Source organism: Cibotium barometz, chromosome 36 (genome assembly GCF_041138505.1).
Source record: "Cibotium barometz isolate CiBa-2024 chromosome 36, ASM4113850v1, whole genome shotgun sequence".
Taxonomy (NCBI): domain Eukaryota; kingdom Viridiplantae; phylum Streptophyta; class Polypodiopsida; order Cyatheales; family Cibotiaceae; genus Cibotium; species Cibotium barometz.
The window spans coordinates 47,750,738-47,818,368 of record NC_141081.1 but is presented as its reverse complement, the minus strand read 5'-3'; the positions used below and the strand labels follow the sequence as shown (position 1 = coordinate 47,818,368).

Genomic DNA, 67,631 nt, shown 5'->3' with positions numbered 1-67,631 from the left:
TGTTTTTTTTTGTAGCAATGTTGTTCTCAAAAATGTAATTTTTATTAGTCGTTATAAACGTGTCATTTCATTCTCGATCGCCTTGTCCACTTTAAAGTTTTGCATAGTTAATGGTTCAAGAAGGTATAGATTTTTAGGAGATCTTATTCTAGATAGAGCTGTGTACGTCAGTCCGTGTGTTTTTATATATACTGGACTGAAGGCCAAAATTTCAATTGTTAATCCTTGTGAACGATGTATAGTTCTTGCGTTAGCTGCTTGAATTGGAAATTGTGTCCTTGTGAAACTATGTAATGAAATTTCACCCATTTGGATCTCTTTTGTTATTTGGAATATTGGAGTCCATGTTCTGGAATATTAGGTGTGTATAATTTCTTGAATTCTTCTCTATGTTTTAATCCTATGTTAGTGTCATGGAATGAAATCCATACATGTGGAGTTTGGCATTGTAAATTGGCTGCTCCTAATATTCTGTCTGCACCATGTACTAATCCATCTCACTAATGTTTATATTTGTAGACATAGCTCTACGATCATTCATATCTTTAATGTTATTTTGCTTGATAGGCCTGCTATTTTCTTAGCGTCTATTGAGATTACAGTTGTTGGTGGTAGGGATGGTGAGAGTTTATCAATTGAATCTAGATCTATTTGTTCGATATGCATTTGTTTTAACAATTTGTTGTTGTAGTTTTGGCAATCTTTGTTCGTATAAAATAAATGAGGCAAAAACCCATTCTTTGGGATTGGCCTTGAGCATTTGTTGTTTGTGTAAGAGATGTCTTCTGATGTTTGTTTGTTTTGTCGCATACGTTTCAAAATATTAATAAAATCTTGGCTTTTTTGGCGCATTGTTTTGTTGTTTGTGTAAGAGATGTCTTCTGATGTTTGTTTGTTTTGTCGCATACGTTTCAAAATATTAATAAAATCTTGGCTTTTTTGGCGCATTGTTTCTTTTAACTCATAACACGAAATCATTGTTGTTGGGATCTCCCGGGATGGAGGTGTGTGTGTGTGAGTGCGGGAAGGAGGAGAGGAAGAAGAAGACACAGTGTTGGTGGAGCTCTCAGTAGTTCAATATGAACCACACTCCTTATTTTATCTATATTACCACAGAATGATATCCGTTAGTGATGGGTTAGTGAACTGGTTACGGCCACGTGGCCTTTACCCCAACAATCTCCCACTTAAAGGCCAGTGTGGCCGTAAGTGGCTTTGACTAGGGTTAGTCAGCTTCACCCTACACCCATCAACTCAATGCAATGTGCAAACCACTCTGTGGTCAAGCTCTTCACAATCTCAAAAGGTGCCTTGCCCGTCGAGGTATGGATAGTGTTGTTATATGCAAACTCCACCAAAGGAAGATATTTTTCCCATTGTTGCTTGTGCTCTGACACATAACACTTGAGAAGATCCAACACTGTAGAGTTAGCCTCTTCTGACTGACCATCTGTTTGTGGATGAAATGACGATGAAAACTTGAGAGTTGTACCCATGTTGTCAAACAACCCTCTCCAGAACAAACTCGTCATCCGTGGATCATGGTCACTAATGATCGACGTAGGCTAGCCATGATACTTGAAGATGTTCGCCATGAACAACTTCACCATATGATCCACTTTGATCGTCTTACACACGGGAATGAAATGAGCCTGCTTACGGAACCTGCATATAATAGTCCAAATGCCATCATTGCCCGTTTGTGTCCGTGGAAGATCAAATATAAAATCCATGGCAATGCTCTCCCAAGGTCTATCTGGAATAGGTAAAGGCTGTAATAACCCTGGTGTCTTTTGACGGTCAAACTTTACCTTTTGACATATGATGCATTGCCTTACAAAAGCATCAACATCTCTTCTCAAGGTTGGCCAATAAAAGAAAGTCTCCATTGCTTTCACCGTGGTGTCAATACCTCTATGACCTGCATACGGTGGAGCATGACTTTCAATCATAACCTTGAGTCGCAATGGCCTGGTGTCACACAGTCGGCCATGCATCAATAAAAATCCATCTCTGAGAGTGTAAAGCTCATGCCGCTGACCCTCAGACATCTGATCATAGACCCTACCAAAGTCCTCATCATGGGCATACTGCTCTTTCATTTCATCAAGCTCATGATGATAAGCAAGTGAAACTGCAGAGACCTGTGGCTTGCGTGACAAAGCATCTGCCACAACATTCTTTTTGCCTTCCACATGCACAATCTGGAAGTGAAACATAGACAAAAAGTTTGCCCAACGGATATGCTTCTCTGAAAGCTTAGTTTGCGTGAGGAAATGAAATAACACAAGGTTTGATGATCTGTCTGCACAGTGAAATTAGTCCCAAGCAAATAATGTTTCCATGTAGAAAGAGCATGAATTACAGCCAACATCTCTTTCTCATAAACCTGTAAATGCTTCTCGGCATCTTGTAATATTCTACTCTCATAGGCTATTACATGTCCCTCCTGCATGAGAACTGCCCCAATGCTACTTCCACATGCATCACACTGGACAACAAAAGCCTTTCGGAGGTCCGGCAATACCAATACTGGATCCGAAGTAAGCTTTTCTTCAAGCTTTTTGAAGGCTGTAATTTCTCGATCAGCCCATCTAAACGGAGTTGCCTTCTTTGTTAAGGCATGAAGGAGCGAAGCAATTTCGGCAAAGTACCGTATGTACCGCCTGTAATAGGAACACAATCCCAAAAAGCTACGTACATCATGCACGGTCCTCAAATCTGGCCAATTAAGAATTGCTTCCACCTTCGCGGGATCCATACGGACTCTATGCTTAGACACAATATGCCCCAAGAAGTGTATCTCTTGCAAGAAAAATTCACTCTTCTTGCCATTAATAACCAGCCTATGATTCCTGAGTTCTACAAACACAATGGCCTTCTATGCTCTTCCTCAGTTTGTGAATGCACAATCGTATCATCAAAGAATGTGTCCACAAACACTTTATGAGGCCTGAAAATCCTGTCCATCATTCTGTTAAATGTGGCAGGTGCATTTGTCAAACCAAAGGGCATAACCAAGAACTCATACAACCCAAACGTGGTTCGAAATGCTGTCTTATGCACATCCTCGGGTCTAATACGTATCTGATGATACCCGCTTTTCAAGTCAATGCGACTAAAGACTGTGGAGCCCTGTAAGCGGTCCAAAATGTCATCGATCCTCGGTATGGGGAATCGATTCTTGATTGTATTCTTGTTCATTGCCCTGTAGTCAATACACATGCGCCAAGAACCATCCTTCTTTTGCACTAAGAGTACAGGTGAGCAAAAGGGTGATGAGCTAGGCTGTATCAACCCTTTATTCAACAGCTCCTATACCTGACTCATAATTTCTTCTTGTTGGGCTGCACTAACACGGTACGGCGGTCTATTTGGTGGAGGAATGAGATCAATGGCATGATCTTCTGGCCTCTCCGGAGGAAGTTCCCCTTGCAATGACTTGGAAAAACAATCTTAGAAACCACATAAGAAATCAGTCCTCTCCTTATCTAACATAGACAAATTAGACTTAGACTCATCATCTTGTGCATCCTTTACATAAATCAAGTACGCGGAAAGATGATTTTTCATTACTGATGAAATTGCCGAAGCTGATACAATAGGAACAGATTCCCCTTTAAGTTTTACATCCAATACATGTTCTTTCCCTCTATGAGTCAAAGTGATCTTCCTATTGTATGTGTCCACCACCGCATGTACTCTGTGGCACCATGGCATATCCAACAAAACATCACAGCCATCCAGAGGCATGATGAAAAACTCTTCGCTGTCCACATAACCTTGCAAATGAAGCCTGAGCTTCCCAATGATAGGAGTAACAGGTTCTGCATACCCTGGACAAGCCATGTTAGCCTCATATAACGGCCCCATCTCAGGATTATCATATGGAAGTGGCTTCGCAAGATTGCTGCCCCCAACATTCATGCCCATCATAGGGTCAACATTACCCATTCCCACACCTGGCATGCCATACATTCCAGCCATGTTTCCAAACATTCCGTTATGCATACCGGGCTGCATGCCACTATACATATTTGCTTGCATTCCAGGTTGCATGCTCCCAAACATATTGCCTTGCATTCCGGACTGCATACCACCATACATATTCCCCTACATACCAGGCTGAAAATTAGCTCCAAAAGGCCCTCGCATACCCATGCCTCCCTGAGGATAACCCCCAGTCATAGATTGAAACACAGAGCCACCACCAAAATAACTTGGATGCATAGTCTGCTGAGGAATAGATGGCTGTCCAAAGAAGGAACTCTGAGAATTAGCACCATAAGCATGCTGCATGTTCGGAAACTGTCCAAAAGATGGTTCCTGTGGGATGGCACCACTATGACCCTGAGGAAGGTTCTTAGAACGCACCTTCTTCTTCTTCCTTTCGGGCTCTGTACGGGATCTCATAAATTCAGCAAACTTCTCACTTTGTGTGAGCTGCATAAACACATCCATAACACTAGCCAAACGATTTTTAAACTGAGCATCATCATCCTCTTTACTAGGCACATCCTCTGGCTGTGTTACATCCTCATAATGCTCATCATCTGCTGCAGCTTGTTCTCCTGCAAAAATATCCTCAGATGCATTTCTCTCAGGAGAGGTCTCTTGCTCTTCCTCTTCATGATAAAAGTACTCATCTTTTGTATCAGACATGTTGTTGAATTTTTCAGCGATGACTTTCTTGGAGTCAACCACGAGCTCACCCCCTTAAGAAAGTTGATGATTGGTCCCGGGGATGGAACCTTGAAACCGGCCTCTGGTAGAAACCAAAGTGCGGTAGACTAGCAGTCACCCTTCCACTTGTAGTCCAGATATAAAAACAAAAGTGATTGGAGCTAGAGTACCCCAAATTTGAAAAGAGAACGACACCTGTTGGCCCCAAAGCTTGGCGCCCCTTTTGGTATTTCTTTATTCAATTTCAAAAAGATGTAAAGCTGAGTACAACAAGACCAACCAGGAGAGTACACCTGTATGTCCAATCTGGCAGCCCACAATACCTCTTAGCACAGAGGATACACACATAGATCTGTGTCCCACAAAAGCAACACTCTGTGTTCCCCTCTGATCAGCCAAGACTATTCAGCAGGGCAGCCTTGAGCACACATCTGGCATATCCCATGTACATGGTTCCACAACTCAGCACATACATACATTCACTGTCCAATCTCTGTGTCCACCCTTTCAATCTGCCATACCCCTCCTCTCACAAGGGGCCAGATAGCACAACTCTGCAGAGCAGACATAAGCCAATGGAAAGAAAGATAGATGGACAAGTTCAGAGCTTACCAAATCAGCTCGTGGTTCTACACTCGCGAAGCAGTTCGTACCAGTCTGTACTCGACAAAGACTCTCTGTACTCTTTCCCCTGCAACCACCTGACTGTTTGCACCAACCAAGCTCTGGAAAAGCTCTGCTTGCAACTGGAGATACATTGCTTGCTATTGCTCAGAACTGAACAGATCTGGAACCGTCTGTACCTGTCCGTACAGGTCAGTAGTTCACCATTGTATAAGCCTGTGCGCAGCCTGAGTTCAACGCCGCCTGTACCTGTTCTGTCCAGCGCCGCCAGCACCTGTCCTGTCCAGCGCCGCCAGCACCTGCCCTATACAACTGTCCGTACAACTGTACCAGCAGCAGAACCTGCAGCAGCAGTTCTGTACCCATCTTCAGGTACTGTTAGCGCAGCCTGTATCTGCACAGCAGAACCTGCAGCAGCAGCAGCAGTTCTGTACTGGCGAATTCCACTTGGACTGTACGGCCTGCACACGTGGACTGTTATGGCCAGCTTTGCACAGAAAACAGCAGCAAAAACCACAGCAAGCAGTCGACCAGCTTCTTTTCTCCTTCTCCACGCTTGAGCTTACACGACTCCCCAAAAGCTAGAGAGAGAGAGAAGTGAGAGAGGCATGCAACTCCAAAAGTGGAGTGGCCTCTCTCCAAAAATGTCCTAGGGCCCCAACTTTAATAAACATTAAAGTTCCCTAGGGGCCACTAAGGCCTAGGGGCAACCATACATAAAACATTAAAATATTAATGTTCTAGTTTCCCCCTTCACACCTGGAGATGTCCATACATCATTCTCTCTGTCCGGGCACCCCAAATGTGAATCATTTAATATTTTTGCTCAGCAACCACCATGCCCACACTTGTGCTGCTCCATTTTCACAGGGTCATGACACTTCTCACTGGACGAAGGTGGGGGACCGGGTGACAGCTGAGTTCTTTGAGGAGTCACCGGCTGCATAGGTAGGTGTGAGGAGTCTCAGGCGGGCAGATGGTTTGGTAGCCACAGACCCAGCCCAGGTTAGAGAGATTGCGACGACAAATTTCTACAGAGGACTTATGACAGCAGTCCCTTCGTCAGAGGAGGTGCTCCGATGCGAAGAGATGGTATGGTCACACATGCGTCCATCGATGACTGCGCACATGCGTTGCACTCTTGAGGCCCCGCTTTTCGGGGAAGGAGATCACTCGCACACTTATGGCCTTGCCTAGAGGGAGCTGCCTTGGGGAGGATGGACTGCCTGTAGCTTTCTATATTTGGTACTGGGAACTGCTTGAGCTAGGGATGAGGATGGCCTTTCAGGACAGTGGTGATATGCCAGAGAGCCTTACAGAAGGCTTGATTCACTTGATACCCAAAGAGGGGGGAGACAGAGAGGAGATCAGATATTGGCGGCCGATCACCCTTCTTGGTACAACATACAAAATCCTAGCCAAAGCCATTAGTTTGAGACTTCAGCCGTTTCTTGCTGAGTTGATCCATCCCACGTAGAGTGCTTTTGTTAAGGGTAGAAGTATGCTTGACAATATCTTTACATTCTGGGAGGCATCTACCTCAGCTTGCCTCCAAGGGGAGAATTTGGCTATCCTCTTACTGGCCTTCGAGAAGGCCTATGACAGAGTGGATTGGGGCTTCCTTGAGGGCACTATGGCGCACATGGGATTCTCGTAGCAGTGGATACAAGGAGTAGCATCACTCTATTCAATAGACCATAGCTAGGTGCTGATGGGCGACCGGTTTATGCTTTCGCGATCAGTTCGGCAGGGCTATCCCCTGGCCGTGTCTCCCGATTCGGGATGAGACACTACTGGATTCAGAGTCTGCCGATGACACAACGATGTTCTTGAGGGGCTGTGAGGCCAACCTTGGGCATTTTCAATAGGCATTAGAGAGCTTTTGTCTGGCCTGGGGGGTGCATATTAATTGGCACAAATCATGCGGATTCTGGATTGGCCCTTCTCCTTTGCCAGATTGGATACCGAGTCCTAACTTCAGATGGATACCGGAGGGCATGGCAGTGAGATACCTTGGATGCCAGGTGGGACTGGACATATCTCCAGAGCAGTAGATAGCCCCCCCTTCTCCTAAGCGTCAGGAAGAAGCTTCTTCATTGGAGCACAGCTAGACTTTCACTGGTAGACCGTGGTGGTGGGCCAACCAGGTTCTCCTCAAGATGATGTGGTACATCACCTCCTGTTGGGATTTCTCTAGATCATGTTTGGGTTAGGTGCAGCGCTTGATCTGGAACCTTTTATGGTCAGGGGGGGGATGGCAGGCCGGCAAGGGCCAAGGTTGCATGGCCAGTGATCATTCTTCCCACCTCACGGGCAGGGAGGGCTAGGCCTCGTGGATCCTGCATGCTAGAGCAGAGCTTTGTTGGGAAAGCTCATAGTCAGAGGTTTGCTGCCAGGTGGGGAGCCTTGGAAGCAATTTTTGCTGCAGAGAGTCCATGAGAGGAACCCAATGCATGGTGGACCCTAGAGACCAGGGGTGCAGTGGATTTTCACGGATGTTCGACGGGTGGGGATGAGCCACCGCTTTGAGAATAGATTTATCGGTAGCTTGCTACGAGCTTGGGAGGAGCTCCGGCTAGCCCTCTTCTAGCGGGCACTAGAGTCCCCAGAGGAGTACGCTAGGCAGCCTATGATTTGGAGCCCAATGGTGACAATCGAGCAGGGACATATGCTTGGGGCTTGGCCACCTCTCTCTTGGGGAGTGATGGACTCTGGACTGGCCAGGAGCCCGGGAGACTGGAAGCACTTTAGATGGCTCTCCCCACAGCTTCAGGGGGAGCAGTTGGCTGGGATGCGAGGGGCACTCTAGATGTGTACAGAGATTTACATGGCTATCCCCGAGGCCTGGACTTAGATAGACGAGACCCCTGACACACCCCAATGGATGGGGGATTCACGTGGCACGAGATTCTTATTGCAGTCGAGGGTCCTCAGAGCTCATAGGATGTATATGCTTTGAGGTGGTAGAGGGAGGCCGACTACGACAGACTACAGAGGAGACAAAGATTGTGTCTCGGTGCTATTTCCAGAGAGTGCGGATTATGGGATCCCTCGGCAAAACGTGGGTTGTCGATCTGGATCTAGCAGCGGTGGCAGAGGATCCGGCTTGGAGTCTTTGGGCATGGGAGAGTCGTCCGCTCTCTCGATTTCAGTGGGATCCTGGGGAGTGGTTATGGCGGGACCCCTTTACAACGCTGGATAGCCCTGGGACTCCTTTCTTCCAGTACACATCACACTTGGGGAGACACATTCAGACAGCTAGGATAGGTGGCACACCTGCAGAATGCACCAGAGCACTGATGTAGACAGGGCATCTCTCGAGAGTGCCTCACTGAATTCTGGGAAAGACTCTGGGACTGCCAGAGGCCTAGGCGCATCACTCTATTCATCTGGCTCCTGGCACACATAGAGACGGCAGTCGGAATGTGGCTGGCATATGGTGGATTCTGCCCATGCTGCGGCCACGCACGAGAGACGCAGCGATACTGCATCTGGGATTTTCCAGCGGCTCAGCAGGTATGGGGATGAGTACTGCGCTTGATGGCAAGCCTTACACAGCGGACCTTCACATGGGGGGCAGTGGCTTGCTGCATAGAGTCAGGCCCTGCCATGGGATAAGAGACAGAGGCGGACAACACAACGATTACAATACAGGGTGGCAGGATCTTAGTGATTCCGATCCCCAACTGTAGCAACCACCCTTGGAGTAGGGATCTACCACAGTGTTGGGAGCTGATTGGTGGTGTAGCGGCTTGGTCCATCTAGAGAGCACGCTACTCTTGTGCTTTCGAGGGCAAGAGGACTCCACCAGCAAAGGTTGTCCGTGCGTTTTGGTTGGAGCTTATCCACACTCTGCGGGGACAGTATAAGCAGCTGCAGGGCAGCTCCGACAGGATGCAGTGGCATAGAGTGGCCTTTCTTCGACTCTGGAGAGATGGCCCCTTCTTCATGCAGACCAGCGGTACCATCCGTTGGCAGTACCAGCCACCTGTTTGGCTCTCCCCCCCCCCCAAACAACAATATATGAGATTGCCTAGCTAGAGAGTGGGTGTGTTGTTTAGGACATTTATTCCCGCCATTTGTATCTTGCCCTGTGAGGGTAGTTTGTAGCTTGTGGGGGCGGAAACTCTTTTAACTGATAGAAGGATCTTTTCATGGGAAAAAAAAAAAACTGGGAAGATTATCTTTCCATTTTAGAGTTTGCCTATAACAGTGCTAAGCATGTGGCTATAGGATTTAGCCCATTCATGCTTATGTATGGATTGCAACCTATAGCGGTGGGGTTAGCTACAGAGTGAATCCAGCAAGTGACGGACTTTCTTCAAGATCATAATGAGATGATGAAAGTCGCTAAGCATAATGTTAAGCGGGCCCAAGATAGATACAACCATTATGCAGATAATGAACACAGAGTTGTCACCTTTGAAAAAGGAGACCAAGTTTTTCTCCGAGTCTCGGAGAATTCAGAAAGTTTGAAAATTGGCAAAGTGCTAAAATTGTCGCCTCAATATTGTGGGCCTTTCACAATACTTAAGCGTGTAGGTCACGTGGCCTACAAGTTAGCTCTGCCTGAACATTCTAAGGTCCACCCCGTATTTCATGTTAGTCATTTAAGCAAACGACTTGGCGAGGATGACAATGGGGTGGATACAGGTGTTCTTGTTGATCTATTTGAACCTCCGGCATTGCTGCACGAGCCCGAACGTATCTTGGATTTCCAAGAAAAGCGGACACGGCACCATCTTAGGAGACAAGGTTTCTTTAAATGGAAAGACAGATCATCAACTTGGGAAGACATTAGTACTCTTGATAAGAGGTTTCCTACTTTTGTTTTTGAGGACGAAAACTGGGAGTAATGTTAGGATGAGGGTCCTGTGGTAGAGCTACGATGGACGGACTTGAATTGGGGGTGTCCAGTTATGTGAATAGACCCTTCTAAAAGCTAGGGTTATAACCAACGGAGGGGTGGTTCAGTAGGCTATTCTCGTCTTGCAAGGAAGGTCATGGCTCTCTCCTGCCGCACAAGCGTGTGAGCGATTGATTCTCTTCAAGATTACTAAAATGATTGACTATATATCTACAAAATTGAGAAGATGGTTATCTCCCAATTTTCATCTCTCTTGATTGAATCTCTGCTCCAATTTTCATCTCTCTTGATTGAATCTCTGCTCAAATTTTTTTCTGGAATTGGAATAACAATAAAGCTTATAATTCCAGTGTACTAAATTAGGTGATCAAGAGGTTAATTACCTGGTGCGAGAATGTGTGCTGCTTCATGTCACGCAAGAGTTGGAATGGGCACGACCAGCTACGAAAAGAGTGTTAGGCTGAGTATTTGTGTGTGTGAGGACTTAGATGACCAAATGCTGACGTAACAGAGTAAAGAGACCTTTAACCAGCAGGAATGCAGTAAATGCGCATAATGGCGTCGCAGGGAGCTTCAGAGTCATCATCAAACGCAGAAATGTACAGAGGAGGAGGTGGCGTAGGTGGCGGCGGCGATGATGCAGAGTCAGGTATTTACTCTACTGTTGTTATCCATGGTGGTGGTCGTAGCGACGCCTCCTCCTCTGCTGCAGGCCACCATTCAAGCTTTGGCGATGGCCACATCGAGCCTGATGATGTCTATGCCACCATGCAGCTTCACCACAGGCGCATTGGTGATGATGATGAAGATGAAGACTATGAAGATGATGATGTCGATTCCCCCCCTCCTTTGCTTCAGAGCTTGGCCAAGCGCTTTGCGGGCACAGATGCGTTTGATGTCACCGATGATCCCTCTGATATACACCCTCATTACCCCCTCAGAGATGATGACGATTCGTCTGTTGTAGCGCAGCTACGTCCACGGAAGACGCCGGGGCGCTTCTTCGAGGAGAGGACTTCTTTGCTGCTTTAAGGTACATGCAGAAGGATGCGCAGGTTGCGAGGACAAGGGCTAGAAAGGAAGAGCAGGAGGAGGTGGCAGATGATGCGTTCTCGACGTTCGTAGTGAAGAAATCAGGTAGTGAAGGAGGGCTAGGGTTCGGAATAGGGCAAGCGGAATCTTCTGAGGTTTTTTCCACTGTGGTGCATAGATATGATGATGCATTTTCGACCGTAGTGACCAAGAACGAGGGCAACAGCTTGAATTCCATAGCCGGAGCTGTCGAAAGCTTCAAAAGAGACCAAGCATCTCTCAACCAGGGAAGAGGACTCAGTAATGCGCAACGCGATGCTCCTCAGCAGAGCCAAGGCATGCGTAAAAGGGCTAGCAGCCCTGCTCAGGACAACATCATACGCGAAGACCCCTCTACAAAGTATGAGCTGCTTAATGAGCTTGGTAAGCCGATTATCTTTCATACGGCATGTAGAGTTTGTTTAAAGTGCTTACAATCTGATTTATCGTGTTGGATCTTAGTCGGCACTTGAAGCTTGCTAGAGATCTAGTGCAGTTCAACAATTTTAGTCTTTAACATGGGGCGGTATCTTGAAACAAACTTTTTTTTTGTAAATCCTTGATTTATTTACAAGTGGGAAACCTCTAAGCGAGGAAAACCCAGAAAAAGAAGAGTAACCATAGGCTTCACTACCTAGAAGCAATCAAAGTAAATCCTATAGGCATCAAGAGTGATGTCCCCAGCATCATAAGCAAACAGAAAGCAACTCTGTCATCTAGATTTCAGTAAGAGATGAAGTGTTAGCCAGATGCATCAAACTTTGACAAGTGCCATTGGCCTGTTGAACTTGCTCTCTGAAATGCGATAAATAGTGTCTGCCATAATCCTGGATCACACATTGAACCCGCATAACAAAACGAAACCATGCTGTGTCCATATCAACATGCATTTGAGAGATCAATGGCGAAATAATGTCCACAATCAGATTGCAAAAAACCTCATGCTTAAGATAAGCATTATTGACATGCAGAAGTCTCTTTCTAGGTAATGAATCATTGGCAGAACATGAACCGAATTGTATTTTCAAGCATATCGGAGCATGATCCGAGAGACACAAGGAGTAATCAATCCACATATCACATACAAAATCATCATACTGCTGCATCTGAAAGAGATACCATCGGTCCAGACGAGCACGATACATTGATCGAGCGTTATGCTAAAATGTGAATCCTGGATCATTGGCTTGCAAAACAGAGGCCACAAATCCAAGGCATTACATGTGTGCTGAAAGAGATCCCAAGCTTGTCGTTCCACATGAAGCATGTGAGAATGTCCAGTAGTATTATCCACATGATTTGGAGCATTATTAAAATCGCCACAAAGAAATGCATTAGAACGCCAACAATAAGAGGAGATGGCATGCCACAAACGAGCCCTGTCAGTAGAGGCTATGTATGCATACACACCACCAAACTCAAAAACTTCCCCATTGATAATACATTGAATGACCATCCATGTGCCAGCTGGATCATTGAAAACCAACATGGGAAATAATTCATGGCGAACAAGCATCAACACTCCAGAGTATCTAGCGGATCCTGCATAAGCTATCCAATATCCCGCAAAATAGGAAGTTTGTCCGGCAAAATTATGCTGATTATGCTCTTGAAGAACAACAATATCTGCTTTGCAAGTATGTACATAGTGCCAAGTTAGCCTCCATTTGTCCTGATTGCATAATCCGCGCACATTATATGAAATGCAATGTATAGAACTATGCATCTTAAATGGTATATACAGTGGGCGAGAAAACCAACAGAAAGCTTAAGAACTCGTGCCCATGGGCACATCCGCATCTGTCCGCGAAAACAGCAGCTGCCAAATCAAAACTCAAATCTGGAGGAAACAAGTGATGGCCATCTGTCCGCGAAAATAGCAGCAGCTGCCAAATCAAAACTCAAATCTGGAGGAAACAAGTGATGGCCATCCGACGTTGAAGCGGTGCCCCCTGTAACTACTTCCTTATAAGATCGAACAACTTTATCCCAGGCCTGAGCCAAGGAAGAGTTATCATTACAAAGCAGTTTTTGCTGAGCAACATTCTTCAAGGGGGGCACATAATTGCGAGAAGATGGTAGAGTACGTGCTTTGACAGTTTTCTTGGGTACTATCCACGCCTGAGTAGCAGGAAGCTTCTCTTTGCCCTTGTCTTTGATGTTCGGGGAAGCAGGAACACTTGGCATTTGAGACTGCTTCCCTTTACCTTTATTCAGTCCAGTTGTTGATGTGGATGCGGAAGCACCTTTAGATTGTGCCTCAGGGGAAGATTTCGCTAGAGGAGGAGTCTGAGGGGTAGGGACAGCCGAAGGAGGGGGTTGTAGATTTGGTTCAGGACATTTAGATTGCATATGACCAAATTTGCCCACAGCGAAAACAAGAATTGGCAAATTTCCCCCATTTAAGCTTGAATGGTCGCTTTCCAACCACTGTGTCCCCAGAATCAACGGTAATGCCCGTAGGAGCAGGAAGATCAGTGTCCCATAGAATACAAAAACAATTTGTATTGGCATCCAACTTCGGGGGGCAAATCACTTTGCCCAATTGAGCAGCCAACAAAGGAAGAAAATGATGCCAAGTACGAGGAAAATCCACCACCTCAACCCAAACTGGGCACTTATGTTGAATAAGGCTCTGATAATCTTTAGTAAGAGCCCAGGGAAGAACATGAGTCATTTGCGTATTGAAGAAGAGTGGAGACATTTCCAACAAAGCATCTCTAGCTTCTATGTCTGCTAACAAGACCTCATAGAATCCTCTCGCTCCAAAATAAACACCCCGGACTGCTTGTCGCTTAAGCAAGAAATCAACCCATTGTCCCACATCCTGTGCACTAGGTATCTTGCCCGGGAAAAAGAGAATCACTGCATTCAATGCATACTACGCAACTGGATCCATGAGCTCCTGCACCGGAATACGCACTTCCGTTGTGACTGGAGCAGGTCCTTCCCAAGCACATCTTGCTTCTTCGAAATCCTCATGCAGGCATTCCTTAATTAAAGACATGGCATCCAAATTCGAGGTATCCATTGCTTTCCGACGCTTATAAATGGCCTGCTCAGGTGATTCCATCATGCACACCTTAAATCTGCTAAGCCCCAGAACTGCTCTAAGCCCTACTGCTGCTGCTGCAGACAAGAATTTGCTACGGTACCACTACCCAAATCTGCCGCAAGCCCCAAATGTAATAGAAACCCTAATGCTGCTCTGCAGACGAGGAAATACTGCTGCTGTAGAACAGGAGTTGGGCTGGCTGACACACACACACACACACACAGAGTATGTATATCGCAGACGCTGGACACCCACACACACACACTTATACACACACACACACAAACACGCTACACACCACACACACACACACAGAGACTCACGGCGCTGGCAGACCCGGATAAACTGTCGCACAGCCAGCCATGCTCGTACTCACACACAGCAGATGCGGTATCTTGAAACAAACACTTGCTAGCACTTTTATCTGGATCAACACACACGTGTGCGCACACATGGGACGGTATCTCGAAACAAGCACTAGCTGGCACTTTTATTCTGGATTAACACACACACTTTTACACACACACACAAACAAACATACGAATTCAATGTTGATTTTTGTGATTCAAGGGAAATCATGAGCAAGGAAGAAGGTAGTGCTTGAAGAGAAGCACAGGGTTTTTGCAACTGTTCTAGCCTGTTGCTAAAATTTCTAGTGGTTTGAGGTGGTGGGCATGGGGTGCCTTCACACAAGGATTTTGATAACAATCACTTACACGCTTCAACTTTTATGACACACACGAAATGCAAAGGAATGCATCATGCAACGAAGGATTATTAAGCTCCATCATCATGAAGAAAGCAATAGTATAAACTGATATGAAACTCAAGAAATGTAGGACCTATGTTCACATGAAAAAAAGCTCATGATAGTAGGACCTATGTTAATGATGACCTATGTTCATATGAAAAAAGCATATTATTGAACGCCCATCTTATGCATCTTCCTTTGATTGTTACATGTTATGGTGCTATAATGAACGCCCATCTTATGCATCTTCCTTTGATTGTTACATGTTATGGTGCTATAATGCTTTTATCTGTAATTCAGGCAGGTGAGAAGCTGCCATATCCAAATGTATTTCATTGTCTAATGATCATATATTTCTGCTACACGATATTTAAAAGCCCCTAATCTTAACAAGTAAAGGCTCCTATGGGGCAGTCTACAAAGCTACAGACCTGAAAACATCAGAGTTGGTAGCAATCAAGGTCATTTCCTTGAGCGAAGGGGTATGGAAAAGATCAATTATCGCCGACTTGAGTGTGTATCTACGCGAAGATTAGCTTTGGCTAACACTTTGCTCTGTTGATTTGCTAGGAAGAAGGCTATGAGGACATATGTGGTGAAATTGAGATGCTTTAGCATTGCAATCATCCAAATGTTGTTCGTTACTTAGGGAGTTATCAAGCAGAAGAGTATCTTTGGGTATTCGATTTATTCTGCTCTTGCTCTTCTTGTGTTGGCACTATAATGAGCAACTCTTTCAGATTACTTAAGGAATTCTCCTTTTTCTCAGATTGTGATGAAGTTTTGTGGTGGAGGCAGTGTGGCAGACTTACTACATGTGACCGAAGAACCATTGGAAGAACGGCAGATTGCCTACATATGTGGTGAAGCGTTGAAGGTTTTTGACCTACAAACTCAGCCCAAATTATTATTTAATCTCTAGAACATTAGTAGCGACGAACCGGGCGGGCTGTCTGCATAGATTTTTGTTGTCGGCTACTAAAGCACACATCTTCTACTTTGTGCATATACTACACATACCAATGTATGAACTTTGATTACTAGGTAGTAGGTGCTTTTGTCATATGAGGGAAGTGGATGTGGTGAGCACTATGACTAGACTTTGATTGATTTGCTTGGTCGCGACTCGCCTTTCTGTAGAATCTGCTTGTTTTTACATTATGGCTTGCTCTTCCCATGAGAAATATGCTTTGGCTCTAAAATTATGATAAGGCTCATGGCTACTCTACTCCCCTTTTCTCAGATTTGCGCATCTCTTGAATTGTTGGCATTTGTTGCTTGCCAAAGCCTGCGCCCATGCTAATTCTTTATTAACTTTGCCATTAATTCATGTTGCCTCATCTGAAGCATAGTCGTGATGAATGCGTCTTGTAAACCATGACACAGTTTCAAGATGTTCCACATTTCTTAAACATAGTTGTAATTTAAAATTGCTATAAACTAAACCAAAAGGTCCTTAATTTATTAGGCTTATATCACAAGAAGTTTTGGGCATTATCCCCTTGTTAGCGGGTGTCATGTCCTGGTGTCAAGCCCTTGTTTGTGGGTTGGCCACCCTTTCAGTTAGTCACCCCAATTTCGAGCTTTTTATCATTTTTATGATTTTTATTATTTTTTGGCAACGTAGGTTTTATTGGCCTATTGCCCTACCTGGAGGTTGGCAGCCTATAAATAGGCTGCCATAGGTCGTCATTCCCTCAGTTCATTATTGAGTCCCTTGAGCCCTCACCTACGGGTCACACCCTTGCGAGACCTCTCTCTTGTATGCATCTGCTTGTGTGGGGGAGACAGACATTTGTCCCAACCCGACCTTCTCCATCTTCTCCTTGACATCTGATTCCTCCAAAATTTGTAGACATTCTAGGCTATGGTAATGCAGGGCTCTCTCGCCATGTATTGTTTGGACATCCTTGCTGATAATGGAGTCCTTGTACATCTGTGCATACTGTCCCAGATAATTGAGCTTGGGACCTCTTGGTGCTCTTTTCCTTCTGTCCATAGGTGAACCTATGGTACTTGTCTAGGTGATTGCTGGAGTCTCCTCAACTTCCAGTTCTGGAGTCGTGGGCGGAGGATGACATCTGTAACATTGATAAAAAATGTCAGTCATTGAATAGTGCTCGTGATTATTTCATCTCTTTCCCTCTCTCTAGCGCCCTTGTCTTGTTCATTTCCACTGCACCCTCTGACACCCTTGTGGGAAAGAGGCACCCAACGTTCAACATCATGATCTTCTGCAGCAGCAGCAGACGAGGTTGCTCATACCTAGCTAGGTGTGGTGGGGGTAGGGGGCTGCTGCCCCCACCGCACCTAGGTATGCTACACCTCGCTTGCAGAAGCTCATGATGTTGTAATCCACAAAGTTGGAATTATAGTAGGAAAGTTTCTAAAACTTCTTGTGTATGACTACTAGGCCTCTCACAAATACGTTTTATGGTATTTAAGTCCAAAGTTGATATTTTTTTTGGGTCTCTCCCCTTGGGACCTTATCAGTGGGAAAGTTTTGTGGTATATCTTACCAGAGACATTTCAATTTTCTAAAGCATTGTAAGGTTCAAGCATCAGACAGCTGTATTCAATTCTTAGGAAAGGTATTACCATTTGTTTCATGTTTTGATCTTTTGTGATAGGGTTTGGCATACCTTCATCATATATTCAAGGTTCATAGAGACATTAAAGCCGGTAATATTCTACTTACAGAACAAGGGGAGGTGAAGCTTGGTGAGCATCCCTTGTGGCTATTGCTTGAAAATGTTATATACGTGGTTTTCATGTATGCCATAGTCTATAGAACTTTTGAAGCGTACCATAAAAGATACGATTAGATGCTTGCATGCAGGTGACTTTGGGGTTGCTGCTTAGTTGACAAGGGCGCTATCGAAACGTAACACGGTATTCGCACTCTTTAAATTCGACAATCACTGTTTCCTAAATGTACTTATGTGTATTGAAATTTTGTATGGCAAATTGTGCTCTCAATTTGCTGCTGCATTCACCTAGCAGATGCAGATTCTGTAGAGCAAGTTGTCTATTTGTGTAAAAACCTTAGGGCTAAGTTTTTTAAGCTTGTGTTATCTTGTGAGAGTAAGGTGTATTACTACTATGGCCCTTTCATATCTATAAGTCCATCCTATTGGGCACTGAGGATGCTACTGGGGATGTCGTAGTATCTAGTCCATATACTAAGTTCATAGTTAGGTTGTGGATGACTCCCATGAGCATATAACATGCACGTTCCCAAAAGGTGAATTTGGGCATGATCCTGGATTTATTTAGTTATATATATATATCTATAAGTTGCTCGCACTAACACAAGTACATGAGTACAAATATAACCTCCTACCTTGTATTGAAGATCATTAAAACCCAAAATATCAGTAGCGACAGGTATGTGTCAAAAGCCAATGGCTGTTTGCGTAGTCTTGTGGATGACTTTTTAATTTTACAGCTTTCTATAAGGTGAATTTGGGCATGTTCCTGGATTCATTTAGGTATATATGCAGACTCCTCTATCCGAAGGAGGTGCTGGTTGGTAGGCGTTGTTGCTTGGGATAACTTTTTTCCCAATACCTCTCGCTCTCCAGACCTCCATTTCTTACCATTTCACTTATTCTATGGTTCTGGAGACTAGTTTGCTGAATCATCATACTTGATCCAGCTTCAACTGTAAAGCAAGCTCCATGCCATTTAGGTCACCTTTGAGTAGGCTTGCCAGAATACAATCATGGATGGACAATATGTGAAATAGTGGAGATTGAAGCATGTTGGTGCAATGGCTTGTCATGCTTGCATGAGCTACAAGGCAGCAAGGAAGCACAAGGTTTGCTTACAGCGCAGAAGTATTATGTATGTACCGCATGGACTTGGGACATGCTCACCGGTGAGGAGTATTTAAGTGCGAGTGTTGTTGTGCAAGTCTTTTTTTTTTCAAGAAAAACATGGCTAATTTTATTTCATCAAAATGTACAAAAATTCAGCAAAGTGCCGTCGCTAAATCAAACATCTCAGCTCTCGGCTGGATCACCGCCGTTAACAGATACAACATCTCAGCTCTTTGGCTGGATTCAAGAATAAACGTATCAAGTACATATGCTCAGCTAATGGCTGGAACCAAAATAAAAGAAGCTGATAATGGGTCTTGGCTGGATTCCAGAATAAACGGTATGCTTAGCTCATGGCTAGAACCACTGAAGAAAAAGCCAATAACGGCTGATAATGGGTCTTGGCTGGATTCCAGAATAAACGGTATCAAGTACATATGCTTAGCTCATGGCTAGAACCACTGAAGAAAAAGCCAATAACGGCTGTAGAGGGGATGGAGGCAAAGAGGACCACTGTGGGCTACCTAATGAAGGCAGAAAAAGATACCAAAAAAACTATGCTCTCTACGATCTAGATGATCCCGTTTCTGGTCACATGCTCCTTCTGCAAAGCAAATGAATGAGCTCTCCTTCAAACGCTACTCGAACCTATGAGGTGGTGGAGAGCGTGCGCTTGAAAATTTGTGACCAAGTCTCCTTTAAAATCTGCCACCCCAGCAGGCTCCCTATAATAATCCATATCTCTCATTAAGGGTCACTAGTCTTTGTATTCAGACATTCAAAGATCAAGGAAAGGATTTCTCTTTGTTTAGATTGCTCAATCAATGGATTTGTAGGATGAACTCTTGCAAAAGAGGTGCAAGAGGGGTTTGAGAGTGTGGTGACCGGTGACCCATCTCTGAGAATTTGAAAGCCTTGCACGTGCACAATCACAAGAGAAACAAGGAGATGCGAAGGATCTTGCCCATGTGCATACAAGCCTTGCACATGATCCGGCCATACAATATCATGGCATCACATACCTCGATGCATGCTCCATCATGAGCCCAGAGCTGCCGATTGCCTAGTGAATGCTCGGCCTAGGGCACCTTTTAAAACAACTTACTCTATAAATAGAGCTTCAACCACACATCATCGTGAACTAACTTTAGCTCATCTTTGCTTGCATTATCTTTCTTCTTCATCGAGTGTTGCGGATCTTGGTCTTGGAGTGTATGATCAGCATGTACCGGATGAGGGAGAGATTGCGGTTGCTCAGAGAACAAATGGTGAGTGGCTACAAGAATGTTCGCATGTCAACTATGGGTTGATGTCACATGCGTTGGAGGATAGAGGTTTTACTCAGGTGTTTCCTTAGGATGGGGGACAGAGTACTAGAGTATGGTTGAACACCTATAGCATGATAGTGATAGGATGCATGGGTCGGGAGATGCATAGCTTTGATCCACATGTACGTTTGAACACCTATAGCATGATAATGATAGGATGCATGGGTCGGGAGATGCATAGCTCTGAGCCACATATACGTTTGTGGTTGTATCTAGTTTTTTTTTTCATTTATCAATGATGCATAGAGACATGGATACTTGTAATTGGATTTGTCTCTTAGGCCATGGTGGCCTTCAGTAGATGTTAATATAATCTTTCTTTCTTTCTCTCTCTAAATCTGATTGGCCGTCTTGAAATCTTTTAGTAAGGCTCCCATGGATTTAATCTTTGGCTCACACACGCACTCTCTTTCTAGGCCATCATCCACTTTTCTTATGTTTATTGTGTAATTTTATTAAGCATTCTTGGTGATTTGTTTTGCTCTTGCAATTTTGTGTTTTAGTCATGTTACTTTTTACTTTTATGTTTTAGATTTGTTTGTTTGCTTGTGTGTGTGTGTGTGTGTGTGTGTTTTATTTTTGTTTTTACTATTTTGTTTGTTTGTTTCTAGCGATTAAATCTTTCTCCTCTCTTCATCTTGATTGTTAAGCTCAGGCCTTATGATGGTATATATATAGAAGGCATTACATGTGCACATGGGTTTTTGTTTTGAGTTTGTGGTCTCTTTTGTTGTTCATTCAAGGAAACATAAAGATAACATTTGTTCTCTTTGTTCTTTTGTGATCGTGGGAATTGTGGGTCTTTTGGCTTTGTGTCATTAAATAGCATGTGATTAACTATGTGCTTGCATAAATTATTGCTCATGGAATCTGGTGGTGTGGATGGTTTCTGACCTTCTTTATGCCACAATTTAGAAGTTTTTTGTTTTCTGTGTTAAAAATCTTTATTTTCTTTGCAGTCATTTCGGACACCCCATTGGATGGCACTAGAAGTTATTCAAGGAACCCGGTACGATGGGAAGGTTAGGGATTGGGAGCTGTACTGTTGGTTCATGCATTACTTTTATCCGGTTAAGAAGACATCATTCACTATCTTTGTAGTAAGAAACACAGTCTCTGTTATATTTGAATGCAGGTTGATGTGTGGTACCTCGGAATCTCTGCAATTGAGATGGCTAAGGTCAGATATTTGCTTCTCATGTCACCTTAACGAGTCATTCCATGTTGCACTATAAAGTGTCTTGTTATGGGCACTACTGCGAAATGATGTTTATTTTTCGGTTTTGCTTTATGTAGGGATTGCCTCCAAGGTACAATGTGCATCCTCTGAGGGTAGGTTTGTCATTTATTTAATTTTGCAATGTAATTTTGCTGGCATCGAAGTCATGATGCCATTTTTTTCTCGAAATTAACAAAAGTGCCCTTTTTTGATGGATCTTAACGTAAAGCATCTTATGTTGGGTCTTCATGTTGAAGGGAAGACAGTATAGGAGGAGGTGGGGAGTTTTGATAGAAATGCTTTTATTTATACATAAAAATTTGAACTATGAAGAGAAACAGACAAAGCAGCCCAAATTAGGAAAGTCGGGCAATAGTAAGGGTGGAAGATACTTATCAATTTATGATTTCCAGTGGAGGATATTGTTGAAATATCTGGTAAAGAGGCTGAAGAGTGCAAAGAGGAAATGGAGGATGCACAGAAAGATTAAAAGAATTGATTTGATGCAAACATTTACACTAACCTTTGTCTAATGAGCATGATGATGATACTTAAGAGTTAGGTCTTGTTGAGATGAATTCAACACCTAAGATTAGAGAAACAAATTCAAAGCATAAGGGTGGAGAGAGAATAAATATTAAGCTTGGTCAACTTAATGAGAGCTGCTTGGCTATGTGTGAGATGAGCTTTTCATGAGTGATGAAATCTTATCCTAGCCTTTAAGGCCCAGTAGGCATCTTGTAGACAGTTTTATTCAGTACATCTCAGCCCCTTACCTTCAACATTCGACTTGGTTCTCAAATTCGTATTGTTTTTCTTATCAGTTCAATATCGTGAGTCTTTGTCGCATCAATTTTTTCATCTCATCTTTGTAGCCTTTGGCTACCTATGTGGCCTAATTTTGTGTTGACAAATTAGAGGCCTCAATACTTCCATTTTCTATATGCAGCTATTCTTGTTTATACTTGCAAGGTCGGTCATATCTTCAATCATGCACATCTTGGTTTATGCACTTAAGTGCATGCAGATAGTCTGCAGTTTAGCCACAACCTAATCCCCTAGTTTGTTACCTAATTGTTGGCTATAAACTTTGTGTACATGTACTTTTCATGATCTTGAGGGAGCCTGCACCCATGCTGGCCAATAAGGAGAAATGGTATGCATCAGTCTTCTTGGTGTAGATGAAAACATTAAGGTCTTTCTTGCATGGTCTAAGAAATGTTAAGCTTGCGTACCAACTTTTGAAGTACAAGACAAAGTTTAAACTGGCATACCAATTTTTAAAGTACAAGAGAAAGTTTTGGCAAGATCCCATTTTTCACTGGTTATCAGGCCTTGCACACCCCAACCTTTATACAAGAAGGCTACGTATTAAATCTGTCATAGTGTCACTACAAGACACTGCTGCCATACACGCGTTCGATACACGCGATAAGTTACGGGCGCGTGTATGGTCATGCATGTATATGAGTAGTATCGGGCGTGTGTATATTGGCATCTAAATTCGCGTGTATACTAGTTTCAGAAACGCTTCTACCAGCGCGTGTATATTGGCATCTAAATTCGCGTGTATACTAGTTTCAGAAACGCTTCTACCAGCGCGTGTATATACATGTAATTATACACGTAATTATACACGCAATTATACACGCAATTATACACGCTTTATTACACGCGATAACAGAGAACTTTATTAAGAAAAACTCCATTCCTTTACAAAATTAAAAACCATTTTATTTAAACCATCTCATAGTACATTACAGTATATATAATTACACAATCCCACTACATGCATTTACAACAATGTAATATATTCAAAAATAAATCATGAGATGATAATTAAAAGACAACATATATAATAGAAATGTCGAACGATATAGTGATGGATTGGTTAGGGTTCGATCTCATCTTCAATAAGATCCATCCTTGCCAAACGATCAACATCAATATCCATTTGATCAATTTGTAAGGCTACGATTAAATTTATTTCACTATCGATATTCTGTCCATTGATAATGGTACCGATGCCCTAATCATCCTCATCAACATCACCATCATCCTCAATGGTAGGGTCATCCTCATGATCATGAGAAATGGCACGCTCATCCTCATAATAAATATTAAAAGCAAATCACTTACAACTAATGCAAAACATTAGTTCTATGTACCTTTAACATGCATCCTCGTGCATACTCCCATTCTTGCGCCGTGATATGCAGCCCCTCGCCGCTCTCTCTCCATTTCCTCATACAACCAATCAGCATGGATATCATTCGGAAGTGTTGCTAGATGCTTAGGGTACGCCTTACGAGAGCCATGTTGCCTCCAAAAGAGAGCTCTTTCTGCTTGCCTTTTTATCTTTGCATCCTCATATCTTGTAACCCATCTGCTCATCACATCACTATTAAGAATGCAAGTGAAATTCAGATCATCAATCAATGTTCTGTCAATTACTTTACTCTGTCCTTTTCCTTGAGGCGGCACAATAGAGGTCATCCTCAAGTCCTTTTCATTGCTCCATAGTCGCCGGCAAAGAGCTGTCCACCTGACCAAGAAATTCTGAAATATATACAAGAGACTCTTGTATCAACCATCCCTCGGCCGTGCTTCCTTCCGGCCTTGCACTTTGCCTCACAAAGTCTTTTAAGGTCTTCATGAAGTGCTATAGGAAGAACATCCAACGTGCATGCACAGTGCCACATAAAGCAATTTCGTCCACTAAATGCATAATGAGATGTAGTTGACTTGTGAGAATGGTTCGCGGAAAAGTCTCCTCTACCAAACAAACCACCTCCACTACCATAACACGCGCATCATCCAACGTGGCTGGATCAATTGCTTTGGAACTAACATATCTGAAAAATAAACGAATAGTACGTTATACCTTATGCACGTTCATTTTGCAAGATATAATGAAGGGTGATCTGACATGGGTTTTACATACCTCACAAGCTCGCCTATCTTATAAATACGTTTTTTCAAACTCTTGTTTGCACAATGGTCGATACTAGTCGGTAGTATGAACTACGCACATAAGAGCACATGTATATATGGTTTAGGGCATTACAAAATTTAATTTCAACGTACAAGACTTGAAAAACACTTACTTGGAGCATCTTGTGCCAATCGTGGGACTTCAACCCATATAGTTGCTCAACGCCTCTTTTCTTAGTGGTCCCTAGAATTAGAAGGGATAACATAAGATGTCCCTTCTTAATCACCATTGATGGTGAAAGGTTGTAATTCACCAACACAACTGGCCACACGCTATATGTGGTGCTTTTGAAACCAAATGGATTCACTCCATCCATACCTAGGCCAAGTCTCAAGTTTCTGGGCTCTGTTTTAAAGCTGGGCCACTCATCTTCAATATGCTTCCAAAAGCAGGAGTGTCTGCGGGAATTCTCCACATGCCATCATTCGATCGATGTGAGGAATGCCATGACATGAGCTCTGCTATGGATTTGCACTTGAACATGTGTTTGATGCGAGGAATTATAGGAAAGTGTTCAAAACTCTTCACATCTGTTCTATACCTTGCTTCACTACAAGTGGGACAATGTCGAGCCTCCTTATGTGTCTCACGAAAGAGAATGCAATCATTGATGCATGCATGTATGTGATCATAATCCAATCCTCCAAGAGATGTCACATAGCGCCTCGCTATGTCTCTTGAGGTGGGTAGTCTATTCCCCTTTGGAAGAAGCATGTTTGATAATAGCCTGCATATCCAATATCATCAATTAGCTCTAAATCCTAAACCCTTAACCACTAATTCAAATTTGCAAGTTAGAATGGTTACTTCAATAATGCGTCAAGACTTGCATTGATCCATCCATAAACTGTTTGTATATTGAGTAGTTCAAGTGAAGCACGTAAAATAGAGAATGTGCACCCTTCAAAACCGGTGTCAATGAAGCCTTGTAAAGATGCTCTTGTTCCATATCATTGTCGTCCATACCTTTGGGATCATCCCTAAAAAGATACCGTATCATATCATCGAACACTTCCTTTTCCACAACTTCGTAGGGTGCAGGGCTATTGTCATCCCTTTCCCACTCATCTCTGACAATAGATCCCGAAGCTCCAGCATCATCTCGTCGACGCTTTGCGTGCTCTCGCCGCGTGTAGGGCACCATGTTAGGGTGTGGTACTGCATCCTGCTTCAATTAGAGTATATATATTATAACTCCATTAATTTGGATACCATGAGTCATTTGAATACTATTAATTTATATCTACTCACCTCTAAACGTGTTTGATTCCATTCTCCATACATGGAGATGTGATTCAAGGTAATTCGACGCGCTCGTACAATGCATCCTTGACATCGATTACACATACACTTGATCCTTTGTCCCAACCACACATCGCGATTAAGATGACTCATTGTCTCATCCTCTCACCAGAACTGCTTGAGGAGGTTGATGACATCTATGTACAAAAGAGCAATCTCATAATCATAATCAGTTTTTAATGAAAGTATAAAAAGTCTCTATATCCTATGTAATAGCACGTCTCCACTGTTTTAAATCACGTGTAACAGTGCGTCTAGCTGTGTAAAATCGCGTGTATGAACGCGGTTGTTTATTATACACGCGCTCCTACATGCGACCACCTGTTTATTATACACGCAAATATACACGCGCTCCTACATGCGACCACCTGTCTATACCTAACACATAGCCCGCCGCCTTCTCCAAAAACCATTTTCAAACTCCATCTTTCCTCTTCGTTCGTCGGGTGCAACAGAGAACTAAAGCCAAGTGCAAGGAGCAGACATGGGTGAAGGAAACCAGCCAAAAAGAAGACTCACTTTTCCAGAGGTGAGTCAGTTTGTCCTTTGTCCTATCTCTTTCCTTCCATTTGTTTATGTGATTGTCTCTTTTCCTTAATATGCGATTGTCTCCATCCTTCTCTGGTCGTGCCTGCTTCGGTATTTTTGTGAACGATAGTGATAGTTTGTGCTTTCTTTTAAAGAAAGATTTGTCGATGGTCTGTCGTTTTCGAAAAACTATTTGCGTAGGCCACATGTACAAGCGCGTGTATGTCTGCGTGTACCCTATTTGCACAGATTGTTCATGCACAGATACACGTGTTTTTGGACGGGTTTTTACACGCGACTATGTTTGTGCTTTCAATCTTCATCTTTGTACTTTGATACGTAGAGTGATTCCCTTCATGTGGCGACTGTGCTTTGATACATAGAGTGTTTCCCGGCATCGCCATCCCCTTTATTACCTCTCATAGTAGCTCTTATCGCCATCCCCTTCATGGATCCTTCATGTATATACTTTTATTTTTGCAAATTCTTTATGGATCTAGGTTCTTTATCCGATCCATTTGCGTACGGCACTTGGATGATGGAGATGCTAAATCATTTTGGGCGCAATCCTGGTCCAGTTGAGCTTACAGAGTACATGTATGCCCATCCCCCTCCTGGATTCCTTGGTATGGTCACCCTGTCCCCCCGAGTATCCATGTCACTCCACTGCTGTCTATGCCTGCGAGTCTGGCGAGACGGCATGCAGCTTCTCCTCTTCCACGTCCACCGACGAGGAGACATACCCTGTCCCCAGACACACTCACGCACACCCAGGCACCGTCACGTCAGGGCTCACAGCCACCATCACGTACTCCCTCACAGCCATAGTCACGTGCACAGTCATGTCGTTCTTGAATCATGTAATGACAATGCACTAAATCTTCCTTGTGGATGGTGCAATGCATCCAAAAAAAATCCAAAGAGTGCTCTTGGGTGCTGGAATGCTAGAACAGCATTTAGGTACCAAATAGCACTCTCTGGATTTTTTTTTTCTTTGTTCGCGTGTATAGATGCGTGTATAGATGCGTCAACTCTGGAAAAGTCACTCTCTGGATTTTTTTTTTGCTCTGTTCGCGTGTATAGATGCATCAACTCTGGAAAAGTCACGTGTATATACGCGGATACTCTGTGAAATGCGCGTGTATAAGCGTAGCTAAACTGACAAAATGCATGTATAAGCCCTCGTATCAGCGCGTCTGACTACGTCTTTACACGCGCTTTTACACGCATGTCTCTGGCCACGATGATACATGTGCTGATACATGGGCCCGCTACTTTTTTTCCACAAGTAATTTTCCGCGGCTAGGAGCGCGGGTATGAGCCCGATCCCTTGTAGTGTGTCAAGCTCCATGTGGAGAGCTGTGTAATGAAATCTCTATGTTTGCTTCTTGAAACCTCACCGTCAGAGAAAGAGAGAGAGAGAGAGAGAGAGAGAGAGAGAGAGAGAGAGAGAGAGAGAGAACAATGGTTTTACAAAAAAAAAAGTGTGTGTGTGGAGTACGTGTGTGAGAGCATATCTTGATACAAAGTTCTACACCCACTATTGGGCTTTGATGGCGTTAGTAGGGATGCTGTAGTATCTAGTCCATACTATGCATAATGGAGTTGATAGTTATATAGTCTTCTGGATGACTACCATGAGTATATAACATGCACGTTCCTAAAAGGTGAATTTGGCATGATCTTGGATTCATCTAGGTGTATGTTTTGCATGTCATGGTAGGTGAATTTGTCGACACTGAATTATTGGAGTTTGACTGCATAGGCATGAGCTCTTCAATGGGGCAATCCTCATCAGTGGCCTTGTCGCCCCCTGAATTAGTGTCGAATTTAAGCCATCCAAAACCTCGCTCTCAACCGTCATCACTCGTTCAACTCAACAGCTCTAGCAGTGGACTCAATCAAAAAGGATCAATGGAAGGTGGAGAAACCTATGCTCCTATGGCGACTCCAAGAGGCACACTAGCACTAGCAAGCGGTCGCCAAGGATTTTCCTTGCAAGACAAGGTGAAAAATTACTATGTTTGACGGTTGCCTTGATGCATGATACTCTCTTGTAGTGAGCACTTAATCTAACCCACTATTGGGCACTGATGATATCGTAGTATCTAGTCCATACTATGCATAACGGTGTTGATAGTTATGTAGTCTTATGGATAACTACCATGAGTATATAACATGCATGTTCCTAAAAGGTGAACATGGGCATGATACTGGATTCATCTAGGTATATATTAAATTTATATTTTTTTGTGGTTGGTAGTTGCTTTCAATATATGCCTGTTTCCATTCCTTTCCTAAAAGCAACAAACATCTCTCCGCTCGCTCTGATCTCAAATGGCATCTTTGGAGAGGAACAGGGAGGTGATGGAAATACAGTAGCAATGGAGGCTATTCAAGAGCTTTACAATGGTGGAGGCTTGGGAGATGCACCACACAAACGGGGAAGAAAACCCCAATATGTGAAGTACATCAACGTTTACTGGAGCGTATCACGTCATTGCTTATAATATCTTGCTAATATGTTAAGTACACAACCCCAAGCGAGTGAGGTATGTGAAGTACATCAACGTTTACTGGAGCGTATCACATCATTGCTTATGATATCTTGGTGTATGGCACATGATTCCTCACTCTAACTGTCGCGAGTGTCCACAAACGCTTATCAACGAGTACAACGTTACCAAATCTAGCTCGAGCCTTGGCCTACCATAAACTGTAAGTTGACGAAGTGCTAGGAATGTGTGAATATGATGCCCTTATCTTTTCAGATTGTGGTTGATGGATGCATGTGTGGTAATTCCGTTACAGTTGTTATGAGGAAATGCCTTTGCAAGGTTGGCAAGCAGGAGAGACGAAGCGCAAAAGATTCAAAATTTGTCAGATACATTGAGAACGATCCTCCGTCTTTGAACATCAGAGGAGAGTTAATATAAAAAATTATATACGCATGATCAAATTGACCCAGATGTGGGGGTAGGGAGCTCACTAGGAAGTGGTTTCTCTATGAAAAGAGCTGGTGCTCAAGTGGCAATTTTACATTTATCATCAAATGCTACTAGACCTTAATCGAGCACGGTAGACCTTAATCGAGCGTGCCTACACAATTGGAGCAGTTGCATTGAGATTGACTAGCCTTGATTTTTAATGAAGATATTTTTGAGTGAAATGCAAGTTATTAGTAACGTTGAATGAGCAAGAAGGTGCATGCACCTGTATGTGTGTGTGCATGTATTTGTGCACATATAGAGGGAGATGGGAGATACAGAAAAAGTGAACGTGTGCATGTGCAGATGCACATACATGACATACATACAAAAGCACTCTCTGTTGCAATGTTGGCCTCGTCTCACAGGAGAACGCATTATTTTCTATCTCTCTCTCTCTCTCTCTCACACACACACACACACACACACACACACACATCAAATTTACATAGCTCAGTTGACATTTTGTAATTTGTTGCTATGAAGAACTTGATTAATCACGTGCAAGTTGGGTAGAGAATCTGTAATTTCAATATGATCCATGTGCAAGGTGGGACTATGACATGAAATGGTATTTTTACTTCTATTTACCATCACAAATGCCAGTCGTAAATAGAGGTGCAAGGAATAGTTCTCTCTTCTTAAATGAGGAAGGGCGACTTAGCCTTTCCAAACATTCCTATCGATCATACACGGAAACGGTGCAAATGTGAGTCACATCCTTTTCAACAATCACCAACTACTTTTAAATTGTTATGTGAGTTCAAAGCTTGGCACCTTGAGTATGTGAGTGCCCTTTATTGGAACTTTAATCAAAATTCCTGTTTGAATGTAAAAAATTGTATGCATGAGAACAAAAGTCTTGTATGTTATTCTTATCCATCAAATCTTTTTACAACAAACATAACTAGGAGGGCTTTTTGAATAAAAGCTCTTTTTTTATATACATTAGAAGATTATTTAATTTATTCTCTGATAGTCATTTATGTAAAGATGGTGGGTGTAATGGTTAGGTATTGAAGTTCATAGGTAGAGATCTAGGGTCGACTCATAACAATGGTGTTAAGGCTTCACCAATATGTACAATATCACAAGAGAAACTTATGAAAGAGGCTGTAAAAAGTTGATATTGAAAACGTGGGGGGAATATAGATGTTTCAGTGCAATTGCAATTGGGGCTTCCAAGGAGTTTAGTTGTAGAGGTGAAGACTCAGCTATAATCTGCATCGAAAGTGAGGGGAACTTGGTAGAAGCAATGTTAGACGTAGTTGTGAGGTGAGAATGAGGTTGAATTTTACAAATGATGATGGGGAGGAATATACAAAAGAGACAAATTAAACATAATTATGGAGGTGAGGATTGAGTTATAATTTACATTGAAAATGGGAAGGACTTCCAAAGAAACCATATGGAGCACAGTTGTGGAAGGAGCAATTTGCATCCTTCTCCACATTCTCTGGCGAGGATCTCTTTCATTTTATCTGATGATGTTTTAAGTCCTTCTTGACATTGTAAAAGGCTGAATTGTGATGCTTGCAATTGAGATTGGAGAATATGGGTTTACCAAACTCCACTTGTAGTCAATCTTCTACAGTATCCTAACAAGCCAAGCTCTCCTTCACTAACAAATTGCATAAAAGAATTTGATAAATTACGTGGAAAGGAGGGTTTGCTCTTAATGGAGGGTCAACTGGATAGAGATGCCCATCAACCCAAAGATCTACATTTTTCTCCTTAGCTATCCTACGAGCTTGGAAAGATTGTGCATCAGTAGGATCAGTTTTTTTAGAGCTGCCATACTCTTCAGGAATACGAATGTGTAAATCAACCTTCCGTTTTCTAGCTTCACAAGGGGCTATACATAGAGCTTGCAAAGGCTCCATAGCTAAGAAGAGGAAGAAGCTAAAGCAGAGAGAGAGAGAGAGAGAGAGAGAGAGAGAGAGAGGGAGTGAGAGAGAGTCTGTTAAAACTTTGCTATTGCAGGTTTAACACAAATCCGTTTTTCTAAGTAGAAAATGATCTTTTTGATATACAAATATACTAACATGGAGTTTTTCATCAATAAATTACATTTATGAGAAAAAAAAATAAAAAATTTTGGGGTCCCCACAATTTTGGGATCTGACAGTTATGTTTATGGGGTTGTGGGGACCTGACAGTTAGTTATGGATGTACTGGCTTCTGACAGGCTTCTGACGTGACTCTTGAATTACAAGCTTTTTGGAGGAAAAATTTTATTTTCATCATACATATTGGTTGGGTGGTGTTTTTTCCACCTCAAAATGTAAAAAAATAAAAAATAAAAAATTTTCACTTTTTAGGGCCCACCTAAATACGAGAATGTTTTGCTGATGTGGAAGGGAGAAATGGTGGGAGTTAATGAGAAAGGAGATTTCAAACTGACAAGAAAGATTCAATTTATAGAGAGTGAAGATAAAAAATTCAAAAAGTGAAAAATAAAAAATTTTCACTTTTTAGGGCCCACCTAAATACGAGAATGTTTTGCTGATGTGGAAGGGAGAAATGGTGGGAGTTAATGAGAAAGGAGATTTCAAAATGACAAGAAAGATTCAATTTATAGAGAGTGAAGATAAAAAATTCAAAAAGTAAGAGAGAGTATGAGAAAAGTCAAAAAAAATAAGAGAGAGAGTATGAGAATATTCCCTTTAAAAAGTGAAACTAGGGGGGTATGGCTGATGTGGCAGGGCAAAAAATAGGGGTCATCATAGCCTTTGTCTCCCTTAAGCCTAGCTTTTTAAGCTCTAATCCCTTAAAATTAGGAATCATTAGGAGGCCTGGGTCCAATAAATTCCTAATGTTGAAAAGGCTTTGAGTTTTTTGTGGACCTTGTATGCTTTATGTATGTGATTGACGCATAACTGCTACATGAAATGATGCCTTGTTTGTGAAAAAATGAACTTGTTGACTTCTTGCTTCCATGGTTTGGAAAAGGTGTGTGTGTGAGTGTGGAAGCACATAAAGATACCAAGCTCTATTTCCACATGTGTGTGCGCTTATTGGAAAGAGAAAAGAGTGCATGTGCGTGCTTGTCTTTGTGCATGCTTATCTCTTGTGCATGTTTGACTCTTACACATGTGTGTGCGCTTGTTGGAAAGAGGAAAGAGTGCATGTGCGTATGTGTCTTTGTGCATGCTTGACTCTTCCACATGTGTGTGCGCTTGTTGGAAAGAGAAAAGAGTGCATGTATGTGCATGCTTGTTTTTGTGCATACTTATCTCTTATGCATACTTGTCTCTTGCACATGCGTGTGTGCTTGTTGGAAAGAGAAAAGAGAGCGTATGTGTGCTTGTCCTTGTGCATGCCTATCTCTTGTGCACGCTTGACTCTTACACATGTGTGTGTGCTTGTTGGAAAGAGGAAAGAGTGCATGTGCGTGCTTGTCTTTGTGCATGCTTATCTCTTGTGCACGCTTGACTCTTACACATGTGTGTGTGCTTGTTGGAAAGAGGAAAGAGTGCATGTGCGTGCTTGTCTTTGTGCATGCTTATCTCTTGTGCATTCTTGACTATTGCACATGTCTGTGTGCTTGTTGGAAAGAGGAAAGAGAGTGTATGCGGGCTTGTCCTTGTGCATGCTTATCTCTTGTGCATGCTTGACTCTTGCACATGTGTGTGTGCGCTTGTTGGAAAGAGAAAAGAGTGCATGTGCATGCTTGTTTTTGTGCATGCGTATCTCTTGTGCATGCTTGACTCTTGCACATGTGTGTGCGCTTGTTGGAAAGAGGAAAGAGTGCATGTGTGTGCTTGTCTTTGTGTATGCTTCACTCTTGTACATGTGTGTGAGCTTGTTGGAAAGAGGAAAAAGTACATGTGCGTGCTTGTCTTTGTGCATGCTTATCTCTTGTGCATGCTTGTCTCTTGTACATGTGTGTGTGCTTGTTGGAAAGAGAAAAGAGTACGTATGTGTGCTTGTCTTTGTGCATGCTTATCTCTTGTCCATGCTTGTCTCTTGCACATGTGTGTGCGCTTGTTGGAAAGAGAAAAGAGACCGTATGCATGCTTGTCCTTGTGCATGCTTATCTTTTGTGCACGCTTGACTTTTGTGCAATTGTATGCACCTGTTGGAAGAAAGAGAAAAAGAATGCATGCCTAAATGAAAAATTTATGTCCAAATTCATGTTCAAGACTATTTGTTATCTTGAGAATGTTAAGAGGCCATGGGGAACTAAAGTGTATAATTCGGAGGAATTAAATCATTGAGTTGTTTACCTACCTTCATGAACCTAAAGGAAGCACTATCTATAAAGCTTCTTCATGTGTATCAAGCTTCTTGTTTGAAGTGTTGATTTGCAGGAATGATATGGTATGAGGAAATGTATATGATAAGTTTTTGGGTCGAGAAATCGACGAGGAAATTGACTCATGAAAAAGTGTTGGAAAGTTGTTTTTTTAAGCTTCTCAAAGAAGGTTTCAAGTTATTTTTCAAGTTAAAATGCTCTCTCAAATTCATTTCGTTTTTATTTTACGAGGGAGGTTTCATTCCCCTCAAGCTCACACAAAGTGAAGCTAGTGTATGTTTGCGAATTTTCCATAGAATTTGTATGGCGAGAAATCTACCAACGTTCGAAAGTTTTACTCAGATTAATTCTCGCTGATACGCTTCGTGGGATGCGCAGGATAACATACCAAAACTAATTGATACAAGGGTAGGATTTTATGGATGTCGCAGAGGTTTGGAGGCTGTCCTGGGGATTTTACCCTCTGGGACATGTTGGACCAAATCGACCGTTGTGACTGAGTGATTGTAAGGATCGTAGATGGATGGTAGTAGATGGTCGAAGCCAAGGGTTTTCTAGTTGGATCGACAACTGCCCTTGTAGTTGGGAACCATCCCTAGGATGATTTTTTGGTGACTCTTGTTGTTATCCGATCGTAGTTTTTGCCTAGTAGTTAATTGCGATGCCTAGTCAACTAAATCAAGGGGATTCAATCCCTTTGATGCCGTGATTTCTTATCCTCTAGTTTCAGATTCAAAAGACTCATTCTACGACTGATTCGCTGCTTACAAAGAGGATTTCGATTGTTGTTCCATTGCATCGTAGACTTAATCCCACGCTTAGTTTCTTAGATTGTTCTCCATGTTTCCCGTAGCTTAGGTTTAGGTTAGGATCTGATCTTGTCTTAGTTTCTAGTGTTGTTCTAGTTCTCCCTTAGTTCTTTAGTCAGTGTTGCTCTAGTCTTTTCCTCTAGGACTTAGCTTTAGGGATTGTTCTAGAAGTGTCGCTGTAGTATGAGTTTTTCGACTCAAGATTTACTCCTAGAAAGGTTAAGAGGGAGTGGATTCACTGCCAAAAATGGGTAATCAAGGTTTGTGATTGGATATTAAGTGCAACAACCCATCCTATTGATCATATATGTAGTATCACATAAGTGATTCACATTCAAGATCTTCCCTCTCCCCTTGGGTCTGGGTTGAGGATCTCTTCTAGATCCATCCCCGTCCTTGCTCTCGTAGGTATGATTTTGAGCCTGGTCTTCTTAACCAGACTTTAGTTAGTTACGTTTTCTCCCATCAAAATCGCTTCATTGACTCTCTTTTCCAGTAGAAGTATCTCAAGATCAGGTCACTCTTTGTAATCGCGGTTCTCTCTCTAAATCATTTCTTTGCGTTGTGAAGGATTTAGGGGGTGGCCTCTATAACACTACCTATATCCAACAAATGATCAAAAGAAAGAGAGAATTATAATACAAGAGCTGAACCAAACTCCCCTCTCACAAAAAAGCTTCACCTCAAACTCGACTACCCTCGACTACCCTTGACTAGGTGCAACTAGCTACCCTGCGTATAAGCGCAGCTTCTATGATGGCTTCAATAACAAAAAAAATCTCAAAAATCCCATTAATTAGAAAAAAAACCAGCAAATTGATGATGAGAAAACCATAGATAGCACATCATAGATCTCATGAAAACATTCGTGATAATATGTACCATAAGAGACCCCAAAGACGCTCACATCTATGCATAGAAATAGGGCAAATGGAACCCAATTGAAGAGCTACTACAAACCTACTTTATTTCCTTTGAAAAACTGAGAAAAAGCTCAGAAAAAAAGGTTCAAAACATGGGGAAACCTCAGCACTTTCATTTGTACAAAATAGGGCTTCTATGTACAAACCCTAGTCTCGACTACGAACATAGTTGAGAGCCGTATGCAACATAGCTTCCATAACTCAAACATAGATGAAGAGGAGTGAAATTGCAGAGCTAAAACCCCATGTTGATCAGCCCATTGATGAGAGACACACCCTCAAATCAAATCTTTGGCAAACATAGATGAAGAGGAGTGAAATTGCAGAGCTAAAACCCCATGTTGATCAGCCCATTGATGAGAGACACACCCTCGAGCGGCAACACAGGCACCTCTACTTCCAAACCCCCACCCTTCACCGCCGCCGCCGTAGACTCTTGGCTATGTATGCCTCCTTCTCCTTCTTGAAAACCCTCCTTCACTCATGTTTTTTTCTTCTCCAAAACTCACTTTTTATCAGTTTTTTTATGACAGTCATTTTTTGAGCCCACACACTCATATGTACAAAAACAGCACAAAACTAGCAAAAGTAGTGTGACTGTCGCCCATGCATAGTGACACCTGTCTTTGACTGCATATGTACACTTTGTACATGCATGATTTATGTACATGTGGCACCTTAAAAAAGATCACACAACATCTATCGATCCTTTGGGATGGTCGGCATCATTCCCAAAAAACTCATCATATATTGCCCCCCAACAAGCATGGAACACTTTCAAGTGTTCCATGTGCATGCTTTAAACATCTAGGAAAAAACACATGTATCCAACATTGCATCCTAAAATAATGCACACCAAAACAAAGTAGCTCTCATAACCAGCCAATCCTTAAATACATCCAAATGCCACATATTCATGAAACATGATCCAAAAACTTGCATCCCTGGGGTGGGACCTTTGACTATTCACATAAAGCATAAAATACTTCCCTCTATCATATACTTGAAACGGGTCCTTCACCTCAAAAATGTCATATTCAAATACATAAACATCATCCATAATTTTAGACATAATACTCTTCTCATTGCTATCATAATTTTCATCACATAAGGAACATCTCACAACATCTTGCTTACCTTGTCCATGGCAACTGTGCTCAACGCAATTTGTCACCCATGTAGCATTAACATCACAACCAAAAGCATATTGTGGACTCACACAATCATATGCTTCCAAATCATTGTTTAGACTTTTGGCATGTGCATAAAAGTCTTCATCACTCACATATTGCATATTGTTCTTGTTAGCCATAATAAGGGGAAACCTGTCATAAAAGCATTCTTGCTCATCATCACACTTCATAGTATCATCCATAGTATCTTTCATGTTTGCACGCATCTCAAACTCAAGAACACTAGGCATAAGATCAACCATGAGATCAAATTTCTCAACGGTCATATACTCTTGCCTTTCTAGCATAGCTTCATCACAATCTTGCTTTCTCTCATCAGGGGATTTTGCAGCAGCAAGAGGCATCTCATCAAACAACCCATATGAGGAGACATAATCTTCAACCATAGCAACATCATGCATGCCACTAGCTTCCACATCACCTTCAAAAACATCCAAATTATCATTACCATGATCAAGAGGAGACTCTATAAATGTATTTATAGTGCAGCCATCTATGGTATAATTGGCAACCATAGACATCTCATCAAATAGTCCATATATGGAAACATAATCTTCAACAACTGCATCATCATGCATACCACAAGACTCCACATCTCCTTGGGAGGTACCTAAATCATAAATATTTCTCACAAGACAAGACTCTATAGAGCCATTTATAGCATTTTTATCTATGGCACAACCTGCAACCACATCTATGGCATCCTCTTCCACAACTTCATAAGCTACCTTATTTTCATGCTTCTTTTCATCTTGACAAAAACCCATCTCAAGTTTCCATAATGCATACTCAACCTTGGACTTACCCAAATGAGCCTCTTCCCATTTAAAGTTCAAATCAACAATTTGCATCACCTTGGCTCTTGTGCACTTAAAGCCTATCTCAACATTTTCCTTGCTCCATAAAAAGGCATACTCATTTGCAAACTTTGAGTTCCCATCCCCGCAAGCCCTTCGATAAAATCCAATAAAGCATGCTTTGTCTTTGCCCAACTACCACATATGTCATACATATCATCATCCAAAATGTACTTTTGAAGCACCTGCAAACTCAAACCTACGATATTGGCAAAGCAAGAACTCAAACCTACGATATTGGCAAAGCAGCCCCATAAAGAGCAAACCCTGTTTTCTGTCATCTTTGATGCCAGAAGACTTCAATACATGATCACAAGCTTCCAAATATCTCTTCAAGTGTACAAAATCCTGTAAAATCATCTTCAAAACCAAAATTACACAAGGCCTTGAGTTGATCTTCAAGTGGTCTCCAACCTATTGATCGAAGCTCTATGATAGAACTCTCTCTTCTCCTCGAGGGGGGCACCAAAACATGTGAAGGATTTAGGGGGTGGCCTCTATAACACTACTTATATCCAACAAATGATCAAAAGAAAGAGAGAATTATAATACAAGAGCTGAACCAAACTCCCCTCTCAAAAAAAAGCTGCACCTCGACTCGACTACCCTCGACTAGGTGCAACTAGCTACCCTGTGCATAAGCGCAGCTTCTATGATGGCTTCAATAACAAAAAAATCCCAAAAATCCCATTAATTAGAGAAAAAACCAACAAATTGATGATGAGATCCATTCGTCTTAATCAAAACCAACACCCGAAAAACCAACACCAGCAAATTGATCATGAGATCCATTCGTCTTAATCAAAACCAACACCCGAAACCCTTTCTTCTAGCACCCTCTTTTGTCGGTGTTTTTGTTTCCTACAGGTTGCTCTCCATTGGTGGACAGCCTCTCTCGCTGTAGAGGCCTCTTTTTCACCATTGGGAGTGTCAACGAGGCTCTTTTCTTTGGTGTTTTGGTGCCTTTTTTCTACGGACAGCAGCATATTTGGCTATGTTTTCTTATCCTTTAGGCTTGTTTCTCCATCGCAACCCTTGCATTCGAGATCGAGGCGACCCTCTTCTGTGGCCTTCACCTTTCTCTTTTGGGCTTCTTTTTGCAAGGCCTTTTGTAGAAGGAGATGTTTTAGTCATTTTTCTCGTCTTCGGCGCTTGATATTCTTACTACAATACCACCATGTTCCTCTGTGTTTTTGAGATTTCTGCGGTCTCTCTTCTTCTTCGAGTTTTTACCTTCTAGCTTGCTTGAGCCGTATCTTCGTATTACTTAGACGCTTGTTTCTCTTTTCGAAGAGGGGGTTTTTATGGTTTCTTGTTCCCTTTCTGGAAGGGTTGACTCTTTTGATGTCTAGTGGTCAATTTCTTTGGATCCGATAATTCTTCTTGGAGCAATCTGCACCAGGTTGAAGTCACTACTTTTGTCTTCGATAAAGTTAAATTATAGGACACCTTACACAGTTTAGGAGGTTGCTTCTGGTTTTCCTCCATGGCCACTTTTGGAGTTTGCTTGCCATCAAGATATGAGAGGGGATGTTAGCATAGTAGGTCATCTTCCTATTGCCTAGCATCTCAGTTTTGGCATTTTTGCTCCTCTCTGGGTTTTTCCTCGGGGTCCTCCCATTTCTTCCTAGAGTGTCTCCACTTCTTGCATCTTCCTAGAGTGTCTCCACTTGGTCAAGACAAAGGTAGCCCATTTTCTAGGTACTATATAAGGCAACTATACGGGCTCTCTTTTCTCACATTCTCATTATTGAGATTTGCCTTTATCTCTCAACATCTTCTGAGTTCTCTCTCTAACGCTATTGTTCAAAATCAAGAATGGATTGCTAGAGAGATCAGGGTAGGAGGCATGAAGGAAGGCTGGGATCAGGTGGAGGTCTTAGAAGAAGAATGTGAGGTCCCCCTGTTCCCACCGAGCAACGGATTCGGGTACTAGCAGCGGAAGTAGCACTTCTCGCGCGGGACAGGGGTCCCACATTCGGGGCCTCGTCCACGGATATCCGGACAAGAGACTAATCCGTCGGTTTTTCCAAAACCGAACCCGGAAAAAACTTCCCTTACCGGAAAGCACGGGCGATTCCACCGGGATAATTTTTTTCTCTAACGAAGATAAGATCATTTCTGATCAAGCTGATCCAATTGTATCTTCAAGATACTAGATCAGATCAAGGAAGAAACTTGCACTTGGATCATTGGGATCAACGCTTTTTTCCCCATTCAAGAGGCACAGCCGTTGATTCCTATCCATAGAACAATTACTGTCCGGGATTTACTTTATCTATCGTATTAACAAAAGATACTAGATCAGATCAAGGAAGAAACTTGCACTTGGATCATTGGGATCAACGCTTTTTTCCCCATTCAAGAGGCACAGCCGTTGATTCCTATCCATAGAACAATTACTGTCCGGGATTTACTTTATCTATCGTATTAACAAAAGTTGAGTCTCGATTTACGGATCCATCAGTCCAGCCTAACCCCATCCGATCCCATGGGTTAGCCAACCGCCCAACCACTGTAGTGATGGGATCCAATTTGGGATTTGGTTAGGTTTTGTCTCGGGTACCAAGGAAAAGAGTTCCAAGGCCCCCTAGCCGGAAGTTCATGCAAACATAAAATTAGGCACACCACTTACACACCCAATATGAAATTGCCTTATTCTTAGCATCAGCTAACTTTAAAACAATCCTTTAATGAAACCATAGTACCACTGATCACAGTCTTCCAAATTATCCGGTTGATTCTCAAATTTCCCATCATTCCTTCATCATCAGAGTATCTATGGCATCATTGGCAACTAGAACGCTCACCACCTGTCCACTCAGAGGCCGTTTCCATAGTTCCTAGCCCATAATACTCGGTAATATAATCATTTATCAAGATGGACTCTCGTTGAAGATCAGCAAGATCAACCAACAGATCCATATAAAAGAGCCATGGACTCATCCGTTGAGGACCAGCAAGGTCAGTCAACCAGATCCATGCCCGGTTTCACAAAACAACTCTTACTCCTTGTTCCAATATCTTCCTCGACGCACGCGTGGGTATCCTAGGCGACCCAGAGCCCGAGCACCGTATGGTCAGCACCCTCTAGGATCCTTCGCAGGTGACCTAGCGCTTCACTCATAGGCCGCTTCCTTGGTCCCTCATCCACCTTACCGGAAGCTCACCATTTTAATCGAACCGAGGCTGGTCAAGACCTCGGTCGACCTTGCTACGCGAGACGTCCTCCATTGACTCTCCGTCATGAGCAGTTGCAACTTTATCATTTAGGTCTCCACGACCTTAATCACAAGACGGTCAAAATGCTTCCCCAGCATTCTTGACATAAAACAGCCATTTACAAACATCATTTACAAACAGTTTACAAATACAGTTTCTATATTAACTCTCATTTTTCCACATTGTTCCTCATTAATCCACATTACTTATTCCACATTTCATTTATATGTGTACTCATCCAATCACCTCATTTTCCATCTCTTCACTTCAAATTCCTTCACATCACATATCATATATTCACATCCATATCCACATCCATACATCCACATCCATATCCACATTCACATCCATACATCCACATCTACATGCTTATCTCCATTTTCACATCTTCATTTATACATCCACATCCCATATCCACATTCATACATACACATCCATATCCACATCCATACATCCACATCCACATCCACATTCACATCCATACATACATCCACATCCATACATCCACATCTACATGCTTACCTCCATTTTCACATCCTCATTTATACATCCACATCCCATATCCACATTCATACATACACATCCATACATCCACATCTACATCCACATACATACATACATCCACATCCACATTCACATTCACATACATCCACATCCACATTCCCATACATCCACATCTATACATCCACATTCCACATTCACATCTATACATCCACATCTACATTCACATTCACATACATCCACATCCCCATTCCCATTCACATCTATACATCCACATCTACATCCACATACATACATACATCCACATCCACATTCCACATTCACATCTATACATCCACATCTACATCCACATTCACATACATCCACATCCACATTCCCATTCACATCTATACATCCACATCCATTCACATCTATACATCCACATCTACATCCACATTCACATCTATGCATATATATCTTCATGCATATATCCATTTTCACGTTCATACATCCACATCTACATGCTTACCTCCATTTTCACATCCTCATTTATACATCCACATCCCATATCCACATTCATACATACACATCCATACATCCACATCTACATCCACATACATACATACATCCACATCCACATGCACATTCACATACATCCACATCCACATTCCCATACATCCACATCTATACATCCACATCTACATTCACATTCACATACATCCACATCTACATTCACATTCACATACATCCACATCCACATTCCACATTCATATCTATACATCCACATTCCACATTCACATCTATACATCCACATCTACATTCACATTCACATACATCCACATCTACATTCACATTCACATACATCCACATCCACATTCCATATTCACATCTATACATCCACATCTACATCCACATTCACATCTATACATCCACATCTACATCTACATTCACATACATCCACATCCACATTCCCTTTTATATAACCCCATATACCTTCACATCTAATCTTTTACATCACATCCATTCTCGCCCTATCACAACTGATATACATCTTATCCTATCACATACACTTCTTACCTCGTCCCCCCATACACATCTTAATTCATCTTATCACCTCCTAACTTATTTCATAAGCATCTTATCACCTCTTATCACACCTCTTTTATCACATATCTTATCACCTCCTAACTTATTTCATAAGCATCTTATCACACCTCTTATCACATCCTATCACATCTCTTATCTATTTATAGAATACAAGAGAATTCTTACATTTGATATAAGATTTCTTTACACATTTATTTATGAATAAATTCTATTTAAGGAGATTAATACTTTCAAAGTAAAAATCAATCTTTTATGCATCTTCCTATGCATAAATTCATTTTTAATGAAAATGTCACTTTTGAATTAAATTTTAATCTTTTATGCATTTTTCTATACATAAATTCAATTTAGATGAGAATGACACTTTTGAATTAAAAAATCAATCTTTTATGCATCTTCTTATGCATAAATTCAATTTGGTAGGAATTACACTTTTAGAATAAAAAAATTTCTCTTATGCATCTAAGTTAAGCATAAAATCCATTTATGAGGAAAATCACACTTTTAGTATAAAAAGAATATCTTTTATGCATACCTATATGCATGAAATTCAATTATGATAAAAGTCACACTTTTATAATAAAATAATCAACTTTTATGCATACCTCTATGCATGAAATCCAATATGATAAAAGTAACACTTTTGATATAAAAATTTTTCCATTATGCATACTTCTATGCATGAAATAAAAATGGTAAAAATAACACTTTTGATATAAAAATTTATCCATTATGCCTAATATTAAAATTCAATTTCTCCATGATTGTAATGAAATTCTTTCAATTAATCTAGGATGATAATTCCTAGAATATGGTAGGAAGTCCTCTTTTTATGCTTTGAATGAGATTATTTTATGCATAATTTTTATAAAAATTTTGCCATAGCTCCGCTGCTATGACTGATAAATCTCAATTTTTCTAAGGGATAATGCTTATCATTAAGGAAATAATTAAAATGATCTCTAATTGGATTATTAATCCATAATGGATTGAATCATCAATATTCATAAACTAAAAGCATAGAAAAAAGCCATTAATTTGGCCTCAAGCATAGCTTAATCTTGGGTTAAGGAAAAGCTTTATGAAAAGCTTGATTTGGATTGAGAACGGGTCATGAGTATGACCATTTCTTGAGTGAGAGAGAGAATTTACATAAGAATCATTAGAATTTAAACATAAATGAAAATTAACTTCAATAGCATTTATTAAATTATGTAACTCTTCACTACTATTCAAACTTCAATAGCATTTAAAAAAAACCATACCAATTAAACTTCTCAAGCTTGAGAGGGGTTGAGAAGAGAGAAACATTGAGAAATTATAGAAAGATCAATATTCACTAATTACCTTACAACTTGCTTGATTCTTTGTTCACGGTAGAGGCCCCCAACCAATCAATTGGTTAAGTATGTTGATGGAGCCACTAATGGGGATTGAAGAAAGAGGGAAGCTCCAAAAACTAGTGAATTATTAAATGAATTCACAGTTCTTGGCTTAGGTGGAGTAGAGTAACGATGCATAAACACTATATATTTTTCAACAAGGGGGAGGCTTCTATTTATAGGAAAAATTGAGCTCCTAACCAAACAAATTGATTCTAGAATTTTCTAAATCAGTTTGGTCAATATTTGACCATTTTTAGGTCAGTTAAGCTAACTTTTTGGAACTAGACTTAAATGAGGAGAGAGGAGAGATGAAATATCTCAATTTTTATGAGTTTAAAACTCATTCAAGCATGTGAAATATGCACCTCCTTTAAAGAACTCCCCTTCCTTACATATGTCATATTTTTAATATTGCTCATAGTTTTTTACTAATAAACCTTGTACATTTTCAACTCTTCATCTTATGTGAAATATGCACCTCCTTTAAAGAACTTCCCTTCCTTACATATGTCATACTTTTAATATTGCTCATAATTTTTTACTAATAAACCTTGTACATTTTCAACTCTTCATCTTATGTGAAATATGCACCTCCTTTAAAGAACTCCTCTTCCTTACATATGTCATACTTTTAATATTGCTCATAATTTTTTACTAATAAACCTTGTACATTTTCAACTCTTCATCTTATGTGAAATATGCACCTCCTTTAAAGAACTCCTCTTCCTTACATATGTCATACTTTTAATATTGCTCATAATTGTTTACTAATAAACCTTGTACATTTTCAACTCTTCATCTTATGTGAAATATGCACCTCCTTTAAAGAACTCCTCTTCCTTACATATGTCATACTTTTAATATTGCTCATAATTTTTTTACTAATAAACCTTGTACATTTTCAACTCTTCATCTTATGTGAGCATTTACTCATTTTTGGGTATCTTCTTTTTCAAATTGGATTTATCTCCTCCCTACACATGGATTGATGCTATTGGCCCATAGGAACCTTAATTGGACCATAATCCAAAAATTTCTGAAAATCTAGACCCTTAGACTAAGGTCCTTTATACACATTTCTAATTAATTCCAATTGCACATTGGAAAGTTCTTTTTTTGAATTTCTGTTTCAGGGGAACTTATTTTAATAAGATGAGATAATTTTCTATCTAAAAATATTAAAAATCTGAATATTCTCTCTCTAGGTTAAAACAGTTAGAAACAAGTCTTTTATATTTCTGAAGAGGGATTGATTATAGAAGAAGATACTAGACATCAAAAAGGGGTTTGGGGGAGGAATCTTACATTCTACCCCACTTAAAAAACGCGAGATGTCCTCATCTCGCAAACTGGGATAATTTCGCAAGATGCACGAATTATGAGACTTAGAGAAAAATTGAAATCAGGATTAACCATCAAGAAAAAGTCTCAAAGAGAGCAAGATTCAAGATAAGAACAAGATTTAAACTTTATTCATTCTCGGAACTTATACAGTAAAGATAGAAGAACTCTTTACACTTCCATAAGCCCGTCCATCATATGATCACAAAAGCAGCACTCACAAGCTGCACAAGTATAGGGTAACTCATCTATGGGAATGATTCTGCTGGTTATTGCCGCACCTATCTCAGTGGTATGAGGTGATCTAACAAAAGGACCTCTGAGAGGCAAGCCAAAAACGGGGTAAAGGCATATCTTCTCATGAGGAAGAAAACACGCCAATAAGAAGACCCGCTCAGAAAACCCAGGATGCCTTGATCTCATGACGCAATAGTATCGGGGACCCAAACCCAAGGCTTCAATAACCATGGCCAAGCGGACATTGTTGCGAAAGTGCTGCTGACCCCAGGGTGTTACCCTAGTTATGTCTTGATAGGTCCGCCATTTGGTCTGCGCTACAGAAGTTCCCAAGTGAGGGAAAAGTGAGCGCTCATACTGTTCTATAAAATCCTTCTTCACAAACTCACTTGCGTCTTGAAGGTGAGGAATCATTATGGATAAAACTAATTCTTGTTGCCAAGCCATGAAGGAGATTAGGAAGAAAGGAGATCGATGGGAGTAAGATTACTGTGAGCGACAAGTAAAAGTTACGACTTATATAAAGGAAGGAGCTAGCGTAACTTAGAAGCCAACGGTAGCTTGCCCCACTGAAGTTTTACCGTCTTTCCATGATTTGGGTTTGGCACAATTTTCTATAGAAGGCATTAAGAACTTTGAGATGAGGAGATAAAAGAAGTTCGTAAGTTAAATCACCTACTTTCTTTGGTCCACAATATCTGGGAGATAACTTCTTATACTTCCCAAGAGATAAAGAACTTCTTTTGGGTCGTACTCGAGACCAAAACCTTGATATCCAAAACATCGATTCTCACTTCTGAACTCGTTGTTCTGAATCCTTAAAACAGGTGGGACTCTTGAGAAGTATTCAGGAAAAAGGTTCTTCCTTTTTTAAACAGAATCTTTCTTTTATTTTAGAGAGGGAATAATTATAAGATCAAAAAGGGAGATTCTTACTCCTGTATACCTCGAAGGCTGGGGGAGAATCTTACATTCTACCCCACTTAAAAAGTGCGAGATGTCCTCATCTCATAAAGTAGAGGACAACTCTTTTTCTTAAGATCCAATTTTATTCTGGGGTTCCTTATATTCTGGTCAACCCAACAGAATACTGGGATAAATATCCCTTAGAACTCATCATTAAATAACAATTCATTCAGATCATATCATTCATATCTTTAACATGATAAAGGTCCATTAGACCGAAAAATTTCCTTCTGAGCATTCCTCCACGGGAATTTCAGTCAAGTAAGTTCTCAATTTGTCATCCCTTAACTTGATCTAACGGTCAAGTGTTAACAGTAGCAATTTGACAGCACAATCCACTAATCTCATAGTGATTTGCTGAATCATTTTCATCATTTATCATTACAGGGACTCGTCCCAATCATCCACCTTGTGGTTTCGCTCAGCTTATTACATTTCAATCCATTTTCAGGGATCATCATTTTTCAATCAGAATCCAAATCAATTCATCGGTTTCCAAACAGAACTAAAAATCATATCAACCACATTCGAAATCATCATCTGGATAGCATTAACGCTTATAATTTCAAGTCTTAGATTTACTCGTATATACTGTCAGTAAAGAGCTGCAGTTATACTCTCGGTATATACGGTAGTCACAGCCCTTGGAATTATAAGGTAAATACCATCATGTCTAGGCCTCAAGCAAGTCAGGGATTCTATATAATTGCGGTACTTCCATCTGAAGACCCAATTACCAATTTACGAATTTCAGTTTGAATATCAAATTGTATGAATTATATCACACAATTACAGCCTTTTTTTGTGCTTCTTGATAAATTTTTGACATATTTGGTTTCTCAGTTGATCTTTATTAGCCAAATGCTCTGATACCAACTGTGAGGTCCCCCTGTTCCCACCGAGCAACGGATTCGGGTACTAGCAGCGGAAGTAGCACTTCTCGCGCGGGACAGGGGTCCCACATTCGGGGCCTCGTCCACGGATATCCGGACAAGAGACTAATCCGTCGGTTTTTCCAAAACCGAACCCGGAAAAAACTTCCCTTACCGGAAAGCACGGGCGATTCCACCGGGATAATTTTTTTCTCTAACGAAGATAAGATCATTTCTGATCAAGCTGATCCAATTGTATCTTCAAGATACTAGATCAGATCAAGGAAGAAACTTGCACTTGGATCATTGGGATCAACGCTTTTTTCCCCATTCAAGAGGCACAGCCGTTGATTCCTATCCATAGAACAATTACTGTCCGGGATTTACTTTATCTATCGTATTAACAAAAGATACTAGATCAGATCAAGGAAGAAACTTGCACTTGGATCATTGGGATCAACGCTTTTTTCCCCATTCAAGAGGCACAGCCGTTGATTCCTATCCATAGAACAATTACTGTCCGGGATTTACTTTATCTATCGTATTAACAAAAGTTGAGTCTCGATTTACGGATCCATCAGTCCAGCCTAACCCCATCCGATCCCATGGGTTAGCCAACCGCCCAACCACTGTAGTGATGGGATCCAATTTGGGATTTGGTTAGGTTTTGTCTCGGGTACCAAGGAAAAGAGTTCCAAGGCCCCCTAGCCGGAAGTTCATGCAAACATAAAATTAGGCACACCACTTACACACCCAATATGAAATTGCCTTATTCTTAGCATCAGCTAACTTTAAAACAATCCTTTAATGAAACCATAGTACCACTGATCACAGTCTTCCAAATTATCTGGTTGATTCTCAAATTTCCCATCATTCCTTCATCATCAGAGTATCTATGGCATCATTCCTTCATCATCAGAGTATCTATGGCATCATCAGAGTATCTATGGCATCATTGGCAACTAGAACGCTCACCACCTGTCCACTAGAGGCCGTTTCCATAGTTCCTAGCCCATAATACTCGGCAATATAATCATTTATCAAGATGGACTCTCGTTGAAGATCAGCAAGATCAACCAACAGATCCATATAAAAGAGCCATGGACTCATCCATTGAGGACCAGCAAGGTCAGTCAACCAGATCCATGCCCGGTTTCACAAAACAACTCTTACTCCTTGTTCCAATATCTTCCTCGACGCACGCGTGGGTATCCTAGGCGACCCAGAGCCCGAGCACCGTATGGTCAGCACCCTCTAGGATCCTTCGCAGGTGACCTAGCGCTTCACTCATAGGCCGCTTCCTTGGTCCCTCATCCACCGTACCGGAAGCTCACAATTTTAATCGAACCGAGGCTGGTCAAGACCTCGGTCGACCTTGCTACGCGAGACGTCCTCCATTGACTCTCTGTCATCAGCAGTTGCAACTTTATCAGTTAGGTCTCCACGACCTTAATCACAAGACGGTCAAAATGCTTCCCCAGCATTCTTGACATAAAACAGCCATTTACAAACAGCATTTACAAATAGTTTACAAATACAGTTTCTATATTAACTCTCATTTTTCCACATTGTTCCTCATTAATCCACATTACTTATTCCACATTTCATTTATATGTGTACTCATCCAATCACCTCATTTTCCATCTCTTCACTTCAAATTCCTTCACATCACATATCATATATTCACATCCATATCCACATCCATACATCCACATCCATATCCACATTCACATCCATACATCCACATCTACATGCTTATCTCCATTTTCACATCTTCATTTATACATCCACATCCCATATCCACATTCATACATACACATCCATATCCACATCCATACATCCACATCCACATTCACATCCATACATACATCCACATCCATACATCCACATCTACATGCTTACCTCCATTTTCACATCCTCATTTATACATCCACATCCCATATCCACATTCATACATACACATCCATACATCCACATCTACATCCACATACATACATACATCCACATCCACATTCACATTCACATACATCCACATCCACATTCCCATACATCCACATCTATACATCCACATTCCACATTCACATCAATACATCCACATCTACATTCACATTCACATACATCCACATCCCCATTCCCATTCACATCTATACATCCACATCTACATCCACATACATACATACATCCACATCCACATTCCACATTCACATCTATACATCCACATCTACATCCACATTCACATACATCCACATCCACATTCCCATTCACATCTATACATCCACATCCATTCACATCTATACATCCACATCTACATCCACATTCACATCTATGCATATATATCTTCATGCATATATCCATTTTCACGTTCATACATCCACATCTACATGCTTACCTCCATTTTCACATCCTCATTTATACATCCACATCCCATATCCACATTCATACATACACATCCATACATCCACATCTACATCCACATACATACATACATCCACATCCACATTCACATCTATACATCCACATCTACATTCACATTCACATACATCCACATCTACATTCACATTCACATACATCCACATCCACATTCCACATTCACATCTATACATCCACATTCCACATTCACATCTATACATCCACATCTACATTCACATTCACATACATCCACATCTACATTCACATTCACATACATCCACATCCACATTCCACATTCACATCTATACATCCACATCTACATCCACATCTACATCCACATTCACATCTATACATCCACATCTACATCCACATTCACATACATCCACATCCACATTCCCTTTTATATAACCCCATATACCTTCACATCTAATCTTTTACATCACATCCATTCTCGCCCTATCACAACCCATATACATCTTATCCTATCACATACACTTCTTACCTCATCCCCCCATACACATCTTAATTCATCTTATCACCTCCTAACTTATTTCATAAGCATCTTATCACCTCTTATCACACCTCTTATCACATCTCTTATCACCTCCTAACTTATTTCATAAGCATCTTATCACACCTCTTATCACATCCTATCACATCTCTTATCTATTTATAGAATACAAGAGAATTCTTACATTTGATATAAGATTTCTTTACACATTTATTTATGAATAAATTCTATTTAAGGAGATTAATACTTTCAAAGTAAAAATCAATCTTTTATGCATCTTCCTATGCATAAATTCATTTTTAATGAAAATGTCACTTTTGAATTAAATTTTAATCTTTTATGCATTTTTCTATACATAAATTCAATTTAGATGAGAATGACACTTTTGAATTAAAAAATCAATCTTTTATGCATCTTCTTATGCATAAATTCAATTTGGTAGGAATTACACTTTTAGAATAAAAAAATTTCTCTTATGCATCTAAGTTAAGCATAAAATCCATTTATGAGGAAAATCACACTTTTAGTATAAAAAGAATATCTTTTATGCATACCTATATGCATGAAATTCAATTATGATAAAAGTCACACTTTTATAATAAAATAATCAACTTTTATGCATACCTCTATGCATGAAATCCAATATGATAAAAGTAACACTTTTGATATAAAAATTTTTCCATTATGCATACTTCTATGCATGAAATAAAAATGGTAAAAATAACACTTTTGATATAAAAATTTATCCATTATGCCTAATATTAAAATTCAATTTCTCCATGATTGTAATGAAATTCTTTCAATTAATCTAGGATGATAATTCCTAGAATATGGTAGGAAGTCCTCTTTTTATGCTTTGAATGAGATTATTTTATGCATAATTTTTATAAAAATTTTGCCATAGCTCCGCTGCTATGACTGATAAATCTCAATTTTTCTAAGGGATAATGCTTATCATTAAGGAAATAATTAAAATGATCTCTAATTGGATTATTAATCCATAATGGATTGAATCATCAATATTCATAAACTAAAAGCATAGAAAAAAGCCATTAATTTGGCCTCAAGCATAGCTTAATCTTGGGTTAAGGAAAAGCTTTATGAAAAGCTTGATTTGGATTGAGAACGGGTCATGAGTATGACCATTTCTTGAGTGAGAGAGAGAATTTACATAAGAATCATTAGAATTTAAACATAAATGAAAATTAACTTCAATAGCATTTATTAAATTATGTAACTCTTCACTACTATTCAAACTTCAATAGCATTTAAAAAAAACCATACCAATTAAACTTCTCAAGCTTGAGAGGGGTTGAGAAGAGAGAAACATTGAGAAATTATAGAAAGATCAATATTCACTAATTACCTTACAACTTGCTTGATTCTTTGTTCACGGTAGAGGCCCCCAACCAATCCATTGGTTAAGTATGTTGATGGAGCCACTAATGGGGATTGAAGAAAGAGGGAAGCTCCAAAAACTAGTGAATTATTAAATGAATTCACAGTTCTTGGCTTAGGTGGAGTAGAGTAACGATGCATAAACACTATATATTTTTCAACAAGGGGGAGGCTTCTATTTATAGGAAAAATTGAGCTCCTAACCAAACAAACTGATTCTAGAATTTTCTAAATCAGTTTGGTCAATATTTGACCATTTTTAGGTCAGTTAAGCTAACTTTTTGGAACTAGACTTAAATGAGGAGAGAGGAGAGATGAAATATCTCAATTTCTATGAGTTTAAAACTCATTCAAGCATGTGAAATATGCACCTCCTTTAAAGAACTCCCCTTCCTTACATATGTCATATTTTTAATATTGCTCATAGTTTTTTACTAATAAACCTTGTACATTTTCAACTCTTCATCTTATGTGAAATATGCACCTCCTTTAAAGAACTTCCCTTCCTTACATATGTCATACTTTTAATATTGCTCATAATTTTTTACTAATAAACCTTGTACATTTTCAACTCTTCATCTTATGTGAAATATGCACCTCCTTTAAAGAACTCCTCTTCCTTACATATGTCATACTTTTAATATTGCTCATAATTTTTTTACTAATAAACCTTGTACATTTTCAACTCTTCATCTTATGTGAAATATGCACCTCCTTTAAAGAACTCCTCTTCCTTACATATATCATACTTTTAATATTGCTCATAATTTTTTACTAATAAACCTTGTACATTTTCAACTCTTCATCTTATGTGAAATATGCACCTCCTTTAAAGAACTCCTCTTCCTTACATATGTCATACTTTTAATATTGCTCATAATTTTTTTACTAATAAACCTTGTACATTTTCAACTCTTCATCTTATGTGAGCATTTACTCATTTTTGGGTATCTTCTTTTTCAAATTGGATTTATCTCCTCCCTACACATGGATTGATGCTATTGGCCCATAGGAACCTTAATTGGACCATAATCCAAAAATTTCTGAAAATCTAGACCCTTAGACTAAGGTCCTTTATACACATTTCTAATTAATTCCAATTGCACATTGGAAAGTTCTTTTTTGAATTTCTGTTTCAGGGAAACTTATTTTAATAAGATGAGATAATTTTCTATCTAAAAATATTAAAAATCTGAATATTCTCTCTCTAGAATATTTTCTCTCTCTAGGTTAAAACAGTTAGAAACAAGTCTTTTATATTTCTGAAGAGGGATTGATTATAGAAGAAGATACTAGACATCAAAAAGGGGTTTGGGGGAGGAATCTTACAAAGAAGAAATAGAGGATGACACTTTGGTCCCGGAATGTTATCATACAAAGAATGGTGACTCTAGCCATACCATTCATCGATATTGGAGACCTTGTTGTTTCCACTAAAGGGAAGCATGTAATCTTAAGATATTTAACTACGCAAAAGAAGATTAAGGTAATGAAACAAACCCACTCCTTACAAGGAACAAAGATTTGGATGGCAGATGAGCTCACACCAACACAGCTAAAGAACAAGAAGCAAGAATTAGTTAAAGTACATGAAGCCAGGAAGCAAGGGAAATGGGCCGAGGCAAAGCTATCATTGAAGACTTCCGGACACTTAAAGTGGACAAGAACTGAATGCACCTGTGACGTGACTTGGGTGTAATTTTGAGTATTTCCCTCACATATTTGATGGTGTGAGATCCCTGTTCCCACCACGCAACGGATTCCGAGTACTAGCAGCGGAAGTAGCACTTCATGCGCGAGGCAGGGTCCCACACTCGGGGCCTCATCCACGGATATCCGGACAAAAGACTAATCCGTCGGTTTTTCCAAAACCGAACCCGAAAAAACTTCCCTTATTCGGAAAGCACGGGCGATTCCTCTAGGATAACTTTTACTCTAACGTAGTCAAGACCATTAGTGATCAAACTGATCCGACTGCACCTATAAAGATACTCGGTCAGATCAAGGAGAAACTTGCACTTGGATCATTGGGATCAACGCTTTTTTCCCCATCAAGAGGCACAGCCGTTGATTCCTATCCATAGAACAATTACTATCCGGGATTTACTTTATCTATCGTAGTAACAGAGATTGAGTCTCGATTTACGGATCCATCAGTCCAGCCTAACCCCATCCGATCCCATGGGTTAGCCAACCCCCCAACCACTGTAGTGATGGGATCCAATTTGGAATTTGGTTAGGTTTTGTCCCGGGTACCAAGGAAAAGAGTTCCAAGGCCCCCTAGCCGGAAGTTCATGCAAATATAAAACTAGCCACACCACTTACACACCCAATATGAAATTGCCTTTTTCTTAGCATCAGCTAACTTTAAAACAATCCTTTAATGAAACCATAGTACCACTGATCACAATCTTCCAATTTATCCGGTTGATTCATAATTTCCCACATCAGAGTATCTATGGCATCATTGGCAACTAGAACGCTCACCACCTGTCCACTCAGGGGCCTTTTCAATAGTTTCTAGCCCATAATACTCGGCAATATAATCACTTATAAAAATCAAGATGGACTCTCGTTGAAGATCAGCAAGATCAACCAACAGATCTATAGAAAGAGCCATGGACTCATCCATTGAAGACCAGCAAGGTCAATCAACCAGATCCATGCCCGGTTTCAGAAAACAACTCTTACTCCTTGTTCCAATATCTTCCTTGACGCACGCGTGGGTATCCTAGGCGACCCAGAGCACGAGCACCGTATAGTCAGCACCCTCTAGGATCCTTCGCAGGTGACCTAGTGCTTCACTCATAGGCCGCTTCCTTGGTCCCTCATCCACCGTACTACCGGAAGCTCACCATTTTAAATCGAACCGAGGCTGGTCAAGACCTCGGCCGACCTTGCTACGCAAGACGTCCTCCATTGACTCTCCGTCAGCAATTGCAACTTTATCAGTTAGGTCTCCACGACCTTAATCACAAGACGGTCAAAATGCTTCCCCAGCATTCTTGACATAAAACAGCCCATTTACAAACAGCATTTACAAACAGTTTACAAATACAATTTCTATATTAACTCTCATTTTTCCACATTATCCCTTATTAATCCACAATACTTATTCCACATTCCATTTATATGTGTACTCATCCAATCACATCATTTTCCATCTCTTCACTTCAGATTCCTTCATATCACATAACATATATTCACATCCATATCCACATCCATACATCCACATCCACATCCACATTCACACCCATACATCCACATCTACATGCTTACCTCCATTTTCACATCCTCATTTATACATCCACATCCTATATCCACATTCATACAAACACATCCATATCCACATCCACATGCATACATCCACTATCACGTCTTCATTCATACATCCACATCCACTTACATACATACATCCAGATCCACATTCCCATTCACATCTATACATCCACATCTACATCCACACACATACATACATCTACATCCACATTTCACATTCACATCTATACATCCACATCTATATCCACATTCACATTCACATTCATTCACATCCACATTCCCATTCACATCTATACATACATCTACATCCACATTCACATTCATTCACATCCACATTCCCATTCACATCTATACATCCACATCTACATCCACATACATACATACATCCACATCCACATTCCACATTCACATCTATACAGCCACATCTATACAGCCACATCTACATCCACATTCACATCTATACAGCCACATCTACATCCACATTCACATCTATGCATATACATCTTCATGCATACATCCATTTTCACATTCATACATCCACACTCCCATCTCCACATCCACACATCCACATACATACATCCATTTCCACATTCCCATTCATATAACCCCATATGCCTTCACATCTAATCTTTTACATCACATCCATTCTCGCCCTATCACAACCCATATACATCTTATCCTATCACATACACTTCTTACCTCATCCCATACACATCTTATCACATCTTAATTCATCTCATATCTATTTATAGAATACAAGAGAATTCTTATATTTGATATAAGATTTCTTTACACATTTATTTATGCATAAATTCTATTTAAGGAGATTAATACTTTTGAAGTAAAAATCAATCTTTTATGCATAAATTCATTTTAAATGAAAATGACACTTTTGAATTAAATTTCAATCTTTTATGCATTTTCTTATGCATAAATTCAATTTAGATGAGAATGACACTTTTGAATTAAAAATCAATCTTTATGCATCTTCTTATGCATAAATTCAATTTGGTAGGAATTACACTTTTAGAATAAAAGAATTTCTCTTATGCATCTAAGTTATGCATAAAATCCATTTATGATGAAAAATCACACTTTTAGTATAAAAAGAATATATTTTATGCATACTTCTATGCATGAAATCCAAATATGATAAAAGTAACACTTTTATAATAAAATAATAAACTCTTATGCATACTTCTATGCATGAAATTCAATTGTAATAAAAGTAACACTTTTATAATAAAATAATCATCTTTTATGCATACCTCTATGCATGAAATTCAAATATGATAAAAGTAACACTTTTACATTAAAATAATAATCTTTTATGCATACCTCTATGCATGAAATCTAATTATGATAAAAGTAACACTTTTATAATAAAATAATCATCTTTTATGCATACCTCTATGCATGAAATTCAAATATGATAAAAGTAACACTTTTACATTAAAATAATAATCTTTTATGCATACCTCTATGCATGAAATCTAATTATGATAAAAGTAACACTTTTATGTTAAAATAATAATCTTTTATGCATACCTCTATGCATGAAAATCAATTATGCATAATATAAAAATCAATTTCTCTATGATTACAATGAATATCTTCAATTAATCTAGGATGATAATTCCTAGAATATGGTAGGAAGTCCTCTTTTCATGCTTTGAATGAAATTATTTTATGCGTAATTTTTATAAAAATTTTGCCATAGCTCCGCTGTTATGACTGATAAATCTCAATTTTTCTAAGGGATAAAGCTTATTATTAAGAAATAATTAGAATGATCTCTAATTGGATCAATAATCCATAATGGATTGAATCATCAATATTCATGAAATACATAAACTAAAAGCATAGAAAAAAAAGCCATTAATTTGGCCTCAAGCATAGATTAATCTTGGATTAAGGAAAAGCTTTATGAAAAGCTTCATTTGGATTGAGAATGGGTCATGAGTATGACCATTTCTTGAGTGAGAGAGAGAATTTACATAAAAACCATTTGAATTAAGCATAAATGGAAATTTATGTAATTCTTAACTATCATTAATCAATTAACTTCAATAGCATTCATCAAATTATGTAACTCTTCACTACCATTCATCAATTAACTTCAATAGCATTCAAAAACCATTCCAATTAAGCTTCTCAAGCTTGAGAGGGGTTGAGAAGAGAGAAGCATTGAGAAATTATAGAAAAGATCAAAATTCACCATTTACCTTACAATTTGCTTGATTCTTTGTTCACGGTAGAGGCCCCCAACCAATCAATTGGTTAAGTATGTTGATGGAGCCACCAATGAGGATTGAAGAAAGAGAGAAGCTCCAATTTCTTCAATTTGGAGAGAATTTTAGAGAATAGTAGGAATTAGCATTATTTCAGCATAACTTTAGTATAGTAAAATTCTTCTCTTTTTTTCAAAGGACTCATATTCTATTTATAGGAGAGGGAAGCTCTAACCAAAGCTAACTGAATTCTAGAATTTTTCTAATTCAATTTGGTTGAATTTGGACTAGATTTGGACCTAGTTTGGTTACTTTTTGATTCGGTTTGGTTCCATTTTGATTTGGTTTGGTTCAAGAGAGAGGAGAGATAAAAATATCACATTATTTTTTAGTTTAAAACTCATTCAAGCATGTGAAATATGCACCTCCTTTAAAGAACTCCCCTTCCTTACATATGTGTCAAAATGGAATCATTATACCCAAAATATCTCATATTTTTAATATTGCTCATAGTTTTTTACTAATAAACCTTGTACATTTTCAACTCTTCATCTTGTGTGAGCATTTACTCATTTTTGGATACCCAAAATATCTCATATTTTTAATATTGCTCATAGTTTTTTACTAATAAACCTTGTACATTTTCAACTCTTCATCTTATGTGAGCATTTACTCATTTTTGGATACCCAAAATATCTCATATTTTTAAAATTGCTCATAGTTTTTTTACTAATAAACCTTGTACATTTTTAACTCTTCATCTTATGTGAGCATTTACTCATTTTTGGATACCCAAAATATCTCATATTTTTAATATTGCTCATAGTTTTTTACTAATAAACCTTGTACATTTTCAACTCTTCATCTTATGTGAGCATTTACTCATTTTTGGGTATCTTCTTTTACAAATTGGATTTATCTCCTCCCTACACATGGATTGATGCTATTGGCCCATAGGAACCTTAATTGGACCATAATCCAAAAATTTCTAAAAATCTAGACCCTTAGGCTAAGGTCCTTTATACCCATTTCCAATAAATTCTAATTGCACATTGGAAAGTTCTTTTTGAATTTCTGTTTCAGGGGATTTCATTTTAATAATATGAGAAATTTTTCTATCTAAAAATATTCAAAATCTGAATATTCTCTCTCTAGAATATTTTCTCTCTCTAGGTTAAAACAGTTAGAAACAAGGTCTTTATATTTCTGAAGAGGGATTGATTACAGTGTTGAGATATCGAGCTCGTCTAGTGAGGCGGTGGCCATTGATGACCCGCCTGGGGGATAGGCCCCACACTTACACCACTGGCATGGTTGGTGAGATCATGGGAGATATGCGGCCAGAGGGATGACAGGCTGTGTAACAGCCATTCTAGAGACTGGCATAGTTATAACGCCAGCTCATTTAGTCGGGTTCACACTATAGAGAACCTGTGTATGTATTGGTTGAGTACCTTTCATATTATGTGTACTCTTATCTTGTATATGGTGTGTTGAGTGTTGAGTAGAGAGAAGAAGAAGATTTTCAGCCTCTCACCTTGTGTGTTCTCTATTAGGGTTTTGTGAGTGTGTGTGTGTGCTTGCAAGAGCTCAAGCTCTCTTCCCCCCTGCATCTTTTCATGGTATCAGAGCCTGGTTCGTGCTAGGGGCTGAGCTGCAAGCAAGAGAACCACAGGAAGCGGTACGAGGGTAAGAGCTTCAACTACTCTTCCCTATTGTGTTAGTGACTACACCCTTGTCGGGAGCTCTACGGGAGGCACTGGCAAACGATCTCTGATTGAGGAGCTTTCTTCGCGGGAGTAAAGCTACAGGGCAACTATACAGTCCTACGGACTAAAATTTCCGGGCCGAGTCCTACGGACTGAAATTTTCGGGCGGAAAACGCGTTTCGGGCGCGTCTGGACCTCCGTTTTTCAGAAAGCAGGCAATTTCGAGCACTGCGAGTAAGTCATCGATTCTCTGCAGAACTATGTTTTAAGAACTGCAGGAAGACAGATTGACTGTGCAGACACTGTGGGTGCTGCAAAGAGGTCTACAGTTGCCATTGGGTGTATGTATGCACATTGAAGTCACTGGTTGTGACATTTGAGAGTACTACAGTACCGCTGTGCAGAAAATACAGCATTTGTGCAGAAACACCAGAGTGCAGTTCTGGTAAAATTGTGTGTTTGGCAAGATGTCTAATGATGGCATAACACAGATTGTGGCTGAGAAGCTAGATAAGAATAACTTCCATGCTTGGAGGTTCAGGTTGACGAATTTCCTGATGGGAAAAGGCTATTGGGACTACATTGAAGGTGAGCATGAAGAGGCACCGGAGATACCGGCCGACTGCTCTGCAGATGTGAAAGAGTTTAAAGACTGGAACCAAGGAGCGAGGAAAGTCATGTATTGGCTCTCCATTAGTATACAGGACACCATGATTGGGCATATTCAGGATGCCAAGTCCCCCAAGGAGGCGTGGGACACCTTGGTAAGGCTCTATGAAACAAATACCAAGGCACGTAAGATACACTTGAAGAATGAGCTTCATACTGTGGAGAAAAAGAGCATGTCTGTGAATGACTATGCATTGAAGATAAAGGGTATTGTGGAATCCCTTGCATCTATTGGTGTGTACTCTTATTCTTGTATATGGTGTGTTGAGTGTTGAGTAGAGAAGAAGAAGATTTTCAGTCTCTCACCTTGTGTGTTCTCTATTAGGGTTTTGTGAGTGTGTGTGTGTGCTTGCAAGAGCTCAAGCTCTCTTTCCCCCTACATCTTTTCATACAGGGGAAGATACTAGACATCAAAAAGGGGCTGGGAGAGGAATCTTACATTCTACCCCACTTAAAAAACGCGAGATGTCCTCATCTCGCAGGTGGAGTATGATCTCTTTCATCTTCTTCTTCTTCTTCAATCACTTTCAACGTTACGCCTTGGAAGTGGACGGCCGATTTTTTTTCCTTGGTATTCTGCTAGAGTATGGATGACTTGAGAACTGTCGGTTAAGCCCTTGGTTTTCAATTGCAGTATAGATCTGCCCTTTTTTCCTCTTCTACTTCTTCTGAAATTGTGACTGCTCTGGCTGCTGCAGTCTGAGGTGGAATTCTTTCTCTTTGGTTGTCCTTGTTTTGGAAAGGAGTTCTGAGGTTACTCTGGATAGAGGCAGATGGTTGAGTTGGAGTTCTTGTGGGGTTACCCTGGCTTGGGCGAGACGGACCCTGATTAGACTGGTATGAAGGGATTGGTCTCTGAGTCCTAGACTTCCCTGTCCCCTTGACATGGTAGGAGTTGGGTAGTCTTTTAACTGATGACCAAAACCTTGGCATCCAAAGCACTGGTTCTCACTTCTGAGCTCATCGTTCTGAATCCTTAAAATAGGTGGTCCTCTTGAGAAAGTATTCTGGGGGAAGGGTCTTCCTTCACTTTGGAATCTTCCTGCATCTTGATTCTGAATTGACCCTTGCTGCCTCTTTGGGGGTGGAAAGTTTGAAGTACTTTCCTGGGTTTGGAATCTTTTAAAGTTAGAGGGTGCAGGCTTTGGCGGGACCTTTACTACAAAGGCTTTGGCAAAATCCTTTGCCATTTTTACTGCTTCAGCCATGGACACTTGTTTGGCATTTTTGACCAGTGTGTCCAAGGGTTCGTTCATTGCCCGAATGAACCTGGCCCCATGAGCTGTTCTTTATCTAGAGGTGGTGAGTATTTGAGTAGAAGAGAAAAGGCCTGGTGATATTCTTCAATGGTTTTGTTTTCCTGCTTTAGCTCTAAAAATTCGTTCATTTTGGTTTCCAAAAATCCAGGGGGACAAAATCTCTTTCTCAAATAGGTTTTTAGGTCGTTCCAGGATTGAGTATTTCTGTTCAGACGGTTGGTGTCACAGTGGTTCCTCCATGCTACCCTGGCTGTTTCCACTATTTTCAACCGGCCAAGAGCCATTTTGCTCAGCTCATTATAACCTGTGACGTCAAAATACTCTTCCATGGCTTCCACCCATTTCTCCACAGTCTCACCCATGTTCTCCCCTTCACCTTTGAAGGGTCCTGGCTGAGTCCTATGAAGAGCCTTGCGAACATCAGGGTCAAGTTCGTCATCTTCAGAGACAGGGTCTGGCTGCTTCTGCTGATGGCTACGGTTTCCTCGTCTCATGATTCTGTCAAAAATTTATATATTAGAGAGAGAATAGTTATAAGATCAGAAAGGAGGTTCTTATTTCTGAATACCTCAAAAACTGGGAAGAATTCTTACATTCTACCCCATTTGAAAAGTGCGAGATGTCCTCATCTCGCCAAGTAGAGGACAACTCTTTTTCTTAAGATCTAATTTATTCTGGGGTTCCTTATATTCTGGTCAACCCAACAGAATACGGGGATAATTATCCCTTAAATAGAACTCATCATTAAATAACAATTCATTCAGATCATATCATTCATATCTTTAACACGATAATGGTCCATTAGACCAAAAATTCCCTTCTGAACATTCCTCCATGGGAATTTCAGTTAAACAAGTTCTCAATTTGTCATCCCTTAGCTTGATCTACCGGTCAAGTGTTAACAGTAGCAATCTGACAGCACAATCCACTAATCTCATAGTTATTTGCTGAATTCATTATCATCATTCCAGTTATGAATATCATCACAGGGACTCGTCCCAATCATCCACATTGAGGTTTTGCTCAGCTTATTACATTTCAACCAAATTTCAGGGATCATCATTTTTCAATCAGAATCCAAATCAATTCATCAGTTCTCAAACAGAATTAAAAATCATATCAACCACATTCAAAATCATCATCTGGATAGCATTAATGCTTATAATTTCAAGTCTTAGATTTACTCGTATATACTACCGGTAAAGAGCTGTAGTTATACCCTCGGTATATACAGGTAGTCATGATACTTGGAACTATAAGGTAAATACCATCATGTCTAGGCCTCAAGCAAGTCAGGGTTCCATACAATTGCGGTACTTCCATTTGAAGACCCAATTATTAATTTACGAATTTTCAGTTTGAATATCAATTTGTATGAATTATATCACACAATTACAACCTTTTTGTGATTCTAGATAAATTTTTGATATATTTGGCTTCTCGGTTAATCCTCATTAACCAAATGCTCTGATACCAACTGTGAGATCCCTGTTCCCACCATGCAACGGATTCAGGGTTGTTGGAATTAGGGTTGCAGGAATGCACACACAACTTCGAGAAGATGAGGAAGCTTGAGCACAACACAGTAGTGTATTATGAGTGCCAAAAATGAAAGATAACAAGCCCTAGAAGATAATGGGCGTATATACAATGCACGGGGGAAAAAACCTCCTAGTGAGGGAAAAAGTGCCCCGGCGGTCCTAAGTGTGTTCACACACATCACTACTATAATATGGTAACAAATCCCCCCTGGAGTGATGCGGTGAACAAGAGCTAGCACTCATGTATAGGGAAGTGTCTAGCTATGTGGACAAATCCACAAAAGGGAGTAAGCCCAAAGCTTTGCGAAAAGCTTCGAACTTCTCACGAGGCAGAGCCTTTGTGAAAAGGTCTGCAAGGTTATCCTGTGTTGGCACATAAGCCAAACTGATCTCTCCTGCAGAGAGTCTCTCCCTGACATAATGGTAGTGCACCTCAATGTGCTTCGTACGAGCATGGAACACTGGGTTCCGCGCAACTGCCAATGCGCTCTGACTGTCAGTGAAGATGGTGGTGGCAGATGGCTGCCCAACACCCAAATCAGCCATAAGGCGTCTGAGCCACACACACTCAACCGTAGCTGTGAAAGCTGCCCTGTACTCAGCTTCACAACTAGAAGTGGCCACAGTAGGCTGCTTCTTGCTCAACCATGATATGCATGAGCTTCCAAGCATGAAGCAAAAACCACTCGTGGACACGCGTGTGTCATAACAACCAGCCCAGTCAGAATCTGAAAAAACATGTAAATCTGGCGGCAATGATCCCCCCTTGGGATAAAACAACCCAAGATGCCGAGTACCACTCAAATAGCGAAAGATACGCTTCACTGCCTGCCAATGCTTAATGCCTGGGCTATGCATAAATCTGCTCACCTGTGAGACTGCAAACTGAATGTCTGGCCTCGTAATGCATACATAAATGAGGCAACCAACAGCTGTCTGATAGAGTGTGACATCAAAGTGATCTCCAGCATCATGAAGACTCAACTTCAAACCTGTCTCCATTGGAGTAGCAATAGGCTTGCAGTCTTCAAGGCCAAATTTCCGCAACAATGTTTCAATATACTTTGTCTGACACAAAGCAATACCTCCATCACACTGCTTAAATTGTATCCCCAAATAATGATGCAAATGCCCCAAATCTGACATCTCAAAAGAGGCATTCAAATCAGCCTTAAAATCAGCAATATGACTCTCATTTGGTCCAGTGAGCAGCATGTCATCGACATAGAGAGCAATGATTAGATGTACACCATCCACACGTTTAACATACAAAGTGCTTTCTGTTGGACTATTCTGAAACCCATGTGCAGTCAAATATGCATGTATTTTTTCATACCAAGCTCGTGGAGCTTGCTTTAAACCATATAAAGCCTTTTTTAACCTGCACACTTTGTTTTCCTGCCCTCTTTGAACAAAACCACGAGGCTGCAATACATACACCTCCTCATGCAAATCTCCATTTAAGAACGCAGTCTTTATGTCCAGCTGATGTACATTCCAACCATTATGAGCTGCTAATGCACAGATGCTACGAACAGTGGTCATACGACATGTGGGAGCAAAAGTCTCATCAAAATCAATGCCCTTTTCTTGAGCATAACCTTTTGCAACAAGCCTAGCCTTATGGCGATCCACTGTGCCATCAGGCTTACGCTTCAATTTGTATACCCACTTAGTGCCAATGGCCTTCTTGCCAGGGGGCAAGTCACATAAAGACCATGTACTATTCTTCATAATAGCATCGTATTCTGCTTGCATAGCAGCCATCCAATTTTCTGAACTTTGTGCCTCATCAAATGAAACAGGCTCACTTTCATCGCACATACTAGAAACAGCCAATGCATAACAATCTGACGCATAAGAGGCACCATGAGAGCCAGAACGAGTGCGACTAGACAAAGGGGCATCCAACTTGCTGTCACGCAAAGTCTGCACCAGCCATCTAGGCATGTTCCTAGAGCCCTCAATCTCTTGTCTCTCATCCTCAAGTGCATCATGCACATCTGCATTAGATATAGGCTGATTTGTGCCATCATTTAAAACCTGCATAGGCTGAAAAACTGCCTCATGAGGTATTGCACTTGACTGTGCACCACTGAAAAGAGGCAACAATGTATCATAGACATCACGTGAGCTGATATCTGTCTCCTTAGTACATGAAACCAAGGGCTGAACTGCATCTTCCACAAATACAACATCACGGCTAACCAAAATGCGCTTTGTCTGTGGATGATACAAACGATAGCCTTTGCTCTCAGCACTATATCCAACAAAAATACATTTGACAGCTTTGTCATCCAATTTTCTGCGATGTTGCACAGGCACTAATGCATATGCCAGGCAACCAAAAACACGTAAATGGCCAACAGATGGCTTGCGGCTATGCCAAGCCTCATATGGAGTGACAACCTGTAATGCTTTGGTGGGACACCTGTTTAGTACATAAGTGGCACACATGACAGCCTCAAGCCAAAAACCATGTGGTAGACTTTGACTCTTAACCATACATCTTGCCATTTCCATGAGAGACCTGTTTTTTCTCTCAGCCACACCATTTTGCTGTGGTGTATACGGCACTGTACATTGGTGTTTTATCCCACGCTCAGCCAGAAATGCATTAAATTCTGAAGACATATACTCCCCCCCTCGATCTGAACGGAGGGTGCCCATCTTACTTTCTGACACATTTTCAGCCATAACCAAAAACTGTTTGAAGCACAAAAACACTTCGGACTTTGCCTTCAAAGGATATACCCATGCATGCCTGGTAAAATCATCAATGAAAGTCACGAAGTAAAGGTAGTTTCCAAATGATGGAGTTTGCATGGGACCACAAACATCACTGTGAACAAGCTGCAATCTGCGTTCAGCTCTCACTGATCCATCTTTGGGAAAGGAAGCACGCTGCATTTTACCCAATATGCAGCCCTCACAAACATGCTTGACAGGTGCCTCAAGCTTAGGCAAAGAAGACACCATTTCAGATTTCTGCAGGCGCAGCAAACTTGCAAAATTCAGATGACCAAAACGTGCATGCCACAGTTTTGCATTTGAAATAGCCTGCGTATCCATAATAGCACATGCTGAATCCTCTACACATTTGCCATCCATATTGAGCTTATACAGCCCTCGACATAGTGAACCAGATGCTACAATGATGTCACCACAAGAGAGATCATGAACAGTACATCTGTCATCCACAAATTTTACAACCAAACCTGTTTTGGCAAATGCGGAGACTGACAGCAGATTCTTTTTGATCCCTGGCAAATACAATGCATCAAAAAGTGTAAAGGTGTTGCAATTTGCAACATTCAGCACAATCTGTCCAACTCCTTTAACGGGATAAGAGGAGTTATTGGCACAAGTGACAGTATTCCCTGTGGGAGCAGACTCAAGGAAAGTGAATAAACTGCGCTGCGAGGTGATATGCTTAGTGGCACCACTGTCAAAGTACCATACATCTGAATCTACTGCAGACATACATGTGTCATGCAAAGATGGGTCATAACTGCACTGCGCATTGAATGCCCATTCTGTATCTTGAACAACATTAGCAGATTCATTGTTAGAAGGAGAGGCATCTGCAACAGCCATACCAGCCTCTTTCTTCTTAGCCTCTTTCGCAGCCAGCTTAGGACACGCTTTGATGACATGATCATTTCCCTTACAGTACTTGCAAAATGTCTTCTGTTTGTCACCCTTCTTCTCATCTTTGTCTTCCTTCTTTGGTTGCGCAGCATTTGCAGATTTCTGCTTACTAGAAGAAAAGCCAGCTTTACCTTTCCCGCTTCTCTGACTAGCAACGAAAGCTTGATCTGCGACACGCATAATATTCCTGTTTTGCCTTGACTGGTCTTCTTGCAGCAAAACAGAAACTAACTCCTCAAATGATAAGGCATTGGGATTGCCTTTCATCATCAAGCGAAGAGTGGAAGCAAAACCCTGATAAGAATCTGGTAGACCATTCAAAACAGTCTGCACAAGTGAACTGTCTGACAGGATTTCATCTGCAGAAATGAGCTGCTCTTTGAAATCCTTGATCTTTGTCAAAAAGCTATCCATAGAATCACCTTCGTTCATATGCTCACTCTCCAACTGTTTTCGGAGATAAGCAACACGAGCCTCATTTCTTGCCTGATACAATGTGGCAAGTACATCCCAAGCATCCTTAGAAGTCCTGCAGGAGCGAATATGTGGGATAATGGTACGTTTGACAGACAGCGCAATCAAGGCATGAGCCTGCGCATCTCTACCATCCCAACGAATCTGCTCTGCTGAAAGTGGTGGTTCTCGAACAGCTGCTACAGCACTTGTGCCTGCACCATCATCAACAGTACCTGTTTCTGATGTGTTTGCAGCATTCCCAGCCACAATAGGACGTGCATCAATACCCTGCACAATGTTCCATAACCCCTTTGCTACCAATACATGTCGCATCATATATGCCCACAATGGATAGTTGGTGCCATCCAACTTATCCTCAGCAGCCAACATGCGGAATACATCATTGTTGTCAGCCATGGCCAATGACTGTACTACTAGATGTAAATGCTGTCTGTAAGAGGTAAACCTGTATAAAATCGACCTGTGCTATGTAGCACAGCCCAAAACAGACGAATGGGCACCTGTCCTGCAGATTTTAATCTTGACAGAAAATCTGCACAGTAGGACGATTTTGCCTGCGCAGTACTTGGAATGCAAAAACGGAGGGCGAAATGACTTCAGATCAAAATTCTGAAACGAACAAGCCCTATGGGCTTACCCACGGCATATACTAACCTGCAGACGCTCGTGAAACCTCGTCGCAATCGGAGGAGATGAAGCGGCAGGTGCCGGTGATGCTGCCCGGGAGGAGGAAGCCTACTCTGATACCAATTGTTGGAATTAGGGTTGCAGGAATGCACACACAACTTCAAGAAGATGAGGAAGCTTGAGCACAACACAGTAGTGTATTATGAGTGCCAAAAATGAAAGATAACAAGCCCTAGAAGATAATGGGCGTATATACAATGCACGGGGGAAAAAACCTCCTAGTGAGGGAAAAAGTGCCCCGGCGGTCCTAAGTGTGTTCACACACATCACTACTATAATATGGTAACAAGGGTACTAGCAGCGGAAGTAGCACTTCATGCGCGAGGCAGGGTCCCACACTCGGGGCCTCGTCCACGGATATCCAGACAAAAGACTAATCTGTTGGTTTTTCCAAAACCGAACCCATAAAAACTTCCCTTATCCGGAAAGCACGGGCGATTCCTCCAGGATAACTTTTACTCTAACGTAGTCAAGACCATTAGTGATCAAACTGATCCAACTGCACCTATAAAGATACTCGGTCAGATCAAGGAGAAACTTGCACTTGGATCATTGGGATCAACGCTTTCTTCCCCATCAAGAGGCACAGCCATTGATTACTATCCATAGAACAATTACTATCCGGGATTTACTTTATCTATCATAGTAACAGAAATTGAGTCTCAATTTACGGATCCATCAGTCCAGCCTCTAACCCCATCCAATCCCATGGGTTAGCCAACCGCCCAACCACTGTAGTGATGGGATCCAATTTGGAATTTGGTTAGGTTTTGTCCCGGGTACCAAGGAAAAGAGTTCCAAGGCCCCCTAGCCGAAAGTTCATGCAAATATAAAACTAGCCACACCACTTACACACCCAATATGAAATTGCCTTTTTCTTAGCATCAGCTAACTTTAAAACAATCCTTTAATGAAACCATAGTACCACT

The 67,631-nt window shown here is 40.8% G+C and overlaps 1 pseudogene across 1 annotated transcript; it reads left to right on the top strand.

Moving 5' to 3' along the window:
• Nucleotides 1-10,195: 10,195 nt before the first annotated feature.
• Nucleotides 10,196-29,157, top strand: LOC147617974 (serine/threonine-protein kinase 1-like; annotated as a pseudogene). The gene is made up of 14 exons (XR_015262199.1): nt 10,196-11,633; nt 15,446-15,533; nt 15,622-15,729; nt 15,821-15,928; nt 17,682-17,772; nt 17,891-17,943; nt 21,160-21,222; nt 21,336-21,380; nt 21,497-21,532; nt 22,520-22,594; nt 27,943-28,251; nt 28,508-28,711; nt 28,894-28,962; nt 29,056-29,157. The product of XR_015262199.1 is annotated as a serine/threonine-protein kinase 1-like (transcript).
• The last annotated feature ends 38,474 nt before the right edge of the window (nt 29,158-67,631 follow it).